Raw genomic sequence first — 72,089 nt, 5'->3', positions numbered from 1 at the left:
ACCTTATTCTCATTCAGATGGGGGATCGAAATCTGACTTAAGCATCGGAGTGTCTTTCTTGCAGGTATTCCCTGACGGTTCGATGATCAGCAAAGTCATCTTCATTGACGGAGAAGGACCGGAAAACCATAATTTGTTGGCAAGTACCTCCAGATTTAGAAAGACAAATTTGTTGCATCAACACTCATTTGACAATATATTAAATCCCTAAGTCGAACACTTCCTACTAGTACAGGGATTTCAGGCAACAACATATTTGATATATTTGAACTTCTCAGCTGATAGTATATTCTTTAGTACATTTTTTAGAGGAAAAGTAATGTCAAACAACTAGCAAAGAGAGAAACAAGATACATCATCACAAAAGGGAATAACCACTATGAAATGGACGGTAATATTATATATAATTTACAACAAATAAAAGATTAAAGGATTCAACAGTTCACCTCATGAGTACTAAGTTAAGTGCACTACTAGGGGTGCTTATCCGATCCGATCAAATTTTTTTACTCCTAACCAATCCAATTTAATTAAAGGTCATTGGATATCAGAAATCATCAACCAATCCAATTCGATTTTGCTTAAAAATCCAATCCAATTGTAATTGTATTTGTATTTATAATTGGATTGGATTTGTTATTTTATCTTTGAACTTAAATTTTAATATTAAAAAAATTAACAAGTAAAAAAAAATACAAAAAATTAGACACTATGTAGTGATAATACTAAATTAAGTCTTTACAGTTGACTCATTAAGTCATTGAAATATTAAGTTTACAACATTAAGTTTATTAAACTTTTATTAATAATGTGTCAAAACTAATAACTAAAATGCTATAATAAACCTAACATGAAAACAATAATATCTCCAAAGTGCTAAAACTAAGAAAAAAGATAAGAAAATTAAATATATTTATAATTAATGTGATATATATATATGAAAAGAATATAATTTTTTTTAATTATAATTGGATTGGTTTGGATTGATTCAAGATAATTGGATTGAATTGGATCCTAAGCATTTTTATGGATCATCATTACATTCAGGGTCGACCTTGAGTGTTATGACCCTATACAAAATATGTTATTTTTAAAAAATTATATATAAAATGATATTTTTCAAATCATTTTAAAAAAATTTGAGACCTCGTTATATGGACCCTTGGCACAAGCCTAATCCTCCTGTGTCCATGGCATCGCCTAACAAATTAAAAGCGTGGTGGTAATTACATGATATAATATTTTACTATGCTAACTTGTCATGTTTTATTTTATTAATTCATCTTATTATGTTGGCCTTTTTCTTTTGATTTTTTTTTTCTTTAAAAAATGAGTATTTAGAATTATTTTGATCATGCAAAGCCTTGACTTCAGGTTCTGCCAAAAAATATTTTTAAATGGTGGAGACGAATTAAGGATGAGCCGCCGTTTCATTCTTTATTTCTTTGACCATATGATATGAATCTCTTCACAGTCCAAGCAATGTCAATTGAAAAAAAAAATAAAGGTAATGTTTATTGTTTATTTAAATATATCTGCTAAATCACGGTAACAAATTACTCCAATAATGAGGCAAATTTAACTTTGGTGCCTAGAGTGTTTAATCAAAATTTTAATTTTAATTATCTGTTGATTCTAGAAGAGGTTCTGATATTTTGTAATCTAGATAAAAATAGTTCTTTTGGTTTAAATAATTTTCAAATAATTAAGTCTAAAATTTTCATATATTATAAATTAATTAATTCTTTTTTAATATATTTTAACATTAAAAATAAATAAAATATATTTTTGCTCACGTGGCAATATTTAATTGGTTTAGATCAATTAGATTTATTTGCTAATTAAAATATATTCAAATTAAAAAAAAAAGGTCATTTTAGTTTCTAAAACTAAAATTAAACAAATCTAATATCTAAAAGCTAAATCCTAAAAAACTTAAATTAGACAATTAAAACAAATTCTTAAAATTAAATCAAACTATTAAAAACTCAAAAAAAAAAAAAAATCAAAATCATTAGAGGCAGTGATCATAGGCATAATCTTTTACATATCTCTCCACAAAAAGGAGGTTCCAAATTTGATCCCTCCCCAATAGTATTTTATTCTTAATTAAAAAAAGAAACAATTGAATTTACAGAAAATCATTTTTAACTAGATTAATTACAAACTTTCAAAAAATTTCTCAGCCAATTTCAATTGCATTCTAAAAACTGGAGTATTTTTTGATTGATATCCATGGTAATAGTGCAGTTCATATGCGCTTCCTTCTTCTTCTTCTTCACGAAAAACATTAGCTTGACATTTCCAGTCATGGTGGCCACACTGTTGAGAGTCAACGTTCCGGCGCTAAACTCCCTGCGAAGATCACCGGTGTTTGACAACTGAGAAGAACTCAAACTCACAATCACATCAATCGTTTTGGTGGACATCATTCCATCGTCGCCCATGGGAATGATTGCCTGTCCCACGGTGGCGCCGCCGTAGGAGAAGGTGGCCACCGTCTCGTGGAACTCGTATGGCCCGAAATTGGGGTTCTTGATCGTCACCATGGCCCTTAAGTTCATGTCAAACGAAGGAGATTCACTGTTGACAATGTCCAGATTATTGAACTCGATATTGCTAAGCTTTAGCTTTGGAGACTTGGCACGCATTATAACGAGTCCAAAAACTAAAATAACAATGGCTTGAAACACAGCAAAGATGGCAATGTAGATTGCCAATTTGATCCTCTTGTTGCGTTTCAACTCATCATCGTATTGTGATGAGATCGTTTTTTCATCATCATCATCATCTCCTGTGTTGTTTATTCTGTTCTTCTCATTAGCCATTTTCTTGAGGAAAATCTATAAAAAGAGGAAGAATTTTTCCTTCTTTATAATATCCTTTATTTATTATGTAAGAGTTTTGTTGAATCAATGTGTATATACTAAAATAACAACCCCACAAAAAAAAAAAAAAACTATAAAAAGATAAATAAAGCTGGAGCTTCGATCGATACTCCACATCATGGCATCTAAATATGGATCATAACGTAGAAATTAAAAATAATGGAATGATGAAACTTATCACAAACAATGAATATAGTATCAGTAAAATAGTTTCTTCTCAAAACAAACAAATATTGACTTAGTCAAAATATAAAAAATGAATACACAAACTTGCTTTGTCCAGCTGCATCTAGCTGGCATTGAGCACTTTGAGAGAGAGTTACAGCCACCAGGAAGTATGTATAAAGAAACCCTAATAATAATAATAATAACAATAGTTTGCCTATAATCTTTTGTTAACTAAAGAGTGAGTAGTACGTAGTATATAAATAAAGGGGAATTTCTATAGGAGCTTCACTTTAAGCCCTATCGGTGAGGCTCCCAGTGTTCTCGACCCGTAAACAGTTTTCGGCGCGATTTTTTTTATGACTGTGTATATTGTAGCTATTTAGGACATTTTGCAAATTTTCAGAAAATTATGAATAGTTTACAGTACGGAAAACTAGGTTCAAACGCGTGACTAATTTTTTTTATACGCGTGGAAAGCAACATGTTTGAACCTAATTTTCGGTACTGTAAATTATTCGGAATTTTTTTAAAATTTGCAGGATACTCTAAATAGCTACAATATACATGATCATAAAAAAAACTGCATTGAAAACTGTTCAGGAGTCGAGAAACAGTGAGAACCCTACCGGTAGAACTTAAAGTGAAGCCCTGTAAAAAAAAATTGTCTTATAAATATAATCCTATAAATATAATCATATTAGTATATACAGCTGTTACAACGTTTATATATATAAAAAGGTAATAGCTAAAACTAATGCAGAATTGAAATTGTTATTTATGAAAAAGAAAATCAATTATTGTTGGAATTTTTTTAGTTAATTTGAACAAGTCGGCTGTTCTTATTTGACTAATAAGTGATTGATATTCTATACATGTTGACACTAAAATTTTCTAGCAAATAATATAAATCTTGAAAATCAATATATCCAATTCTTGAGAATTATTTATTTTCCCAATTTCGTTTATAATAGGTACTTTCACACACGGAGCTTTGTCCCGCGCGAAACCAATGAAAAAGCCCTCCAAAATTTTCATTTCCCTCTATATATGTCTCTCTCTCTCTCCACTTTCAGCCCCAAACCCCAAACAAATTTCATTCCCAAACCTCAAACCCCAAACCCCAAGTGCAAAGATCGAAGCCCCAAACCGCATAGATTGATACCGAATTTGAAACCCAAAACTCAGAAACCAAATCGGTCAGGTCTTGTCTTTATTTTATTTTTTGCACTGTTTACTTCTTCTTCTTCTTCCTCAGTCTGCGTTTTTATTCTTGGGTAGCAGGTTGCATTTTGGTTCGACCATCCGTGGCTCTTCTAAGCTCCGCCGGAGACGTACGGTTCTTCCAAGCTCCATCGGAGACGGTTTATATAAATATTTAGTTTTTTTATTATTAGTATTGTTCAGTTAATTTATATATATATATATGGAAGACTTCTCAATGATTATTATTCATAGATGAGTACTAATAATTATGGTGATGTGGTAATATAGTGACTTGGTATAACAAGTCACCAACATGTTATTTTTATTAATTTAGTTATTATTTTTTTTATCATAATTAATCTTTATATAGAAATTTTAATCTTTATATAGAAATTGACATAATTTTAATTAGTCAATATGTAAGTTCATATTGCTTTTTTAATCTCTCATGTGTGATCAAATATAATACTAATATTGAGACCATTATATCATGTTTATATTGAGACCATTTTTTTTTATTTCTTCATTTGTTATTTTTATTTTTTTTTCTCATATCTACATTTACATTTTTCCTTGTTTTCTAAATGCCTTTTCAGAGACTCTAATTCATTTCTCATCTCTTTAAAATCACGATCGATTCGTTTCCTCCATTCGATATCGGATTCCATCAAGAATTTCTATTAGAAAGAAGAAGAAGAAGATTATCACTTAAAAAAATGTTATAAATATGTTATATTTTTTTTTAACAATTAAAACATTTCAAAATTCTATAAGAAAGAAAAACAAACAACAAAAAATGATTGAATATCTTACAAGAAACACTTTGAAATTGAAGCTTCCTCGCGTAGATAGTTTAAAAAAATATTGGACATTTTTCACTAAACAAGATTTTCATGAAAATGAATGGTTAAAAAGATAATGAAAATAAATAAATAAATATATAAAATAAAAAAATTTGGAAATTTTTATAGTGTCAATTAATTTCGAAATTGTGGATATATTTATATAAAAGAAATAAAAAAAATACACTACAAAAACGGGACTTTTGCGGGCGCAAATTTGCGCTGGCAAAAGTAAGGTTTTGCGCTAGCAAAACCCAGGCAGTTTTTGCCGACGCAATTTTGCACAGGAAAAGGACCGTGACGTACCCCCGTCGCTAATTTCACTTTTGTCGGCGCAAATGTAATGCGCCGGTAATGGTATCTTTTGGCCACGAAAAAATATGCCGGGAAAAATAAGGATGAGTCGGCATGTAGTGGAAAACACTTTTAGCGGCGCAAAAATGTGCCGGTAAAAGTTGACTCTTTTAGTGGTTCATTTTTGCGCTGGGAAAGGTGTATATATATAGTGAGGATTGAAACTTTTGCCGACGTAATTTTGCGCCGGTAAAAGTATTTTTTTAATAATATTTTTGATTAAATTACTAATTTTATTTTCAATATATTAATATTAATTAATAATTTTTTATTTTAATATATTAATAATTATTTAATTTTTTAGTAATATTATTTAATTAGAAATAAAATTAAAATTAAAATTTTATGAATAAAAAAAAATTACAACTATTAATATTTATTGTCTCCACCAAACAAGAAAATATAAAAGTAGTTTAGTAAAATAAATGTCTCATAAATTAAACTTTAAATAAATAAATAAAAACTTCTACAAATGAGTACTTCCCGCCTCATCATCCCCGCCCCCGTCAACATCATCGTCCTCGTCCAGATCCTGGTCTGGTAAGTCAACTGTAAAACCAGGAGCCAATTCACCAACCTGCTTCAACAAAGCACTGAGCAGGAGATCTTGACGCCGTTGACGACTCTCAAGTTTGGTATTATGCTTTTTTAGGTTATGATTTTCTAGCATAATGTCCTCAGTTCGCTGCAAAAGGTTGTCCATTTCAGGTGGCAATTGCCCGGACATTTGAGAAGTTGACGAAGATGCTGCCCTCTTTGCGCCAATTGCCTTCAACCTAGGCAACCCCCCAAACCCTTTCTTATAATGCGAGCGGGGTCCAAGGACATCCGTGACAATATCCATATCAGGCAGGAACTGACCGTTGACATTATCGCCGACACAAGAAGTAGCAGATGATATAGGGGTCGTACTCTGCGATGCTCGACGCTCGGTCATCTCAGTCTGCACAATAAAAAGCACGTATCTCGAATTCCAATATAACATTATTTGAAAACTTAACTTATAAATTTTTAATATAACAACATATAAAATATAACTTTATTATCTATCTGCCAACATCCTATCATTAATGACTGCAGACCGGTGATTGAAAAAGAATGTAATTAATTTTGTTCCCGTATCAAGGAGCAAGTGGGCTAAAGTAAATTTGGTCATGAAAATCCATATCTAAATCAAAATCATGAAGATGTTGTTGATATATACAGTAAGTGCAGTTAATTCCATTAATGGGGAATTTACGTCTCTAAACATATACATCAACTATATTTGCATGTTTTTTATTTAGATATGGATTTTCATGACCAAATTTACTTTAGCCCACAAGCTCCTTGATACGGGGACAACATTAGTTACATTCTTTTTTTTATCTTAGTCCACAATCATTAATTATAAAAATATTGGCACATAGATTATAAAGATTTCATTGTTAAAAATTTAATTAATAATTAATAAATAATTACTAATTGACAACAACCAATTAATAATTAATATTTATTAATTATTTACTAAACTCTTTTAAAGTTAAATGATCATAAATTAGTTAAGGTTATACAACTTACATGTTTTGTCGCCGCTGCATCACTAATCCACTTATCATTCTTCTTGTGGAGGTGCTCGAATATGTCGATCATGCTCAGGAGCTCGCCAGAAGATGGGTCCATCTAAAAAATCAAATTATTTAAACATTGTGATATTTATAATATTTTCGTAAATGTAAGGATATAGGTTATTATAATTTACGTGATCATAAACATGGGCAACGATGGATTTGGAACCGTGTCCTCCTGGTATGGTCATTTTTGCTCGAGCTTCTTTATTTTTCTTCGATATACGCTTCAAACAGAAAACAGTACTCATTAATCTAGATTGTAATTTTATAATTAAAATTTAATGTAAAATCTACGGCATACCTGGTGAGAATCAGAAGCCCAAAAATCACATAGAATTGCCCAATCAGAAGAAGTAATCGACACAAAAGGTTTTGACTTCGCTCTCTCATTGTCCACCTCTCCTCCAACATCTACCCAGTGTTTCTTCATCGTGTGGCGCCAATCAGTCAGATGTTTTTGCATTTGTCTTACCATGGCATCGTTGATTACTGGATTGTCTTCTAGATAAATGAATTTTTCCTAAAATCACAATTAAATTTGGAATTTGTTAAAATATTATGAAGATAGACAAAATATTTAATAGTGAGTTATTAAAGGTTTAAAAAATGCTTACAGATAGCCTCTTTCGAATAACTTGGATATCAGCTGGTTTTACTTGTTCCCAAGCTAGTGTAGTTGGGGGTACGATGCTACACAAATAACGAGCCATGGAATTGTGAACCACTTGCCGTACTTTTGAATAGCTTTTCCAGTTTGTTCATCAAACTCTACTTTCAAATGACTAACTTTTTTGGTGGCCAGCTCCTTCTCGATATTGGCACCGTAATAAGCTCCCCTGCCTCTCTTGGAGCCACCACTTGTGTCATTACTTGGTTCGGCCATTCTACATAAAAAATATTCATTAATTAACTAATTCAAATTATGTATGTCTGTTGTTTTTTGTTATAAAATTAACATTTATTCATTATGGTATTTCCAAACCTGCCCTATTTCGACCTAGTGGATCCCTTGGAGATAGTAAGGAGTCATGTTGTAACGCCCCACTTCCTTAGAGCCGTTACTAAGTGAGTTTAAAAACGTGCTTTCATCTCGTTAATCGAGGTTTTAGATCAAACAGTGTAATTAAGCTACAAACAGAGGAAAAACCTTAGAAATAGTAGTTTCCATAGAAAATTATAAAAGGTTTACACTTGGGATCCCAAAATACAGTTTAGAAATGTTTACAATATATTAATTTAACCAAGTCGACTAGACGACAAAATCAGAGTTTTTTTACAAGCGTCTCCCAAAATCCTCTGGCCGTGGCAGCTAAGTTGGCCAAACATGTACACGCCGCCCCACACCTGCTATACTCATGGTTGGTTGATCTTCTCTTTACCCTTACCTACACCACAGAGCATCTGTGAGCCGAAGCCCAACAAGAAAACCCACAAACATATAACATATACAACACATATATCAGGCATATAAATAGGCCACCAATTGGCTAAACACATACAGCCTAGCCGTCCCAGGCGTTTACCAAGCCCTGGATTCGCGGACCACGCCGTGAGGATATCTCAGGTATCCTTCTAGGGACTCGCCCTGGAAACTCGCACCCCACGTGCTCAACGCTGCTCCCAGCCTCTTGCCGTTCTCGGCCTTGCACTCAATGTGCCTGACGCCGTTCCCGGACCCTCATCGTCCTCGGTCTACACTGTTCCCGGCTCTTGCCGATCACTCACATAATATCATACATGATATAACAGCAAGTACAGAATTCTAGCATAAACAGATAAAGAGCTACGCTCAGCAGTTCTAACATATTGGGCTCGGCCCTGCATATCAATCCATTCAAACACATTGGGCTCAGTCCTGCACATAAGCTCTATGGGAACAGGGGTTTTCTTACCTGAGTCCTGAGCTCTCCGAGCACCGATGTCCCGAGCACAGTCCTCTAACTGGAGCCTCGCCGAAATCCCTAGTCACAACACATCACCAAAAACCAGTCATCAATTTTTAATCCAATGAATAACTTCGAACCACAAACCTAACCTCCGGAACCTTGAATTCTATCAATCCGGGTGATAAAATCCATCCAGAGCCTTAATGTTGACGCCGTTTTTCGTCAACAGTGAAAGAAGTGCACGTAAACAATAAACAGTGATGGCCAATCTAAATATGATAATACAAAACACGATTTTTACGTGGTTCAGCAGTTAAATCTTCCTAGTCCACGAGTCTTTATTATTAAACTCAAGATAATCTTTGAAAATTCTTCAAGCATGAATTCTTTAGAGATTTCTCCCAAGATCCAGAAAATCGATCCTTTACAATGGTGCATGACTTCTCTATTTATAGAGAAGATTGCAGAATACTATCCCACATATTTTGGGTAGTTACTCTTTATCTGTAAATAAATCAAATGGCTTTAAATACCCATAATCTGATATAAAAGGAAACGCTCCTTGAAGACCAGGGAGCGTATAACAAATATACTAATATCCCATTATTTTAGGGGATTTACATTAATAAATGTTGACCACGTCTCTTATGGACAACACTTGAAGATGTTCAAGGTTATTATCATATATCTCCAAGGCCTTATTCTCCCAGGTCTCACATCGACTTTCGAGCTAATGACATCTCCTGAGGTCACATGGCTTTCGAGATCATACTCGCGTCAGGCTCGGAGCCCTGATACGAGGTTATCCCTGAGGATAGATGCATCTCGGGTGCTACCCTTCGAGATCGTGTGGATCTTGAGGCCACCATATTCGAAGTCGTATCAGCTTTGCAGGCTCGATGTCTAGTCTTGAAACATACTTCAGACTTTACGAGTTCATTCTCTGCGATTCCAACTTTCGAGGTCACATTTAACATGGCTCGAAATTTGGGTATAACACTTAACCATTGAATTCCCAAGCCTAAACACCCTTAAAAATGCAAACTGGCACTAAAGGCCGCGGCCCCACCCTCAAGAGCCGCGGCTAGCCTCAAAACAGAGGCTAGCACCACACTGACCCCCACACGGGCCGCGGCGCGCCCACCAAGCGCCACGGCGCACATGAACCTTCTCAGCGTCCCATGGCTGCGCGCGCACACGGGCCGCGGCGCACCCCTCCTAGGGCCGCGGCGCTCCCCACCGAACCAGATTTTCCAACATTTTTCCACACCTTTCCTCAAGCCAATTCACCCAAAACTCACCTATCTAACCCAGATATTTAACACATATACTCCAGCTCAATAACAACACCAAAAACCCATCAAAATCTACTCCAAAACCCAACTAAAGTACTCAAAAACATATCAAAATTAACTAGCATGCATATTCTAGCAAACCAGAAACAATTCTCAACATAATCCCAATAATTAAAGCTTACCTTGCTGAATTCAGTCCCTGTAGTTGATCCTAAATCCTCAAGCTTTAAGCTCCTAAGTTTCCTCAGCCCAATCCCTTGCTTGAGCTAGCTTGCACAAAAAATTCCCTTTGATATGCCTTAGAGAATGAAGGAGAGAAAGATGTAAATGGTGAGATGCTATCCTTAGTTCAGAAGGAGAAGTATAGAGGTCGGTTTCTCAAAGCTTCTAAGTAAATCCCCCTTTTTGTTTTATTCAGCTTAAGTCTATATGGTTACCTCAAGGCCCGGGGTACCAAAACATCCCTGAGGGCAAAATATTAAATTTCCCCAATATTCCCGCCTAGACATTCTATCCTCAAATATATCTCCAAATATTTATTTTCATGTCCCGATAATCCCATAACACACCTAGTACCCAAATTACCCTTCGACTCGCCCCGAGTCGGAATCTCAACCCTGTTGCGACTCTCTGGCTAACCGCACCCCAGGACTGTCTCGAACTGTGCCGCACAGACATTTCACATATATACATAACATACATCACATTCATGCCCCTAATATCCAGACGGGGCCCACATGCACATATAACTCACTAAACATGCATCACTATCATATATTCACATTAATTAACCCATTAACATATTAAAGCATATTAAATCATTTATTGCCCTCCAGGCACACTAATCAAGGCCCTAAGCCCGATTAGCAAATTCGGGTCGTTACACATGTACTTCTCCTCATTTTTTTAAAATGTTTCTCAAACATTTTTAAAAAAATGAGGAGCAGTACATGAATACATTGGCTATCCCCAAGGCATCCACTAGGTGCATCACGATTATTTTTTGTTATAAAATTAATATTTTATTACTTATTGTCTTTCCCAACTTACCCTATTCCGACCTAGTGGATCCCTTGGAGATAGTAAGCAGTCATGTATTCATTCTCATTTCTTCAAGATGTTTCTCAAGCATTTTGAAAAAATGAGAACCACTACATGAATACATTAATTATCCCTAAGGCATCCACTAGGTGCATCACTATTGTTTTTTGTTATAAAATTAACATTTTATTACTTATTGTCTTTCCCAACCTACCATATTCCGACCTAGTAAATCCCTTGGAGATAGTAAGCAGACATGCGCGACTACCCATTTTTTCAAGATGTTTCTCAAACATCTTGAAAAAATTAGTATCAGCACATGAATACATTGACTATCCCCAAGGCATCAACTAGGTGCATCACTATTGTTTTTTGTTATTGAATTAACATTTTATTACTTATTGTCTTTCCCAACCTACCCTATTCCGACCTAGTAGATCCCTTGGAGACACCAGGTCACCTAAGTTAAAGATGTGTCTCTTGACCTTTGAGTTGAAATAACAAGTGATCTTTTGTTGATAATGCGCGAGCTGCAACTGCGAAGCTTCACATTTTTCGTCAACTAGGTTGAGGGACGCGCTGAACAATTTATCGTTCTGGTCTTGGTCAAATTCCCAGACTCTATGTGAGGCTATCTTTGTTTCGATGGGAAGAATGACCTCGCTCCCAAAAGTTAGGGAGAAAGGAGTGTGACCCGTCGAAGTTCGGTGCGAGGTCTGGTATGCCCATAACACCTGGGGGAGCTGTTCAGGCCAAACTCCCTTGGCTTCATCCAACCTCTTCTTCAGGCTCGCTTTTAGTGTCTTGTCCACAGCCTCGACCTGTCCATTAGCCTATGGGTAGGCCACGGAGGAAAAGCTCTTAATTATGCCGTGCTTTTCGCTGAATTCGGTGAAGAGGTCGCTATCGAACTGGGTTCCGTTATCCGACACGATCTTCTTTGGCAGCCCGAATAGGTAGACTATATTCTTAACCACAAAGTCGAGGACACTCTTTGATGTAATCGTAGTCGAGGCTCCGCTTCTGCCCATTTTGTGAAGTAGTCAATAGCCACCATCGCATAGCGAACTCCCCCTTTTCCCGTGGGTAGGACACCAACTAAATCAATTCCCCAGACCACGAACGGCCACGGGGACGAGATCATCTTCAGCTCGACTGGAGGGGCCCGGGCGATCATGGCGAACCATTGGCACCTGTCGCACTTTTGGACATAGGAAAACGAATCTTTCGACAGAGTGGGCCAATAATATCCTTGCCTTAATATCTTCAAGGCCAGGTTTTTCCCCCCAGCGTGATCTCCACAAAACCCCTCATGGATTTCCTGCTGAATAATTTTCGCTTCGCCTGGTAGAACACCTCATAGGAGAGGTAAAGAAAAACCACGTCGGTATAACGTCTCGTCTACCATTGTATACCTCAGAGCTTGGTAAAGTACCCTTCTTGCGTCGTTTCGCTCTTCAGGTAACTTTCTTGTTGTGAGGTACTCAACTATGGGAGTCATCCAGGTCGGCCTGGTGTCGATCATTTCGACCTCCCTCCCGACTTCCTCTATGCTTGGCCTTTCCAAGAATTCCACCGGTACCAGGCCCAAGGTTTCGGCCTCCCCAGAGGTGGCGAGCTTTGCTAAGGCGTCAGCATTGGCGTTCTGCTCCCGAGGTATCTGTTCAACTAGGCTGTGCTCGAATGCGGATAGCTCCGTCTTTACCGTGGCCAGGTAGGCCGCCATCTTGGTTCCCCGCGCCTGGTATTCTCTTGACACCTGGTTTACCACGAGCTAGGAATCGCTATAGCAAAGGATGAAGCTGGCCTTCAGCTCCCGGGCCACCCTTAGTCCAACCAATAAAGCTTCATACTCGGCCTCGTTGTTGGATGCCTCAAATCTGAATCATAGTGCGGAGTGGAAATGATGTCCCTCTGGGGATATCAGAATGACTCCAGCTCCGAATCTTTTCTCGTTGGACGAACCGTCCACAAAGACTTTCCATGAGGTTCGCACTGGTTCCTCTTGGAATCCCGTGCACTCTGCTAGAAAATCAGCCAGAGCTTGGCTTTTGATCGTAGTTCGCGGCACGTACAATATCTCGAATTAGCTGAGCTCGATAGCCCACTTCAAAAGACGCCCCGATGCCTCAGGTTTCTGCAAAACCTGCCTTAAAGGTTGATCAGTTATGACGTGGATTGAGTGGGACTGGAAGTACGGCCTGAGCTTTCTGGAGGCCGTAATGAGGCCGAACACCATCTTTTCCATCACCGGATACCTAGACTCGGCCCGGAGAAGCCTCTTGCTAATGTAGTAGACCGGCTTCTGAGACCGGTCCTCCTCACGAACCAGCACGGCGTTGGCTGCATCTTCCGTTACAGCTAGGTAGAGATAAAGAGGCTCTCCTTCTGTTGGTTTAGATAACACAGGCGACTCAACTAAGTGTGTCGAGGAAAGCACGCTCACACTCATCGGTCCACTCAAATTTTTTATTTCCCCGGAGCAGGTTATAGAATGGCAAACACTTGTCGGTTGATTTGGAAATGAACTAATTAAGAGCTGCCACCCTTCCTGTTAGACTTTGGATGTCTTTTCGCGACCTGGGTGATGGCATTTCGAGTAGCGACCTGATTTTATCGGGGTTCGCCTCTATTCCTCTTGTGTTGACTATGAAACCTAGAAATTTTCCTGACACAACCCCGAAGGTACACTTTTGAGGATTCAACCTCATGCCATACTGCCTTAAAATCTTAAAACATTCTTTCAGATCGGGGATGTGGTTATCTGCAGTTTTTCGACTTAACCAACATGTCATCAACATACACTTCCATGTTTCTCCCAATCTGATTAGCAAACATCCTGTTGACCAATCTCTGGTATGTAGCTCCTGCATTCTTCAGTCTGAAAGGCATGGCCTTGTAACAATAAACGTTAGTTGGTGTCATGAAGCTAGTGTGCTCCTGGTCCGCAGGATTCATGGCGATCTGTATATAGCCCGAGTACGCATCCATGAAGGACATGAGCTCGTGCCCCAAAGTGGCATCCACTAGTTGATCAATCCTTGACAAGGGGAAGCAATCTTTGGGGCAGGATTTATTCAGATTGGAAATGTTGATACAAGTCCGCCATTTCCCGTTGGGCTTCAAGACCAAAACAGGATTGGCGACCCAGATCGAGTATTTTGCCTCGCGAATAAAGCCCCACTTTAATAGTCGAGCTACTTCTTCTTCTAGTGCCTCAACTTGTGCCGTTCCCAGGCACCTTTGTTTCTGGGACTTCGTAGGCACGCTCTTGTCCAGGCTGAGGGTGTGCATGATGACGCTTGGGCTGATCCTTATCATGTCTTCGTGAGACCAGGCGAACACATCTAGAGTCTCCTGTAGAAAGCTCAGCAGCTCCGCCTTCCTCTTATTACACAGGTTTTTCCTGAGCTTCACCACCTTCGAGGGGTCTCTCGGGTCGATGTTCACCTCATTGAGTTCTTCGATGGCCTGGAGCTCGGATCTATCTTCGCCTATCCTGGGGTCGATATCGTCATTCAAGGTGATCCCCTCCCCACTGGCTTCTTGAGGTTTTTCTATCTCAGGAGTAGGTCCTGTTAGCGGAGATTCCTCATCCCCGCTTTCAACGGTGATCGTCTGCTGCCCGGGTCGTGATTTTCCCTCCATGGAAATGCTATAGCATTCCCTGGCAGTGAGCTGATCACCTCGGACCGTACATATTCCCGTAGAGGAGGGGGAATTTGATTGTGAGATGCGGATAAAGGTTACGGCCTCAAATGCCATCAACGTAGGTCAGTCCAGAATAGCGTTGTAGGTGGTGGGACAATCGATAACCATGAATTCGAGGAGTTTAGAGACAGTTTGTGGCCCTTATCCCAAGGTTATTACTAGCTCGATAGTTCCTATCGCTGCAAACCCTTCCCCAGAAAATCAATACAACATCATGGAAGTGGCCTTCAGCTCAGTGATAGACAATCCAATTTTCTCCAGCGTGGATCGGAACAGTAGGTTCACCGAATTCCCATTATCGACTAGTATCCTCCTAACTCTTCGGTTGGCGAGTTGGGCGGTTATGACTAGAGGATCGTTATGGGGGAACTGGACGTGACTAGCGTCCTCCTCGGTAAAAATGATTGGTTGCCTCTCCAATCGCTGCTGTTTGGGCAGATGCTGCTCTGAGACGAATTCCACCTCGTTATGGGCCTTCAAATCATTGACATATCTCTTCTGGGCTCCTCTGCTCGTGCCGGCCAAATGGGGGCCTTCGGAGATTGTGGATATCTCTTCTCCTATTACAGGAGGAGGGGTATCCTGACTTATCCGGGGCCCGGGCTGATTTACCTGCCCTTCCGGAGTTGGCTGACTAGTAGGAACTCGGTTCTGCGCATACTGAGCCAAAGGTCCGGCTCTGATGAGTGTCTTGATATCATCCTTCAAATGCCTACAATCGTCAGTGTTGTGGTTAATGTCGTTGTGGAATCAACAGAACTTGGAAGGGTCCCTCTTAGCCTTTTGGTGGTTCAAAGGCTCTAGCTTTTTCCAGGGGAGGCGAGCAGAGTTTGCTAGGAAAATGTGTTCCCTAGTGTTTGTGAGTTTGGTGTAAGCCGCGTAGACTGGCTTAAATTTTTCCACGGGCTTATTTTTCTTCGGACCATGGTGGCCGCCCTCGCTGCTCCCTTTTCTCTTACCTCCACCCCTTGGTTATTCTGTGTAACAATTTGAGTCGTTTTCACGACATCCGTTCCCACTCCAACAGGTAGATCAGGGGTTTGGCTGGTTCCCATGACCGACGCTCGCGCCTCTTCCAAGTTTATCCATCCGTAGGCCTTGTTCAGGAATTCATCCACGGTGCTGATACCTTTTCTGTGTATCTCTTTCCATAGCCTGCCTCCAACGAGGATTCCAGTCCTCAAGGCCATAAGCTTGGAACAATCGTCTGCGTCCCTGGCTTGAGCCGCGACGTTTGTGAACCTACTCCGGTAAGCTTTCAAAGGTTCCTCGGGCTGTTGCTTCACGTTCGCCAGGGTGTCAGCTTTGACGCGGGTAGCTTGAGAAGCTCGGAACGCCCTCTTGAAGTCAGCAGAAATTTTTTTCCACGAGCTGATGGACTGCTTTTTACACTGCTTGAACCATTGCCTGGCTGGCCCAGTCAAGGTTAAAGGGAATATCAAACACCTTAGCTCAGGGCTGATGTTATGGGCCATCATTAGGGTGTTGAACATACCCAAATGATCCGACGGGTCTTCGTCTCCATCGAACTTAGACAGGTGGGGCATCCGGAAACCCAGCGGGTATGTTGTGGCTGCTATGCTGGGGGCGAAAAGCTCGAGTTCGTCCCTCGAGTTGTACTCGTCTTTTTCCTTTTATGACAAAAGCTTCTTCATCAGCTCTTCCATTTGAGCTAAACGCTCTAGGGTTTGGTCTTTACTTCCTTGGTTATTCTGGGGCTGTTCAACAGCTCCAGTTCCATTGTAAGCGTTAGGCGGGTTATTGTCCCTCCAAGCTTGAGCTTGGTTAGGTGGGACATTCCCACTGTCACGTACTTCAGAAAGACCATTCCCTCGGTGAGCATGACTTCCATTTCTAATCGGATCCCCCTTCTTCGAGTTGAGGCAATCTCGAAGGTCGGCCCTCGAGGTGGCCCGAGGGCTTTGCGCTGAACTCAAGCGATTGCGCAGGTCTTCGCCGGATCTGCCACTTCGGTGACTCTCGGTCCAATAATTCCCGTTGGAAAAGCTTGGAGCCCGCTGCTGGGGGTGAGGATCCGGGACCTCCCCGCGCGCTTGGTTTTAATGGGAAGGACAGGCGGAAGGAGGATTTCTTCTACTGCTCTTGTGTGCAGGAATGTCCTAAACTGGACGGGGAGGAGGTGGATATCTTATCGGCGACGAGGGGTGCCTAACTGGTGACACGATCCTAGTCCCGTCCAGGTGGATCAAATTAGCTCGCAGCCGTTTTACTCTACCATCTCCAACATCTTGTGCTCGGCGATCGGACCACGACACGAGAGTGCTAGCCGGAGCAGTCTGTCTTTGTGAGCCTTTTCCGAATCTCCTTCGCGAGCTGCCACGAGCCCTCCTGTGAGCATTCGACGGTGGAATCGAGCTAGGAGTTGAGGTTCGGACTGACCGACTGAACTACTAATTGGCTCTGGGAAACTCCTCAAACCCAGTTTCCTGGTTGTGGCGTGATGTGGGTGCAGAACTTGGGGTTGAGGTTCTGACCGATCGACTAGGCCTGGACCGATTATCCCTGTGGGACTTGTGAGTCCCACTTTGTCTCTTTCCGACGTTAACATCGGTCGTAAGAGGGGGTAGCCGGGCCAAGACTTCTTCGATTTTCTTGCTTGCTTTGGATAACTGACTCCTCAACTGTATGTTTTCCATCTCTAATCGCCGTCAGGAAACCCGGGTTTGGATTTGGCGGTCGGGGCGCCAAACTCCCAGTGTCGTCCTGGCCCATCGGTTGCTTTCCCGATCGCTGTTGGATCTCGGGGTTTTGTTCATCGGATGTGGTGACATGGTGAGTCTCCTGCCCATCATGTTGATTCGTCTCGTTGCCATGTCTCGAACAAGTAACAACCATGATTAGGTTTTTGCGACAACACCAATTTAAATTCTCTCAATGAAAGCACTAAACTGTTGACGCGGTTCTTCGACAACAGGTAATTATACGAATAAATAGGATATATTAATGCAAATTGGTGAACCGTAATATGAAAATAACTATAGATGATCACTCCTTTCTTTTTAGGTGGTTCGAAGGTTAAAATCCCTCTAGTCCACCAGGCGATATTATTGATATCTCTTGACTATTTCTTATAGAGTGTTTCTTTACAAAAATATGCCAACCCCTTGCCCTACCCAGGGTCTCGGTATTTATAGGAAGAAGATATCTGGGTTGGCAATAGGGTCATCCCATGATCTCTTTATCCTTCACGTCATGTCTGTGACACTGATGATTAATTCCTGAACTTTGCAGTGAAGTGTGGTTTAGTCAATAGGTAAGGAGGGATAATGGGCCGCATGACCCAAATCAAGCGTGGGATGTCCGAACACGCACGTTTATACTGCGTGTCCGAGAATTCGGGAATAGAATAGACATGTGATGTCTGATTTATGCACGTCTACATTGCGTTGTTGACTTTACAAGGGTTCGGATGTCAGGTCTCTGCTGCATCACGAGCTTAACGTGGCGCCAGCTTGTGACACTCATACTCTAGCTACATGATGCCTCCGTGTAGCAGTTAACTCTCTAATCAGCTCGGGATGTAGAAAAGGAGGCCCGCAACACACAGCTCTGGGGGGACGATCTACACGTGTTAGATCGAATTAGGCCATTTCTAGCTCGCCAATATGTGCGGATATTTAGGGCGTACACTAATATTAACTAGTATTAAATTATTTGAATATAGAAATTGAAAATTTTATTTAATAAAAGTTTTTACAATTAATAATGATTACCATCACAACTTAAAGGTGGTATATCTTCTCAAAGTCCACCTCCTTGGTCGATGCCACAACAACAACAATATTTTTATCCACCTCAACAGAATTATCCAAATATGTATGGACGCTCCTCCCAGTCCCCTCCTTTTTATTACCACAACGTCCCTGCAGGATCTCAGACGTCACATCCTAGGCGTCGTGACTTTGGGGATTCATCGCAGCAGTAGCATCCACAGCAGATGTATGGTCAATTTGTGAGTTCGTCGCAGCAGCAGAGGTATGGTCAGTTTGAGAGTTTATTGCATCAATCTTCCTCGGCGCGACCACATACTCGACAATTTGGATCATCTTCGCAGAACCACTCTCCATAAGTACTATAGTTTGCTTCACCACCATTGCCGCGCCCTAGTATTGGTGATCAAGATATTGACCTTAATGAATATTTTACACTTGGTTGGCCCGATCAAAACAATAATAATTAGATTAAGTTTTTTAATTATATTAAGACAATTAAAATTTTATTATGTTTATTTTATAATTAGTTCATATGTAATTAAAATGAGACAATTGGTATTTTTATTATGTTAATTTTATGATTAATTATAATGCTATTTTTGTTTGATGAATATTAATTGTGTTATTAATTTTAATTTATGTTAAATATTATTATTTTTAAATAAGTATTATATGTATATTTATTATGAAATAAAATAAAATCAATTATTATATTTTAATATTAGTATTTTATTACCGACGGATTAATAGAGGCGGAATCCGCTGGTATTAAATAAGTCAAACGAGGTTGACTGTGTTATTTGATACCGGTGGAGTCCTGCATCTATTAATCCGCCGATATTAATATAATATCAGCGGGTGTGTTAGTCGGTCGGTAATTTCGCTAATTACCGATCGATTATTATCGGCGGAGCATTACAAGTAGACTGCCGCCGGTAATATAAATTACCGGGTGATACACCAATTATTACCGACGGAATCCTCCAACGATAATACTACATTTTTTTGTAGTGAAGCCCAACATGAGAATAATATTTTATGTGTGATTGTATTTAAAATCTAGGAATGGCAATGGGTAAGGCATGGGTAAGTACGCCTATTCCAAGACCCTACCCTATAAAAAAAAAGCTTTACCCATACCCTACCTTATTACCCTATAATTTTTTGTGTGTAGGGTATGAGTCTTATCCTAACGAATATAGGGTACCCATGAATAACCCTATCCTAATAAAATTTAAAATAAAAAAACATTTAAAAAAATCAAAATACTATAATTATAAAATTAAATGAAATATAAATGATATAGTAAATACTAACGAATATAGTAAATATATCATTATAAAATTATAATTCAAAATGTATATTAATTATTTGTAATATATATTGTATAACATGTATTTATGTTTAAAAGATATACTAATAGTATACATCTTCTGATTTATTTAATAAAATTATATTTTTTATACCTTAAAAATTTAACTAAATTTTAAATATATTTATATAAATATATATATTTATACATGCAAATAAGTATAAATAAATATACATATATAATTGGGTAGTGTAGGGTATAGGGTTGGGTACACTCATCCGTACGTTATCCTATATACCCGCATCGGTCATGTTTTCATATTTTCATCTTACCTTAAACTCTAATTTATCCGGTAATATCCTACCCATAGGATACGTACCCATGGGTAAACGAGTTTCCATGTAAAATTTTCATCCCGCAAAATCAAATTCTTTTTATTATATATAATTTAATATAAATATATAGTATAATTAGACACCTTAAACTACACCTAAAATGCATCCTCTCTAGAGAAAAGATATTCAGGAAGTTTAATTAAAAAACGGCTAAGTTCATTGACAATCAAGATATGTTGAATAGAAAGCATGTTAAAATTCATCAGGCACGACTTTTCAAACACAAATATGCATAAACAACAAATTGGACGCTAGCTAGGTGTAGTTGATCACACACAGAATAAAATAACATACTTAAACTTGAATCAATATACAAATAATATTACATTTAATCACTACTTGCATTGCAAACTCCGGAGGTTCTTAGAAGCGGTCATAAATAGTAATAGTGCAATTCATGTTTGTAGAGTAATTTTTACAACTTTTCATTAGTTTATAACAAACTTAACAACTATTATTTAGTTGTTTAGATATTAAGTGGCTATATAAGTTAGTTATTTATTTTCATTTTGTGTGAAGTATTCATTTATTAGAAAAGCTGAGAGAGAGATCTGTATACATGAGTAGAGAGTGCGAGTGTTTCTTGGAGTATTGTGTGAGAGTTAAGGTGTATGGTACAAGATAAGCTTTTGTTGGGTTTTGTACTCAAGAAATAGTTGTTCAAAGAAGAGTTGAGATCTCTGTGATTAGAATTGTAATATGATATTTATAATGGACTAGCTCTACTGGATGCAGGCAACAAATTGTTGCTGAATCAAAATAATTTTAGTATGTTTTTTCCATTATTTGTTTTCCATTTCGCTTTGCACTTTAACTGTTCGAATTAAGTTTTGGTTTGCATTTATGTTTTTTCAAATTTGATGCATATGTGAATTTTAGTGTTGAATCTATGCCAACAATGTTATTAGTGGATTTTTTCTTCTTCATGATCAACATGAACTCAACTCATGAACTACCAAGTTCAGCATTGTTTGGCAATTGGGTTGAGCTAAACACAACACAATCACATTGTTAATCTTCTTGTTGGACTTCATTCCAGCCTTGCTTTATTAGGAATGACAACTTGTCCTACGGTGGCTCTGCCATAGATGAATTTGAGGGTGGTGGCTTCAAACTTGATCCGAACTTGATTGGGTTGAGAAAATTCCATAAAAAAAAAGAGAGAGAAAAAAAAAGCATGATAACAATGACCTGAAAGATTATAAAGGCAACTACATATATGGCTATTTTGATCATGCCTTCTTGCGTTTGAGTTTCTCAGTTGATAAATTGCCTGATACTTGATCGCTTCTTGTGTAGCCATTAGCTGGTGCAAAAGGGTACTCCTCGGTCTTCTCAACCATTTTATGAGGGAAAAGATATGATCACTATAGTCTATAAAGGTAATATGAATATGAATATGTTTCGGTTTTTGTATTATTAGAACTAACAGCGGGCGGACCTAGGCAAAGGCGGAGAAGGACCCAATATTTCAAAAAATATCATTACCATTACAAAAAAACTTGATATTTTGTCACAATTTTTTAGTCATAATTTTTGACAAATTATACTTTAGTCACAACAAATTATTTGTGGCAATAATTAAAAATTTTAAATCTATAATTTTTAAAAGGTCACAACATTTTATTGTGACTAAAGTACATTTAGTTCAACCAATAAATATTTATGACTAATTGATATTTAGTTACTGCTCAAATTTGTTATGACTAACAATTTTCTTTTAGTCACAACTATTTTTACATTTATGACTAATTTTTTAAATATAAAATAAAAGATGTATTTATAAATAAAACAATAAATGCAATACTAGCCTCTTTCCTCTCTCTCTTACATCTTTGAATCGGATCTCCATCGACGATGTACACCTGGTCGCTTGCAGAACATCGTTGTCGGCTAAACATTGTCGCTGGCTCTGATACCATGTAGAACTTTTAGAATTGTAAGAGAAAACAATTGTAAAGATGCTAAAAAAACTTATTAGCATATATTGATTGAGATCTTTATTTATATGCTAATTGTTTGTTACAGAGGAAACAATTCTGTTATAACATAATTTATTACAATGATCAAGAAAGTAAAACAAAAAAACAATTAAGCCTTAAGTCAACTAACTAAATTGAATTTGTTGACTATCAAACATCGTCGCCGATTAAGTTCAAGGACTGAAGCTTCTCTTCTTTCTCAGTTGCAGCAGAGTTTCCTCTTTTTTTTTTGTTTTGTTTTATCTCTTCTATAAACTCTAGCTTTCACAAAGGACTACCACAACAAGGAAAATTGGCTTTTACTTCGGTTTTTAAGCTTGATTTACTTCGGTTTTCGCTAAAATTTGCAACCGCAGTAGTTCGGAGCGAAGTAAAAACTAGCTAAAAACCGAAGTAGAATCCCCACTTTCTACTTCGGTTTTTACATAATAACCGAAGTAGAAAGTGTATATACGCTAGCATCCTGGGCACTTTCTACTTCGGTTTTTAGGTAAAACTGAAGTAAAAAGGGTACTTTCTACTTCGGTTTTTAGGTAAAACCGAAGTAAAATGTCTACTTTCTACTTCGGTTTTATCTAAGAACCGAAGTAAAAGGGCACTTTCTACTTCGGTTCTTAGGTAAAACTGAAGTAGAAAGTGCCCGTCTTTTTTATTTAATATATATTTCTAATTATTTTTAAATGGACGGTTTCTATTTTTATATATATATATTTTGGCCTAATTTTATTTAATTGATCTAATTAATATATATATTTTTTGGCCTAATTATTTTTCAACGATTTAATTATATGATATTACAATTATATATATTTTTACAATTGAAATTGGTTAAGAATTTTTTTTGAATGTGTTGCGATAATTTTGCTATGCAAGTGCACACAGTCGCAAACTTGTAATAAAATGGTAAAACCAAGTATCGTCCTCAAGGACTGAATTATCAATTACCAGTCAATTAATCTCTTGTTCTATTTGATGAATTAAAATTTCTTGATTTTTTTTGTAAAATACAGCAAAAGAATCGATAGAGTGCAGAAATAATAATCGACAATTAAATAGAATAATAACTAATAGTAAAAAAAACTCGTAATTCAATCACTGAGAAACAATTAGGATATTCAATCTCATCAACTATCCTTCCTATTATTCCCTAATGCCAAGTATGAATTCTTCTTATTTTAACCTAATTCAATTAACAAGTTGAGACAGCAGCCTATAATCATTCTATGAATTATAAACTCAACCTAGGTGACAATTTCCTATATTTCTATGGTAAATTGAACCACAAAGGTAGCATTAAATTCCACAACTTAATAACAGTTACACAATTAATTCAGATACTTTCGTTCTAAATTAGAATTATGTCCAATATAACCACAGCATAATTAAATCTCACTTCTCAGATTTTGACTTAAAAACATATATATATATATATATATGACTAAAGATGGCCAATCAATAATCAATCTATAAGAACAGGTTATAAGGAATTGAAGAAGATTGGAGAAGAGGAAGTTAAAATTGCATTAGGTCATAATAGAAATTCAAGTGATTCAATTGAACATCCTAAACAGAAAATTAGTTCATAGTCATAGTGCTAATCACAACAGAATTTAAAGATAACATCAAGAAGAAAAACATGTAAAAATACTCTAAGCTTGAGCCTTCAACACCAGAACTCCTCCCTTCGTCCGTACCCCTTTCTCTCTTCTTTTTCGTCCTTTAAAACCTAGGATTTTTTAGATTTTAGAGAGGCGGGCCGCGGCTCTACATACACTATGCCGCGGCCCGTGTCAAAATTTCTGGGCAGACTATCCTTTCAATGCCGCGGCTCTCTGAAGCCATGCCGCGGCCCGCATCATTGTCTTCTGGGCAGAATGCCCATCCATGCCGCGACTCTACCTAGCCATGCCGTGGCCCGAAGATGTCCTCAAAAACCATGCTTCTGTTTCTCCCCCTAGCCGCGGCCCTACATTGATCATGCCGTGGCTCTTAAGGAATTCTTCAATTCTTCAAGTTTTCATCCCAAAATTTCACCAACACTTCCAAATGGTATTGAGAACCATTCTTGATCAAAATATGATGAAAAACTCGATTATTTCTTCCCTTTCTTTGGCATTTCCTTCCACATGCTCAATTCTTCCTGATATTCACAAAAACAACCAAAAAAAGCGTAAACCCGCACTAAAACAAGGAAAAACAAAATAAAAGACTACTAAAAAAATCACCAAGACATCATAAAAACTAGACTCATCAAACTCCCCCAAACTTAACCTTTACTCGCCCTCGAGTAAAGACCAAGTTACACTAACAAAAAGAAACAAACACAAAAACGAACAAGCTAAACCGTCATTACCATCTACACTGCTTTGCCAACACTCATGAAACCTCAATTGCAATATTTATAACCAGAATTTCAGCTCAATTGCCTTAAAGTCCAACTTATACAGTTCAATTAGGGAAATCAATAATATATCATGAAAATGACTACAACACTTGCATTCGATCATATATGCTCAACTCATTCCATACAATTCCACAAACCACATCTACAATATGCTTGCATTACTCGACCTTCTCCACTAATGTCAACAACACATGTTTTGAAATCAACAGGACTTTCACAGGTTATAGTGTTAGGCTTAGGTAAGGGTAGATGAAATTCTCATTTAAGCTCAATCGTTACCATAAGCATAAAACCTTAAAACCAACCAAATTTTTCTTTACCACACCAAAAATCACCCTTTTATACAATTAGAGAGAGAGATGACAACACTTTTCATTATTTTCTTCTTTTCTTTTTCTAGACTTATCACTTTTTTTTTTTTTTCTTTTTTTTTTCAAATCACACTCCCCCAAACTTATTATTTTCTATATATATATATGATCAAGGAGTGTGACAAAGTGATATTATTCTTTTTTTTTTTTCAAAGACTTATCTCTCTCTTCTTTTTGTACAATCATACTGTATTCCAATCATAACAACCTCTTACTATTTTTCCTTCTTCTTTCCCACAGATTATATGCTTATGATAACAAAAGGAAAGGAAAACAAAAATAAAGAAGTTAAGAAATTTAGGCTCAAATAGTATGATCAAGAACAAAAACCAAATTCAAGGCTCAAAAGGGTAACTAAGGATAATTAACTCAAGGTCGGCTTGAAAGGCACAATCGATCCAAAAAAAATTGCCTAAATCACTTTTCTAAACACATGTCATCAAGAATTTCGCCTCAAAAGCCAAATAATGCAAGTTCTATTAGATTCAATTTGTCATTCCACCAACCCTAGTCAAACTCATATAATACAATCCAAAATGTTGTCTTTTCAAAACATATTAAAAATTTCCCACATAACTTTTTAAATTCAACTCTAAAACAATTGAACCAAGCACACAGTTGAATTCAATTTCCTTTTCACGAGCAAAGACAAAGCAAGTACAGACAAGAATGATGGTTTAACTTAAACTTAAGACGCACATTGTCCCCAATGTGATAAAGAAAAAGAACAAGGGAAGAGAACTTACCTGACGCCACATCAGTATGGCGGTGGAGGTGGTGGAGGTGGCCACTGATATGGAGTGTACTGTGGTGGTGGAGTGAAATAATTCTCATCGGCTGAACTCATAGTCCACCTCATGACCAAAGTATTCAACTCCTCAATATGAGCCCGGCCATAGTCATTTTGTTGCACCATAAAGTCATTATAGTGCTGATTTTGCGCCTGCTGCGATTGGATTAAATATTGATTTTGTTGAATAATGTAATCCAATCGAGCATGCGTACTCTGCGTGTGCTCGTCAATCGGTCCTCCAATTGCCAAATTTTCATGTGGGTTGCTGGGACCCGCTTCTTCTACTTCCTCCTCCTCAGCGCGATCAGGGCCCCCTGTTTCATCAGCCCGGCTGCGCTTATTTGGCTGAGTAGAGTCAGGCTGCGTAAGACAGGCTGGAGGAAAGGCCGTAAACAAGGTCTGATTGATGGCCCCCATTGGCCTCCGGACTAGATCGCTGGAAAAGGTTGGTACCTCATAAGTGCTACATAAAGTCGAAAGGAAGGTACCATGGGCGACACCAACGGTAGTGTTGAATCGACTGATGTTGCGTATGCTATATCGAATAATGCGGCCCACATCGACCTTCTTTTGAGTCATGATAGCGTACACTAACAAACAACGCTCTCGATCAACAGAAGACAGGTGAGACGTCGGTAGTAAACGTGCACACACAAAATAAAACCACGCCTTCGCCACTGGGTTTAGCTGCCACCTGAACAACTCTTTGGGCCTCCCATTATGATAACTGAAACGTGCCCCTTCCATACTTAAGACCTCAGCCACCGCATCATAGTCTGGCTCCTCGAAATGGGCCAACTGCCAGTATTCATCCTCTTGTGCAGAGAAAGAGGGAAGACCCAGTAATTGGTTGAATGCATAGACTGATGTAGGCACCAATTTTCCTCTGACAAAATTATTCTGCTCTGCATCTTGATAGGAGAAATTGGCGAAAAATTCATATATAATAGAGCAGTTGGCTGAATCCACATGGTTCGAATCACAAAACAAATTCCATCTTCGACGCACTATTTCAGCTTTTATAAGTTCAAAACCAGGGTGCTGTACAGCAGGGGCCTCATCAAAGTCAAACCCCCTTTCCCTTACCACCGATCTTTTATAAATCTTTTTAAACAACTCGGCAGCATCCTTACTCACAAAAATATTCGTGTCATACTCAGCTGGGGCAGGTGGTGTTGGTGGTGGTTGAGTGCGTGATGAGGATGCTTTCTTGGAGGAGGTACCTCTAGGGGGATTTCGCTTAGGACCCATAATATCTTAAAAAAAAACCAACTAAACCCCCAAATATGCTCTCAAGAACTTGAGTATACTTTCCTTTTTGGTGTCACTCCCCCCCAAACTTACTAATTACCACAATCAACACCCCAAACACTAATTCCCACAATCAATAGCCTTTAACAATAATGCCCACAATCAATAGCCTTTAACAATAATTCCCACAATCAAAAATTGACAAAACCCTTAATCTTCTCACAAGAACAACAAAGAACAATCCACAACACCACAATGCAATCTAATCTCTAATCAAAAGTATTAGATTAGAGAAGATACACTTACTTGAATGGCACAAAAATCCTTCTTGTGGTCTCCTTGACTGATGGAAGTCTCAAACAAAATTAGAGAGAAAAGAAGTTTTGAGTGTGAGTAAGATTGTGAGAGTGAATGAATGGGATAATGGCTGATTTAGGGCTTTTTATCCCAATTTTTGGACTAGGGCCGCGGCATTACCTTGACTATGCCGCGGCCCGCATCAAATTTCCACACTGGAATGCCGCGGCCCTCTCAGACATATGCCGCGGCCCGCCTTGTGATTCTGGGAAAACTTGGGATCAATGCCGCGACCCTCCTCATCTATGCCGCGACCCTCCTCATCTATGCCAAATCCGTGAGCCTCTGGAACCCCCCAATGCCGCGGCATCATAGGGCTATGCCGCGGCCCTTAAGGAATTTTTAATTTTTTTGATTTTTTTGATTTTTTTAAATTTTTTACATTTTTCACGTTTTTCACGATTCTAAAAGTCCAAAAATAAACCAAATATCCATTGTTTACAAATACAAAAGTATAAAAAAAAAAACAAGTAAAATATAGGGTGCCTCCTACAAGCGCTGTCGTTAATGTCATTTAGCCGGACGCGGAACCCTCTTCAGAGAGGCTTCAGAAGGAGGATAGACTTCGCTTGATCAAAACTACCACCCAAGTAGGGCTTCAATCTCTGGCCATTGACTTTAAATGAATCACCTGAGTTGCCCCGAACTTCTACAGAACCATAAGGAAAAACTTGAACTACAGTGAATGGTCCGGACCATCTTGACTTCAATTTGCCAGGAAACAGTCGAAGTCTTGAATTGAACAGAAGTACCTGCTGCCCTGGTTGGAACTCCCTTCTGATTAAGTTCTTGTCATGCCAAGCCTTTGTTCTTTCTTTATAAATCTTAGCATTCTCATAAGCCTCATTTCTGAACTCGTCAAGTTCATTCAGTTGCAACAGTCTTCTTTCACTAGCGGCACTCCAATCATAATTTAACTTTTTCATAGCCCAAAATGCCCTATGCTCCAATTCAACTGGTAGATGACACGCTTTACCAAACACCAACCTATAAGGAGACATGCCTATTGGTGTTTTGAATGCAGTTCTGTATGCCCAAATCGCATCATCTAACTTTTTTGACCAATTTTTCCGCGAACTGTCAACAGTCTTCTCAAGGATACTCTTGATTTCTCTGTTCGAAACTTCAGCTTGCCCATTTGATTGAGGATGATAAGGCAAAGCTTTTCGGTGATAAACTCCATAACGAGCCAGCAGTGCATCCAGTTGCTTATTCACAAAGTGTTTCCCTTCATCACTGATCAGAGCTCGGGGAGTGCCAAATCTAGTAAAAATATGTTTATGCAGAAAATTAAGCACAATTTTACCGTCATTGGCTCTAGTTGCTGCAGCCTCCACCCATTTGGATACATAGTCCACTGCCAAGAGAATATATTCATTGTTGTAAGACGGTGGAAAAGGCCCCATGAAATCGATGCCCCATACGTCAAACATTTCCACCTCAAGAATCCCTTGTAGAGGCATTTCGTTTCTCCTCGAGATATTGCCAGTTCTCTGACATCTATCACAGGCCTTGACAAACACATTTGCATCCTTGAATAATGAAGGCCAATAGAAACCACTTTGTAATACCTTAGCCGCCGTTCTTGATGCACCAAAATGCCCTCCGCATTGTTGAGTATGACAGTGATTAAGAATGGACTGCGTCTCTTCTTCAGGAACGCACCTTCTGATAATCTGATCAACACAGTGCCTATAGAGAATAGGTTCCTCCCAATAGTAGTGTTTCACCTCAGAAAAGAATTTCTTTAATTGCTGCTTTGACATTTCAGAAGGCACAATTTTTGCAACCAAAAAGTTCACTATGTCTGCAAACCACGGGACAGCTAAAGTCTCACTTACCCCAAACAACTGCTCATCAGGAAAATGATCATTGATTTGCACTGCTTTCTTATTTTCAGTCTCCTCCACCTCAAGTCTAGAGAGATGATCAGCTACCACATTCTCGCTGCCCTTTTTGTCACGAATCTCCATGTCAAATTCTTGAAGCAACAGAATCCATCTAATCAAGCGGGGCTTGGCATCTTTCTTTGACATCAAGTATTTAATGGCAGAGTGATCAGTGTAGACAATCACCTTGTTACCAATCAGATATGGTCTGAATTTATCGCAAGCAAACACAATAGCTAGCAACTCTTTTTCTGTAGTGGCATAATTAAGCTGAGCATCATTTAGAGTCCGACTAGCATAGTAAATAGACCTGAATACCTTATCAATCCGCTGTCCCAGAACTGCCCCCACTGCGTAATCACTGGCATCACACATCAACTCAAAAGGCAATTCCTATCTCGGAGCTATCACAATTGGAGCAGAAATAAGCTTTTCTTTCAAGAAATTGAACGCCCTCTAACATTCGTCATTAAAATCAAAGACAACTCCATTCATAAGCAGATTCGAGAGAGGCTTAGACACCTTTGAGAAATCTTTGATGAATCTTCGATAGAACCCAGCGTGACCAAGAAAACTTCTAACTCCTTTGACTGAAACTGGTGGAGGCAGCCTTTCAATGGTAGAAATTTTCGCTCTATCTACCTCAATTCCCTCACTTGAAATTTTATGGCCAAGGACAATCCCCTCTTTCACCATAAAATGGCATTTCTCCCAATTCAACACCAGATTAGCCATCTCACAACGACGCAGCACGTTCTTTAAATTACCCAAACAGAGGTCGAATGATGAGCCAAAAACAGAGAAGTCATCCATGAAAATCTCAATACACCGGTCTACCATGTCTGAAAATATGGCCATCATGCACCGTTGAAATGTTGCAGGGGCATTGCATAGTCCAAATGGCATTCTCCTGAAAGCAAATGTGCCATAAGGACATGTGAAGGTTGTTTTCTCTTGATCCTCTGGTGCAATAGCGATCTGATGATACCCAGAATACCCATCCAAGAAACAGTAGTAGCTGTGGCCTGCCAATCTGTCAAGCATCTGATCAAGAAAAGGCAAAGGAAAATGATCCTTCCTTGTTGCCTTATTGAGCTTGCGGTAGTCTATACAAATCCGCCACCCCGTTACAGTCCTTGTTGGAATGAGTTCATTGTTCTCATTTTTCACCACAGTCATTCCACCCTTCTTAGGTACCACTTGCACAGGGCTCACCCATGCACTATCAGAAATTGGGTAGATCACCCCAACATCCAACCATTTAAGAATCTGATCCAATACTACATCCTTCATGGCTGGATTGAGTCTTCTCTGGGCCTCTATGGATGGCTTGCTATTCTCCTCCAATAAAATTTTATGCATCACTGTCGCTGGGCTTATTCCTCTAATATCTGCCAATGTCCACCCAATGGCCAATTTATGCTCCCTTAGAACCCTCAACAGTTTCTCCAATTCTACCTTTGACAAGTCAGCTGACACAATGACCGGTAAAGTTTCATTCTCTCCCAAATAAGCATATTGCAAGTGATCTGGGAGGACCTTTAATTCCAACGGTGGTGGCTGCTGAATGGAGGTTAGCGGTTTATCAGTCGCATCCGCTAATTCTTGGAACTTTTTCCAATATGGTAAGAAAGAGTTGATCCAGTTTACACATTCTCTGATCTCAGCATCCTCATCATCATCGCCCTCATCACCCAATAATACTGCCTCTAAGGCATCACTGCTCATCCTTCTCTTGGAGATTACCTTTTCTATCATATCCACACTAAAGCAACTGTCACTAGCCACCGGATACTTCATAGACTTGAAGACATTAAAGACCACCTCATCTCCTTGAACTCTCAGCTTAAGCTCTCCTTTTTGAACATCAATAAGAGCTTGGCCTGTGGCTAAAAATGGTCTACCAAGAATAATAGGAACATCTGTGTCCTCCTCCATGTCCAGAACAATAAAGTCAGCGGGAAATATGAACTTATCCACTTTCACAAGAACATCCTCAATAATACCTCGTGGATGTGTTAACGATCGGTCTGCGAGCTGTAAAGTGACAGTTGTTGGTTTTGCCTCCCCCAAACCAAGTCTTTTAAACACAGATAAGGGCATCAAATTGATACTTGCCCCCAGATCACATAAGGCGTGCTTACATTCAAACTTGCCAATGGTGCAAGGTATGGTGAAACTCCCCGGATCTCTCAGCTTTTGGGGTAACTTCCTTTGTAAAATAGCGCTGCACTCTTCAGTGAGTGCTACAGTCTCATAGTCCTCCATTCTCCTTTTCTTTGACAGAATCTCCTTCATAAACTTAACATAACTGGGCATCTGCTCCAAGGCCTCCGCAAAAGGAATGTTTATGTGTAGCTTTTTAAACACCTCAAGAAACTTAGAAAACTGTTTATCAAGGGTAGTCTTTCTAAGCCTCTGAGGGTATGGAACTCTAACTGGCTGCTCAATGACAACTGGGGGACTCTGTTCTGACTTCTGATGGTCTTCAGTAACCCTTTCTGAATCAGACTGTGCACCCATCTCTTTTTTCTGAACCACTGCCTGTGGAGGTCTAGGTTTCTCTGTTTGCTTCCCACTTCGCAAAGTGATTGCTTGAACTTGCTCCTTGGGGTTGACTTCAGTATTACTTGGCAAGTTTCCCTGGGGTCTGTTATTGAGCATATTTGCCAACTGCCCAACCTGTGTCTCAAGGTTTCGAATGGAGGATCTTGTCTTAGTCATAAATTGAGTCTGAGTGTTAGTAAGAGTCAACAGGGCTGCTTGCAGTTCATTAGGTCTCTCAGGTTGAGGCATTGATTGTTGAGGCCTAGGTTGCATTGATGACGAAGCTTGATTCATAGGTGGCTGAGGCATGTTATTCTGAAATTGACCCTGAAACTGAGGTTGTTGGCCTTGATTATTCTTCCACGAAAAATTGGGATGATTTCGCCACCCAGGATTGTAGTTGTTGGAGAATGGATTATTGAGTGGCCTCTGAAAATTTCCCACCGCCTGAACTTGAGCATGATCCATGGGGGTGTTATTCATACAGATAGGGCACTGATCGACAGAATGAGCACCACCACACATTTCACATCTCACTGCCATCTGAACCGCATTAGCAGACACACTACTCTGTTGCAACTGCTTGGTCAAAGAGGCTACTTGCGCTGTTAAGGCAGTGATTGCATCTAGCTCATGCACCCCAGCTACCTTTCTGACTCCTGATGATCTTTCCTCAGACCACTGATGGTTGTTTGTAGCCATGTCCTCCAGCAGTTCATAAGCACCAGCTGCGCTCTTGCTCATAAAAGTGCCACCCGCTGCAGCATCAATAATGGTTATGGTTGTCGGACATAAACCATTGTAGAAATTCTGTACTAGCATCCACTGTTCTATGCCATGATGAGGACATCTTCTCAGGAGTTCCTTAAACCGTTCCCAAGCTTCATACAGTGACTCTCCGTCATTCTGGCAAAAGTTATTTATCTCTCCCCTCAATTTAGCAGCCTTTGACGGAGGGAAAAATTTGGATAAAAATTTCTGAGCCAGATCTTGCCAAGTGACAATGGAGTTTGGCTGCAGAGAATTCAGCCAACTTTTAGCTCTGTCCCTTAGATAAAATGGGAAGAGCCTAAGCTTGATTGCGTCATCACTCACCCCATTATATTTGAAGGTTCCACACAATTCCAGGAAGTTGGACAAATGGGTGTGAGGATCTTCAGAGGGCAACCCATTGAATTGCACAGAGGACTGCACCATTTGTAAAATAGCAGGCTTGATTTCGAAGTATTTGGCCTCTACAGCTGGTGGGCGTATACTATTTTGTACTCCCGTCAGAGTGGGTAGCACATAATCTCTCAGACTCCTCTCAGCGTTGGTCTGAGCCTGAACCCCTTGGACAACTCCTGGATTTAGACCATTCCTACCATCCCCATCATTCTGTGCCATCTTCACAGAATTCTGGGTCTCTCTCTTATTCTTTCTGATTTGATTGCAAGACTTTTCGATCTCGGGATTCAGAGGAACAAGTGTGGCTTTTCCTTTTCTGCCACGCATATACCAAAATTCACCTGAGATAGACAAATTAAGCAACTAAACAGATTAGAAACGAGAGAAATTAAAATCAAATTAGAATAAAAATTAATTAGACTGATATTGATAATTTTCAGTCCCCGGCAACGGCGCCAAAAACTTGTTGCGATAATTTTGCTATGCAAGTGCACACAGTCGCAAACTTGTAATAAAATGGTAAAACCAAGTATCGTCCTCAAGGACTGAATTATCAATTACCAGTCAATTAATCTCTTGTTCTATTTGATGAATTAAAATTTCTTGATTTTTTTTGTAAAATACAGCAAAAGAATCGATAGAGTGCAGAAATAATAATCGACAATTAAATAGAATAATAACTAATAGTAAAAAAAACTCGTAATTCAATCACTGAGAAACAATTAGGATATTCAATCTCATCAACTATCCTTCCTATTATTCCCTAATGCCAAGTATGAATTCTTCTTATTTTAACCTAATTCAATTAACAAGTTGAGACAACAGCCTATAATCATTCTATGAATTATAAACTCAACCTAGGTGACAATTTCCTATATTTCTATGGTAAATTGAACCACAAAGGTAGCATTAAATTCCACAACTTAATAACAGTTACACAATTAATTCAGATACTTTCGTTCTAAATTAGAATTATGTCCAATATAACCACAGCATAATTAAATCTCACTTCTCAGATTTTGACTTAAAAACATATATATATATATATATATATGACTAAAGATGGCCAATCAATAATCAATCTATAAGAACAGGTTATAAGGAATTGAAGAAGATTGGAGAAGAGGAAGTTAAAATTGCATTAGGTCATAATAGAAATTCAAGTGATTCAATTGAACATCCTAAACAGAAAATTAGTTCATAGTCATAGTGCTAATCACAACAGAATTTAAAGATAACATCAAGAAGAAAAACATGTAAAAATACTCTAAGCTTGAGCCTTCAACACCAGAACTCCTCCCTTCGTCCGTACCCCTTTCTCTCTTCTTTTTCGTCCTTTAAAACCTAGGATTTTTTAGATTTTAGAGAGGCGGGCCGCGGCTCTACATACACTATGCCGCGGCCCGTGTCAAAATTTCTGGGCAGACTATCCTTTCAATGCCCCGGCTCTCTGAAGCCATGCCGCGGCCCGCATCATTGTCTTCTGGGCAGAATGCCCATCCATGCCGCGGCTCTACCTAGCCATGCCGCGGCCCGAAGATGTCCTCAAAAACCATGCTTCTGTTTCTCCCCCTAGCCGCGGCCCTACATTGATCATGCCGTGGCTCTTAAGGAATTCTTCAATTCTTCAAGTTTTCATCCCAAAATTTCACCAACACTTCCAAATGGTATTGAGAACCATTCTTGATCAAAATATGATGAAAAACTCAATTATTTCTTCCCTTTCTTTGGCATTTCCTTCCACATGCTCAATTCTTCCTGATATTCACAAAAACAACCAAACAAAGCGTAAACCCGCACTAAAACAAGGAAAAACAAAATAAAAGACTACTAAAAAAATCACCAAGACATCATAAAAACTAGACTCATCAGAATGAAAATATGATAACTTTTATTAATTAAAAATGTTGTACATAAGCATATAAAATACAAGTACTTAAGTAAGATAACTAGCCTTAACATTAATACATTTACAAAAGACTAAACTTACAACTAAACAAAATAGGCTTACTGATAAATGTATGTCATCAATTTGCCTAACCATTCGTGTTGGATTGGCAAGAGGTCTGCAATCTCACAATATTGCGTCTTCCCACCAAACTGTAAAATTAATAAATATAAATTAATTTCATAGATTATCGATAGCAAATAAATTATAAAAAATGAACTTACTTTTTCTTTTAGGGTAGTCATTGCATTTGATGCCCGTACAAGATCTCTAATGTACTTCAAGACATAAAAACCACATTCATGACTTTGTGGTTGTCTTGGACATGTAACATTGAATATCTTTGTGAGATTGCCGAGTAATGCATTGGAAGAAGCTCTATAATATGCACTATTTAAAAAGAAAATTAACAAAAGTTATTAAAATGTAGTAACATGTAATATTTGTTGCATATTAAGAAATATTTTAAAAAATTTAAAACTTACCTCATTATCATTGAATCAATTTCTTCTGGACGTTTGTGTGATTTCAATGGATCTAAGAACACGATTTTTCCTTTTGGCATAGCAATCACCAACATCCAATGTTCCCTAAAATAAGAAGCGTATGTTAAGTAAAATAATTAAATTTTTAATATATGACTAATCAAATAAGAAAAGTTTACACTATTTCTTACCGTATGTTCCAAGGTATAAAGTAAAGTTGACCAACTCTATCCATGGTCATCAACCAATTCACCAAGTCAATGGTTGATCGTTCTACATCGTTAACATTATTAATGCTAAGACGTTCAATGTCATAAAACTTGTAATAGACACGCTGATTTGGAAATAGGGACTCCCAAATGCATATGCAAAATTTTCTTTAGTGTTAAATATTTTGAAAAATTTCGGCAGAGTTTCCCCTATAAATAGGACTTCCCAAACCTGTAAACATTCAATGTCTATGAAAATTTTCAACAGATCACAGAGCAGTACTCATAACTGATTCTAAATTCCTATCATTCCAAAGAATTAGTTTAAGGGATACCTTAATCCGAATATCATTGCTGAGCCTCCAATCATATGCAAGGTAGCAACTTGTTCCACATCCTCTGAAGTTAGGAAGATTGACTCGCGATTCATGAATGATGGGTCCACTGGAATGGAGACGACTGAGTTTATTCCCTTAACTCTGCAAAATTCTCTCACCATAAACTGAAGGCTAACATGGATGCGATTCATGATGTGTTCGGCAAATGGTTGGCCTTCGGTCAGAGTGATTTCTGGATTGACATGAGACCTAGTTGATGATAGATGCGGGCTAGTCATAGGAGGTTTTGACATATCCTTGGATGAACTTTTTGACATAGGAGGTTTCTTTCTTAGAGGACCCTACGCAACATCAAGTAAAAATAATATTAAAATACTAGACCAACAAATATTTTAATAGGTAACAAATTAAAGAATTCGTTTATACCTGGTCAGTCATAATTAAATCTTTTGGCCAAGGAAGTAATGCGTCATAAGTATCTCGAACATAGTGTATCTCCCCAACAGAACATGGGATTTCAGCATCCTCTTGTAACATTTTGGTGACTCGCACCCTCGCATATTCGTCTGTCAGTTGAACACCATGAATAGTCAGTGGACCCACCCCATCAATGATAACACCCTCTGCCACCACATTGTGAATATTATCCGAACAAAGTAACACATCCTGCATGTACGGTGTGTCATCCTGCATGTACGGTGTGTGGTATTCTTCGTCGCTCTGCTCGTCATCATTGTCGTGTTCATCCATATCATCTATCCCACTTGCTTGTTTAGCTTTTTCCTCCTCTAAAGCTTTAAGTTCTGCTCTGAGCCTCGCAATTTCTGCATCTTTCTTACTAACAACATCAGCCATTTCTGTTGCTATTTTTGGTTTTCTTCCAAAGACGGACGAAATCTTCACAAACGACCTACAATAATCAACCAAATTTATTTTAAAACTAAAATATTGTAGAATTAAGTTAAATGCAACAAATAAAAAATAATATCATACCCAAGTGCTCTAACACGCCCTGGGTGCTCAGGTGTCCCTAAAGCTTGCGTTAATATGTCATTCCGACCCTTTGCAATGATTTCTCCACTACTAACTTTTTCTTTCAACTCATTCTGTGGAACAAACCAGTGGTCACTTATATTAGTGACTTATAAGAACTTTATCATTCCTAAATTACTTTAAAATACTTGCTTGAAACCACTTACAATTCTTGCTTCAATTTGTTTGTCCAAATCTGTGACAAGAACCTTCTTCTTTTCTCGTGCTCTTATCCAAACTTGGTACCGTTCTACATCTGCCACACCTAGTTCAGTTTTCTACAACATACAACAATTAATTAAAGTTTGTGAGTGCAATATTCTTCATAACAAGTTGACAGTTATAAAATAGTGATGCGAATTACTTACCAGGTCCTCTCTAACATTGGCAAGCCCTCTACGAGATGTACGATGCCTCGAAGTATATTTGAGAGCTCTTTCACGTTGTGCTTCCCGCAAAGCCTACATTAAATATGTAACAGTAAGTTTTTAAGCAATTATTAGTATTTCAAAACTAATAAATCATATACATAATAGATATACATAATAGTACCATAAACTCAGGAGATAAACGGTGGCTAACAATTGTCCTCCAATCTTCTAGGTCAAGTTCTGGATATTTCTTAGGAAGGATTTGGAGTTCATCTATCAGACCGTCTTCTGCCAAAGGGTAGATGTAGTCACTAGTGATGTTGGTCTTAAAATCTCTCATCATTCTTCCCGCACTTTTCATTAATTCTGGTTTCCAATTTTCTGGAATGTTAAAGGCACCCTGAAATAGAAAGAAAATGATTAATGAAATGCAAAGTAATTCATGAAAATGATCAATATATTAAAGTAATTAAAATATTTTCTTACATATACATCCTCCCATATTCTATTCTTCAATTCTTGTGGGACTCGTCTCCAATCCTTATAATTCAGAGAGACCGTTCTCCTAGTTTTAACTCCAAGGTACGATTGCATCTCACTATATGCTTTCCCTATAGGTTGACCTTTATCATTAAATTGAATATTTCTCTTTATTCCCTTAGCTTTTTTATTATTGATATTGTTCTTCTTTGTTGGGCCTCGCCTATTTGGTGTGTTCTCCCCTTCAAAAATTGTCATCTGCACATAAACAAGAATTAACGTTACAATTATGACATAAATAAATACATATTTAACATAAAAATGAATACATTACTCACTGGACACATTTTCTTTTCTTGGTTGATCCACAATCTACCCATATTCCGTCTCTAATATCATTTCTAATGAATTCCCCATCATCATCATCTTCATGGAAATCATGGATTTTCTCAACTTGCTCATGTATTGGTTGTCCAACAATAAAATTGTCATGGAAAAAATCATCGTTTTCTTCGTCATTTTCATCTTCTATAAACTGCCTTTCCGGGGTTCGTAAAACAACTGACCATTTATCATCAGCATGATCAGTTATGTAAAACACTTTTTTTGCTTGGGTAGCCATGATGAAAGGATCATTCTTGTGACCTTTCTTACTTAAATCAACCAAAGTGAATCCAAGTTCATCAATTCTAACCCCAACATTGTTGTCCACCCAAGAACACTTGAGCAGAGGAATTTGAAATAAGGAATAATCAAGCTCCCATATTTCTTCAACAACCCCATAATATGCCATAGTACCAGCAACTGGATTATTGTCTTTTGCACTAGCGAAATGCACTGCTTCTGCCACAATACTTACTCCACTATTTTGAACCATTCGAGCATCATCTCGTGACTTTGTGTGAAATCTTTTTCCTCCAACAATGTAAGCATTGTGCTTTATTACATGAACACTTGGTCCAAATGATATGCGTTTTAACTCTGTCGACACTCCATGGTTTTCTTCTCCCAACCTTGCTAGAATAATATTTTTCAACCATCGACTAAATGTTTTATTATGCTCATCTATAATCCATTTCTGTTTATTTTTAACCTTGTTGGGAATCATTGATTGTAATAACTCCATGTGCTCACTACAATACAAAGTACAACATATTAAAATTTCAATTATACATAAAAATGAGCATAATGTTTATTAAATCTATAACTTACGTTATATATGGTTGAACTTCGGGATTGTTTTCCAACACAACTAAATGAGCTTGATCTAATTCTGCACGAGATATGGTCACTACTGTTCCTTTCCCTCGTAATCCTCTATCAACTCCATCCGAATTATTCCGTGGTTTGCTAATTCCGATTGTGTCGATTCCAACCATGTACTCTGAACAAAATTCCACAACTTCTTCTGCTAAATAACACTCAACCATACAAGCTTCAGGGCGATGGTGATTACGTACATATCCTTTCAACACCTTCATATTCCTTTCAAATGGATACATCCATCTCGCCCAAACTGGCCCACACCACTTGGCTTCTCTTACTAAATGGACCATCAAATGTATCATGATGTCAAAAAATGATGGTGGAAAATATTTTTCAAGCTTGCATAAAGTTTCAACTATTTCATCATGCAATGCATTCAACTTCTTCATTTCCAATTCTTTTCCGCATAGTTGATTAAAGAAGATGCACACACTTGTCACACTATCTCTAACTCTTTTTGGTAAAACTGACCGAATGGAAATTGGAAGTAATTGTTGCATTAATATATGACAATCATGTGATTTCATTCCAATTAACTTCAAATCTTCCATAGACACCAAGTTTCGAACATTCGATGAGTAACCATCAGGCACTTTCATCCCTGCCAATGATTGACATACGGCTTGCTTCTCTTCTTTAGACAATGTAAAACAAGCAGGAGGCAAATATGTGCGAGCCCCTTTTTCTTCAGGTGCCAAGCGGTGTCTTATACCCATTTCAACAAGATCTAAACGACTAGACAAACCATCTTTGGATTTACCTGGGATATCAAGTAATGTACCGATTATACTTTCACATACATTTTTTTCTATGTGCATGACATCCAAGCAATGTCTAACGAGTAAATCTTTCCAGTAAGGAAGTTGAAAGAAAATTGATTTTCTTTGAAAACATCCATTGACTTTTTTGTTTTTATTCTTCTTCCCATACCTAAAGTCAACTTTTTCTACTTCCTTAACAATTTGCTCACCCGACAATGGCAAAGGAGGAATGTCTCGTTCCATAGTACCTTCAAATGTTTTTTTTTTAATTTCTGTCAGGATGACTTAAATGCAAATATTGTCTATGACCCATATAACACATTTTGCGTCCATTTGACAAGCGACGGGCCTTTGTGTTGGTGCAACAAATTGGATAAGCTTGGTAACCTTTTGTGCTTAAACCTGATAGGTTACCATATGCTAGAAAATCATTAACAGTCCATAACAACACCGCTTTCAAATTAAACACTTCTTTTTTAAAACCATCATATGCCTCAACACCATTTTCATAAAACTCTTTCAAATTATCAATTAATGGTGCCAAGTAAACATCGATATCATGTCCTGGTTGTTTTGGGCCTGAAATCATTAATGAAAGCATCATGAACTTCCTTTTCATCACCAACCAAGGAGGAAGATTGTACATAACCAAGAAGACAGACCATGAACTATGCCTACTACTAAGAGATCTATGCAGGTTTACTCCATCAGCAGCTAAACCAAGATGAAGATGTCTTGGTTCATTTTTGAATTCTGGATTGATATAATCTACCTTCTTCCAGGCCTGTGAATCTGCAGGATGCCAGAGTTTACCATCTTTCACTCGTCCAGTCTCGTGCCATATTAAGTTCTTAGAGTGTTCTGCACTTCGATATAATCGATTCAGCCGCGAAATCAAAGGTAAGTACCATAGCACTTTTTGAGGAATAAGTTTCCTAATCTCCTTACTTTTGTTAGGTTTGTACCGTGATAAACCACATTCTGGGCAAGCGTCCATGTCTGCATACTCCTTACGATATAAAATACAATCATTCGGACATGCATGAATCTTCTCATACTTCAACCCTATCAAACTTAATGTTTTCTTTACTTCATATGTAGACTCCGGAAAACAATTTTCTAGCGGCAAAATCTCCTTGAAAGCAGCTAAAAATTGACTGAAACACTTATCACTAACTCCATTTTCTGCTTTTATGTTATAAAATTTAACCATTGTGGGAAATCTTAGTTTATTGCAACCACTGAACAATTGTCTGTCTGCATCTCTAACCATACTATCAAATTTTTCTGGATTATGAAAAAACTCTTCTTGTGCTTCATCAAGCAATTCTATAGGATGATCATCAAAATCATTACTCTCAAAATCATCTACACCTCGCCTACCTAATGGATATGGGTCATCATTTAATAATTCTCCATGCCAATACCATTTACTATAACTCATATCAAATCCCCGACAAAATACATGATCCTTTATCATGGTAATATTCCCCTTTACTCCATTACCACAATCGATACAAGGACAACGAATTTTTTGTGGATCACTACAATTCTTTAGGCAAAACTCTAAAAATTTGTTGAATCCATCTTTAAATTGTGATGTTTCTCTCCTCTCAAGCATCCATGATTTATCCATACTAATAACAATATTCAATTCCTAATAAGTTAGAAAAAAACTTATATTAGGTTCTAGTCTTATAAATGTTTTAAAAAAGTCGACAGAGTATCCTCTGTTTCTATAGCATACCGTAATTTCATAATTACCTATAAAATCAATACAAACAAACACAATAATCAAGCATATATGAATCCATCATTATTAGGTTCTAGTCTTATAAATTTTTTTAAAAATTCGGCAGAGTATCCTCTGTTTCTATAGCATACCGTAATTTAAAAATTACCTATAAAACCATTTAAAACAAACACAATAATCAAACATAGATGAATCTATCATAATTAGGTTCTAGTCTTATAAATTTTTTTAAAAATTCGGCAGAGTATCCTATGTTTCTATAGCATACCGCAATTTAAAAATTTCCTATAACAACAACACAAACAAACAAAATAATCAAGCATAAATCAATCCATCCTTATATCACTACAGCACGCAAATTTCTCAGAGCCTACTTCACTAATTTTCAAACATAACTTTCACTAAATCTAATATGCATGATTACATTAGTCTTATCTTTATACATAAATCTTGTAGTAATATAAATAAAAAAAAATAACTAACCTTCAATATTAATCTTCAATGCATCCGAAATGAACAACAAAGTTCACCACTCAATCAATGACCCTACTAAAACATTACATAATTAATTATCAAACCAATAAATAAAAAAAATCAAACTAGTTAATGAAACTAATGAACAACACTTTGATCATCTTCAAGCTATTTATTTTTTTTTCAAATATTTAAAAAACAAATTTATCTATTGTCAAAATTTCTAAAATTAACTAATATACATATATATTTATAATGAACCTAATTTTTATCACATTATTTAAACTAACAAAATAAACAAATAAAATATTAATTATATTAATTTTAAATTCGGAATAATAAAAAAAAACATAGAAAAATAAAAAATTATCATCAAAACCACATTTTAGTAATCTATACCTGTTTTGAAGCTCAAAATCCCCTTGCAATGACAAAAATCCGGCAAGAAACACCACTTTCAAATGGAGAAAATACCCACGGCCAAATACTTTTTTTTCTCTAAAAAAAAAAAAAAAAAAAGATTTTTGGACTATATTTCGGTTTATAGGGTAGAAATGTTGCAAGAAATAAAGAAAAAACAAAAAAAAAAAGGTTCGGAGAATCAAAATGGGTGTTGGCTCACGGTGGTTAATGGAGGTTTTGGGGTTTTTTTTGCACAGAGGGTAGAGAGGTTTGAGGAAGATGACCGTTCGGGTCTAGGGAAGAGGTTATAAAGCACTTTTAACTTCGGTTTTTTGGTAAAAACCGAAGTAGAAAGTGGACTTTTGTAGAGTCCAAGTACTTTACTTAGCTAATTATTTAGTAGTATTATAGTATGCATAGTATTATCTTTGAAACTGTGGATTTTTGGTTCAGACCGGGAATTATTTGGACACTCATAGTAGTACTTATAGATTTTCTAAGTTTAACCTATAGTTTAAGAATATTAAGTTTAACCTAAGGTTTGATTATATGACTGATATTAAGGATAATATTTGTTATACTATAAGGTTTAGATGAGGACCAATAGGATTTTAAGCACATGTTATGAATGGATGATTAAGAATTAAGTATTTTGAGGATTAAATTTAATAAGGAGTAAAGTTTGAATGCTATAGGGTCAGTCAGCAACTTTGAATACGTTGAAGGCTTAGTCAAGGCTATTTACTCCATTCAAACTTAGCTAAAAATGTGTAATTTCGTGTTTAAATAATCAGCGAATGCCGATATATCGCAGCTATAGGGGGCGATATATCGCAGCACGTAGATACGGAAAACACGAGACGATGCACGACTGCCTCGGGCATACTGGCCCAGGCGATATATCGCCTACAGGGGGTGATATATCGCCTCCTTCAGTATGTTTTTGAAAGTTTTTGAATTCTTTTCCATTCAGCCATTCAATCTCTTGATAAGTCCAACATCTTTTTGAACGAGTCTTCAGCCTCTGCTGAACGATTATTCAAATTATTTTCACCTAAAAAGCTATTATTTTTATTCAAGTAAAATCAAGATCCTTTCATTCCTAAACTCTATAAATAGGACCTAGTACCCAGCCATTATTCATCTTTTGCTCTAAGTTCAGAGGCTGCAAGTGCTAAGTGAGTGTGAGAGTATAAACACCTGGGTTTGGGAATCATAAGCTTGATCATCATAAGCATATCAAACACTTTGGGAAGTAAGGTTTTAGAGTATTTCGGTTTGAGGTATAGATTGGTCTTACAAGTCTTCAAGGTAACCTAAAACTCTAGTTCAATTCTGTATTTGTTCTTTTAAGTTCTCATAATCTTCTACTCAGCCTCTAACCTTAATCTTTATTTTGGTTAGGAAATCCAAGTTCTTGAGCACATAAGTTTTGGTAAGTATGTGTCTCAATGGTTTAGTCTTCCCATTCCTTTTCATCTCTTTTTTCATTAGACTCACTCTTTTTCATAATGATTATTAGGAGTGTTCCAAAGTCCCAGCACTGTCCACATATTCCGGTAACTTTGGTAAGGAAAATAGGATAGAAATGCATATGTTATATGTCTTATATGTTATCTTATGTTTCTTATGTTATGATATATGTTATGATATGTATGTTGTAGGCTTGGGCATATGACCCATATGGCTAACAAGACCCCAATAGATTATGGGCATATGACCTACTTAGCTAGTAGGACCCCACTAATCTCATGGGCATATGACTTGTCTAGTCTATGGGACCCCAAGTAATAATGGCCATTATAATAAGTGTATGTAATAAGTGTTATGATATGTCTTTATGATTATTATGAAATTCATGTTTATGACTATGTGTTAGATTTTCCTTGCTGGGCATTAGGCTCATTCCTTTTTGTTTTATGTGCAGGAAAATAGCTATAGTGGCGGTAAGGTTTGTGGATGCTTAGGGATTGTGTATCGGTGATGAATGGATTCAAGGAGTCGATAGTTCGATTTTCGAGGTTGTAGTCTTGTTTTTATGGTTTTACATGTATTTTCCACACTTGTTATGTAACTCCTTTTTTTTCAATAAATTATGTTTTGTTTTTAAAGACAATGGGATCCCATATCCTACTTGACATTTTATGTAAGAACTCTTATTTTTACAAGTTTCCTAATAAAGTTATGGTATTTTCACAATGTAAGTTTTATTAAGGATTAGTATGTTTGGTTTTCGTTAATGGTCCAAAAGTCTAGAGTAGTCGGGTCATTACAGTTGGTATCAGAGAAAACAATTCCTTCGCATGAAGTTCTCCTCGATACACACACTCAAAGCTCCAAATCTGACTGCCAAGTAAGTGTTTAAGTTACAAGTTATTTTGCCTATGTGTATAGCTAACAACTTTAGTGTTTATGTTTTCAGTTAAGTATGAACGGAACTTTAACCTACCAAGATATCCGAGCCATTAAGGCCTTAAAAAGAATAAGGGAGCCAAGAAATACCGTAGGAGCACTAGAAAGGATCACAAGAAGATTGCTCTTGCTCCACCAAGAGATAGGTGGCCTTCAAGAGGCTAAGCAAATAATGTTAAGATCAACGGAACAATATGTACTAATAATTAGGCTATTTAAAGATTTTCATCCTGTAATAGCAGCCTTAGAAGAAATATGGGAAAACATTAATGATGAGGATGAACTACCATTAGCAATGCGTTATTACTTCCTCTTAGTTAGGTTCACCGCAAAATTCGAGTTTCAGTTCACAAATGAGCAAAAACATAGGATTCTCACAAACCTTCCTAGAGGACATTTTGATGCACATGACAATGATGATTATGAGGAGATAGATGACGATATGCTAGATGAAGGATCGGATGTAGAAGATCCCGATATTTAGAATAGTAGTTTTGTTTGTTTTATTTCTTTCTTTATTTAATGATTGTAATAAGTGAAAACTGTTTTTCCAAATGAATAACATGCTATTTTATTATCATGTATGAGTTTGATTTTATTTTTGCAATCATAATAAGTAATAAATAAAATAAATAATGACTAAGTTCGGTGAGGGTGGATACAAATCAATGAACCAAGTTTCCTTATTGAGAGTTAGGGGGCCATAGTAATGGGAACAATTTTACTGATCCCAACCCTCCCTCAATATGGTTAACTTTGGAACAAAGATAAGTTTCGAGCCTGAGAATTAAGTCATATAGGATGATTAGAAACACACTTAGAAAATAAAGATGACTTGTTTTTCTAAGTATAGAAACCCACTCTAAATAATAAATAAAGACTTATATAACTTTTCATAAGAAGTCATAATAAATAGGTCTGAGATATGTTTGTTTTAGAATAAGTTTTTGCCTTAGAGCCTATTAGGGTAAGTTCTAACATGTTTCTTTCAACTGTTAGAACTCTGCTACGATGTCGCTCCGAAGATCTGCACGCACCAACGGAAATGCCTCCAACGATGTTCCAGCAACCAATGAAGTCCCTCCAGTTCGCCGAAGGGGAGTGCGTGCTACTGCTCGCCGCAACGCGTCGACACCGCCAGCTGACAACACTGCAGAGATTGCCAGACTGCGACAGCAAGTCGAGGAACTTCTGCAGCAACAACGCCAACAGGCTCAATCTCAGCCTCAGCCTCCGCCACAGCCACAGCCGCAGCCACAGCAAATGGCCCCAGCACCCCAACAACTTGTTCCATATGGGGGATGGCCAATGATGAATTACGCGCCGTATCCAGTACAGCACCTGGAGCCAGTGTATGAAAGGTTCCGCAAGCAGCACGCTCCAAACTTCGAAGGGACTACAAACCCCTTTGAGGCAGAAGAGTGGCTAAGGAATGTGGAGCCGATTCTGACGCATATGAATCTCAGTAATGCGGACCGCATATCCTGCGTCTCGTCTTTGCTCAAGAAGGATGCCAGGATATGGTGGGACTTGGTCCAACAATCGCATGATGTCGCCACCATGACATGGGCCCGATTTGTGGAGCTCTTCCACAAGAAGTACTACAATTCGGCTGTACTTGCTATGAGAGTTGAGGAGTTCGCCAACTTGAAGCAGGGTACTTTATCGGTGGCAGAGTATGCTCGTCAGTTTTACCGCTTAGCCAAGTTCACCTCTGAGATGGTTCCAACCGATTTTCTGAGGGTGAACAAGTTTGTTAGAGGACTTCGACCGAAGATCGAGATGGGGGTTAAGCTAGCAAACCCAGGGAACACTACATATGCCGACGTTCTAAAGACAGCAATCGAAGTAGAAAGGTTGCAGGCCAATGTAAGCAAAGAAGAAGCAAGTAAGCCTGAACCTAGACAGCAGAGTCAGCCTCACGCCAGTCGGAACAACAATCATAATGGCAACAATCAGTAAAGCAACAACGGTAACGGCCAGAAAAGACGGCATCCTGATAACAAGAAAGTCGATAGCGATAAAATGGCACGTATGAATAATGGGGGAAATAGGCCGGGCTACGTGGAATACCCGCCATGTGCCAAATGTCAGAAGAAGCATCCTGGAGAATGCCGCGCCAACACTAAGGAGTGTTTCAACTGTGGTCAAGAAGGGCATCATAAAAGAGACTGTCCTCAGCAAAAGCCAGAAGGGAAGAAGGATGAAAAGATGGTTCCTGCTAGGGTTTTTGCTTTAACCCAAGGAGAGGCCGAGGCTAGCAACAAGGTGGTCACAGGTCAGGTTTCTATCCTCAATAACTTATGTCATGTATTATTTGATTCGGGAGCCACTCATTTGTATATCTCGTTAGGAATGATAGAAAAACTAGACAAACCTAGTGAAAGATTTAGAACTAGGTTTGTAACCGAGTTGCCTTCGGGCAAAGTAGTTCTATCATCACGGATAGTATGAGGCGTACCGATCAAGATTGAGGATATAGAACTAGAAGGAGACCTGATAGAGCTAGTGATCAAGGACTTCGACGTAATATTAGGCATGGATTTGCTAGCACGTTATGGCGCAACGATCGACTGCAGACGCAAGAAGGTGATGTTCGAGACTCCTGACGGCCATAGACGATGCTTCATGGGACAAGCTTCAGGATTGCGCACTCCATTAGTGTCATCTCTCAAAGCTCAGAGAATGATGGAGAAAGGATGCCAAGCGTTCTTAGCCAGCATCACGAATGTGGAGAAGGAGACATCACTTAAAGTTGGAGATGTTCAGGTTATACAAGAATTTCTAGAAGTTTTTCCCGATGACTTGCCAGGATTGCCGCCAAATCGAGAAATAGACTTCACGATAGAATTAGTACCAGGCACCGAGCCTATCTCTAAGGCACCATACCGGATGGCACCTACGGAACTCAAGGAGTTAAAGACGCAGCTACAAGAACTCCTAGACTTGGGTTTTATTAGGCCAAGCCATTCACCATGGGGAGCTCCGGTACTATTCTTGAAGAAGAAGGACGGAAGTATGCGGATGTGCATAGGCTATCGTGAGCTGAACAAAGTAACGATTAAGAACAAGTACTCGCTACCTCGGATTGATGATTTGTTTGATCAACTCCGAGGCGCGACTGTATTTTCAAAGATCGATTTACGGTCCGGGTATCATCAGCTCAAAGTAAAGGGAGAAGATATCCCTAAGACAGCCTTTAGGACTCATTATGGACATTACGAGTTCTTGGTTATGTCTTTTGGTCTTACTAACGCACCAGCCGCGTTTATGGACTTAATGAATAAGGTCTTCAAGGATTACTTAGATAAATTCGTCATTGTATTCATCGATGATATCTTAGTATACTCCAAGGATGAAGTAGAGCACGAGGAACATTTGAGAATGATTTTGATGCGATTGAAGGAGCATCAACTCTACGCAAAGTTCAAGAAATGCGAGTTTTGACTTTCGCAAGTGGCGTTCCTCGGGCACATTATATCGAAAGACGGAATTGCGGTAGATCCATCAAAGGTCGAGGCCGTGAAGGATTGGCCCAGGCCAAAGAACGCATCTGAAGTAAGAAGATTCCTAGGGCTAGCAGGTTATTATAGGAAGTTTGTAGAGGGCTTTTCTAAGATAGCCACTCCGCTCACCAACCTGACCCGGAAGCAACAAAAGTTTAATTGGAAAGATAAGTGTAAGGAAAGCTTCCAATTGCTCAAGGATAAGCTTTGCTCAGCACCAGTACTCAGTGTACCAAAACCCAACGATAAGTTCGTTGTCTACTGTGATGCATCAAAGCTAGGATTGGGATGCATGCTGATGCAAAACGCCAAGGTGATAGCCTACTCCTCACGACAGCTAAAGGAGTACGAGCAGCGCTATCCAACTCACGATATGGAATTGGTAGCGGTGGTCTTTGCGTTAAAAATCTGGTGCCACTATCTTTACGGAGAACGATGCGAGATTTATACGGACCACAAAAGTTTAAAGTACTTCTTTACTCAGAAGGAGCTTAACATGAGGCAGCGCAGGTGGTTGGAGTTAGTCAAGGATTATGACTGCGAAATCCTATACCACCCAGGAAAGATGAACGTGGTTGCCGATGCGCTTAGTAGGAAAAGCTATGGGAAGTTAGTAGCCTTATCCGGAATAGAAAAGCTGCTACACCAGGAGCTTATCAGTGCCGGAATAGAAGTGGTTGTAGGCAAGCTGGCTAATTTGTCTATCCAATCGAATTTGTTAGAGGATATACGAATTGGTCAGGGACATGACGACACACTAGCAGCACACATGGATGCAGTCAGAGAAGGCAAGACTACAAATTTCTCAATATCTAGCCAAGGCTTATTGAGATACAAGGATCGGGTATGAGTGCCGAATGATCAAGGTATTAAGAAGACAATTTTAGAAGAAGCACACAGCACCCCGTACTCAGTTCATCCAGGGTCTACCAAGATGACTCATGACATCAAGGCAATCTATTGGTGGCCAGGGATGAAGAAGGACATAGCGGAGTTTGTATCTAAATGTCTGGTATGCCAGCAAGTGAAGACGGAGCATCAGCGCCCTGCAGGCTTATTACAACCACTTAACGTGCCGGAATGGAAGTGGGACGATAAAGCCATGGACTTCATGACGGGTCTGCCAAAGACAAATAAGCAGCATGATTCCGCTTGGATAGTGATAGATAGACTAACCAAGTCGGCTCATTTCCTGCCTGTTAGAACTTCATACACGGCAGACCAATATGCAGATATATACATCCAAGAGACTGTACGATTGCATGGAATCCCCAAGACGATAGTGTCGGATAGAGGATCGGTGTTTACATCAAGATTTTGGAGAAGCTTACAGCAAGCTATGGGTACTAAGTTAAGTCTTAGTACAGCTTTCCATCCTCAAACAGATGGGCAGTCCGAGCGTACAATTCAGATCTTAGAGGATATGCTACGCGCGTGTATACTTGATTTCGGAGGATCGTGGAACAATACTTACCACTGATCGAGTTCTCGTACAACAACAGCTACCAGTCAACAATCGGGATGGTACCTTATGAGTTGCTATATGGAAGAAGGTGCCGATCACCATTGCACTGGGACGAGGTAGGAGAAAGGCAGCTTCTAGGGCCCGAAGCTGTTAGACAAGCTCAAGAAGCAGTAGCGCTTATTAGACAGCGTATGCTTGCTGCTCAAAGCCGTCAGAAAAGCTATGCGGATGCCAAGCGACGCGAGGTGGAATTCCTAGTTGGAGATCAAGTCTTCCTGAAGATATCTCCTATGAAAGGTGTCAAGCGGTTCGGGAAGAAAGGCAAGCTTAGTCCCCGATTCATATGTCCTTTTGAGATATTGGATGAAGTGGGACCAGTTGCATATAGACTAGCCCTACCGCCTGCACTAGCCAATAGTCACAACGTGTTCCACATCTCGATGCTACGCAAGTATGTGTCAGACCCATCTCACGTCCTCAAGTACGATACGATAGCGCTCCAGAAAGACTTGAGTTACAAGGAACGACCGGTTAGCATCCTAGATAGAGGGATGAAGCAGTTACGGTCCAAGAGCTTTCCTATAGTCAAAGTCCTATGGAGTAATAGTTCTGAACGAGAGGCAACGTGGGAGTTGGAGGAGGACATGCAAGGCCGGTATCCGGAATTATTTGGTAAGTAAATTTCGAGGACGAAATTCTTTTTAGTAGGGGAGAATTGTAGAGTCCAAGAACTTTACTTAGCTAATTATTTAGTAGTATTATAGTATGTATAGTATTATCTTTGAAACTGTGGATTTTTGGTTCAGACCGGGAATTATTTGGACACTCATAGTAGTACTTATAGATTTTCTAAGTTTAACCTATAGTTTAAGAATATTAAGTTTAACCTAAGGTTTGATTATATGACTGATATTAAGGATAATATTTGTTATACTATAAGGTTTAGATGAGGACCAATAGGATTTTAAGCACATGTGTATGAATGGATGATTAAGAATTAAGTATTTTGAGGATTAAATTTAATAAGGAGTAAAGTTTGAATGCTATAGGGTCAACCAGCAGCTTTGAATACGTTGAGGGCTTAGTCAAGGCTGTTTACTTCATTCATACTTAGCTAAAAATGTGTAATTTCGTGTTTAAATAATCAGCGAATGCCGATATATCGCAGCTATAGGGGGCGATATATCGCAGCACGTAGATACGGAAAACATGAGACGATGCACGACTGCCTCGGGCATACTGGCCCAGGCGATATATCGCCTACAGGGGGCGATATATCGCCTCCTTCAATATGTTTTTGAAAGTTTTTGAATTCTTTTCCATTCAGCCATTCAACCTCTTGATAAGTCCAGCATCTTTTTGAATGAGTCTTTAGCCTCTGCTGAACGATTATTCAAATTATTTTCACCTAAAAAGCTATTATTTTTATTCAAGTAAAATCAAGATCCTTTCATTCCTAAACTCTATTAATAGGACCTAGTACCCAGCCATTATTCATCTTTTGCTCTAAGTTCAGAGGCTGCAAGTGCTAAGTGAGTGTGAGAGTATAAACACTTGGGTTTGGGAATCATAAGCTTGATCATCATAAGCTTATCAAACACTTTGGGAAGTAAGGTTTTAGAGTATTTCGGTTTGAGGTATAGATTGGTCTTACAAGTCTTCAAGGTAACCTAAAACTCTAGTTCAATTCTGTATTTGTTCTTTTAAGTTCTCATAATCTTCTACTCAGCCTCTAACCTTAATCTTTATTTTGGTTAGGAAATCCAAGTTCTTGAGCACATAAGTTTTGGTAAGTATGTGTCTCAATGGTTTAGTCTTCCCATTCCTTTTCATCTCTTTTTTCATTAGACTCACTCTTTTTCATAATGATTATTAGGAGTGTTCCAAAGTCCCAGCACTGTCCACATATTCCGGTAACTTTGGTAAGGAAAATAGGATAGAAATGCATATGTTATATGTCTTATATGTTATCTTATGTTTCTTATGTTATGATATATGTTATGATATGTATGTTGTAGGCTTGGGCATATGACCCATATGGCTAACAATACCCCAATAGATTATGGGCATATGACCTACTTAGCTAGTAGGACCCCACTAATCTCATGGGCATATGACTTGTCTAGTCTATGGGACCCCAAGTAATAATGGCCATTATAATAAGTGTATGTAATAAGTGTTATGATATGTCTTTATGATTATTATGAAATTCATGTTTATGACTATGTGTTAGATTTTCCTTGCTGGGCATTAGGCTCATTCCTTTTTGTTTTATGTGTAGGAAAATAGCTTTAGAGGCGGTAAGATTCGTGGACGCTTAGAGAATGTGTATCGATGGTGAATGGATTCAAGGGGTCGAGTGTTCGATTTCGAGGATGTAGTCCTTTCTTTATGGGTTTATATGTAATTTTTCCACACTTTCTATGTAACTCTTTATTTTAAATTATGTTTTGTTTAAGACAATGGGATCCCATATCCTTCTTGATATTTTGTAAGTAACTCTTATTTTTACAAGTTACTTAATAAAATTATGGTATTTTCGCAAATGTAAGTTCTATTAAGGTTTTGTATGAATAGTTTCATTAATGGTCCAAAAGTCTAGAGTAGTGGGTCATTACAACTTTCCACTTCGGTTTTTACCAAAAAACCGAAGTTAAAGGTCCATAAGTGATATGGCCTTGTGCACTTTTAACTTCGGTTTTTAGGTAAAAACCGAAGTGGAAGGTGCACTTTCTACTTCGGTTTTTACCTAGAAACCGAAGTTAAAAGTGCACAAGGGCCGTGTTTGGTTTGGCCAGTTTTTTGCATTTTTAATATCTCTAAACATAATATAAGGGCTTGTGCAAACAAACACGACCCTCTCCACTATGAATTTTTCACTTCGTTTTTTTAAAAAAGCGAAGTAGTATGTAATTTTTTTCAAAGCGCCAATTTGAAAAGCGAAGTAAAAGAGTTTGAAAAGGTTTTTAGTTCGCTTTTTTTGTATGCTCACTATAAAAACTGAAGTAAAAACCTATATTTCTAGTAGTGTACATACAAGGATCTGAGATATATATATATATTAATTTTTCTTATTTCAACTGCGTTTATTTTCTCTTTCAATCTAGTTTACAATTTCACATATAATAGATTTTGCTTTCATGTTCAAATTAGGATTCCTGATTTGATTTTTAAATTTATAATGATTTGATCGATATTATGCTTCTTAATATGAATTGCTTAGTAGGGGTGCTTCAATTATGCTTTTACTTATTATTGTCTTCTAGTTTATCTTTTTTCATTTCTACTATGGTTATATTTTTATATAATGTTACGATACCTTTTTGGGTTTATAAGCATAAGAAAAGAACAAGAAAATTATATTATGGGTCCATGCATTTCAATGTGTTTTCTCTGTTTTATTTATTCTTAGAGTTTTAAACTGGACAAGGGGATAATCACAGAAATGGAGCCACAGTTATAAACTCTCGCATTTCAAACTTATGTACTCTTTATTAGATAAGAATTCTATCGATTCCTCTTAACTAATATACGGGTTGTTTGGTAACACTTAAAAAAAAATAATTTTTATTTAATTAATTAAAAATTTGAAAATAAAACATAAAATGCGTTTGATAACTTTATTTTTATTTATTATTTTTTAAATTTTAATTAAAATTTATTAAATTTTGAAAATAAAATTTTTTTACTTTTAATTTTTTTTAAATCGTTTCAATTTTTTCCTTTCATTTTTTTTTTCTCTTCTTCAAATCAACACCTCCTATTGTTAAACAAAAAATAAAAATAAAAATTATCAAATACGTTTATTATTTTTTATTTTTAAAAATAAAAAATAAAAATAGTGACCAAACATATTTTTATTTTTTAAAAATAAAAAAACAAAAATAAAATAATATTTTCATTTTTGTGTTTAAAAAATTCAAAAAAACAAAAGTTTTACCATACCATAATTTATATATATTTATACAATTGAGTAGATAAGATGATGATGATGTATTAGCACTGATTAATGTGTCACCTTTCTCAGGAGTCCTTAGCATTGATTGTGGGGGTACACTAGTGCAGGTGGCTATGATTCAGACTATCCAAAACAAGTGCACATGTGAGGGCCTTCCCTGAAGGAATCCGTAATTGTTACACAGTAAATGTCACTCAAGGTATGAGTTACTCCATTTGAGCATCTTTCTATAATGTTTTTTTTTCAATATATGGAAATATTATTTTTCATCATCAAGGAATAATATAATCACTTTCAGGGTAGATTTGAATTGAAACTATTTCTTAAATAATTTTGGGATTAGTGTTTCCTCTGGTCTTCTATGTGATGTTTAGCAATTCCTTATCCTGATATATATTTTTGTGTTTGTATCTCTGTTTATAAGGCTCTATGGTCATGGCAACCTTTCCTTACATTGTTGATTTGGTGTAAATTGATATCTGTCAATACTACCTAAAATAGTTGTGATTATAACGGGTCTGTTCGGTAATAATTAAAAAAATAATTTTATATTTTTTAAATAAAAAGTTGGAAATATAATGCAAAAATACGTTCGGTAACTTTTATTTGGTTTATTATTTTTTTGAACTTTTAATAAAGTTTTGAAAATTTTGAAAATAACTTTTTTATACTTTTAGATTTTTTTTAAACAGTTTTCTTCTCAAACCTTCGCATCTCAGAGACTCCATTGTTGCAGACCCTACTTTCTCCTCAGAGACTTCATTGTTGCAGATATTTACTCTACTATCATTCATGGCAACTTCAGGTATCATTTTATCATCTCTATCATATGAACGACCCATTTTTTTCTCAATCTATTTCTCAGTAAGAATCTTCTCTCTCTAATATTTGATATTTTGTATTTGCATTGTAAAGGTTCTTGGATCCATATAAAAATGGCGTACTGATTAAATCAGAATCTTAGGGTTGGATTTTTCTAATAAGGTATGAATCTATTTATTATTTTTTAGGGATTAGGTTTTGTGCTTTTGTAATGCTTTTTGATGGATCGAGAAATCAGTTGTTTAAACTATAGAATTCAGGCAAGTTTTTCTGTTTGATTAAATCTGTGTAAGCCAAGGATAATAGAAATCAGGTTCGAATCTCTACACTCATCCTCAGTAAAAACAAAACCCAAATCCATAAACCCTTTAAGCTCCTCAAACTCAAGGTCAGACAAGCTTTTACTACTGGCCCCAAAGTAAACTATCTTTAGCTATGAGAGATTTAGCCTGAAATCATGCAAAGAAGCACATCAAAAGATGGCAAAAACTTAAATTATCTGGGGAAAACAAGGAGCCTATGCTTGTTTTCTCACCATTTTGACGAGTAGCATTGGTGTGGTCAAGTTGAAATCGATTACTTGCTACCCTGATAAGAGTTGCAATAGTACCATACCAAAGCTGTAAACATCTCCTGAAGGGTTCACATGGTGATTTCTTTGATACTCAGGATCTACATAACCTAGTGTCCCTCTGACTTCTGAGATCACATGTGATTGGTCCATTTCCATAACCTTAGACAACCCAAAGTCCGAGAGTTTGGCTTGAAATTCGGAATCTATGAGAATATTTGTTGGCTGCCAAAGAGACATGTCAAGAACAATTACAGGAAAGAAAGACCAAATGGCAATATCAAAGCTACATGGACCAAGACCAACCTTGATATCACGATGAACAATGCAGCCATCTGGATAAGTATGCAGAAACCATAAACCTTTGGCGCTGCCAATGGCAATCTTTAGCTTTTCAATCCACGAGAGAACATTTTCTTTACCTGTTTTTTCAGAGTTCTGCTATTAACTTTCAATTGTTTGAAAATGGATTATAAGATTCTTAAGAAGAAAACATACCAAACAACCATTCTGAAAGGTTCCCATTGTGGCAAAGTTCATAGACTAGGAAACATTCTTCTGCGGCCTCACAATATCCCAGTAAAGCAACAAGGTTTGGATGTTTGACATGTGAAAGGCTTCTCACTTCTCTAATGAATGTGTCTACATGTCCATCCTTGATTATGTGCTTCACTGCTACATGTTTCCCACTTGAAAGTATTCCTTTATATAGTTTCCCTGAAAAATTCTTAATGACAATCAAAATCAACTCTTAAGAACAATAATTTATTTTTCATTCTTAAGGTCTCACCTGCTACACCTTGGCCAATGAAGTTAGAAGAATTGAGATTGTCTGTTGCAAAATAAACTTCCTTGATTGATATCTTTAGGCAGCCGATTACTTCAGTTGCAGACTCCAGGTCCATGATATCTGATGCTGTTAAGTGAGTTAAAGATGCTAATACCTTTATAACTCTCATCATTTCAAGTAAGATTCAAAGTTTATAGATGGAAAAAAAAAGGACACCATATTTTTACCCTCTTTTCCTGATAGAAGACGTTCTTCAACTCTCTTCCTACACAATGCCCATGTTATACCAGATACTAGTATTATAATTCCCACTAGACCACCAGCTAGAATCCATAAACATGTCTTAACCAAGAAATATTTTCAAATTTACAGAACCCTCTTATTTCAAGTTTTGTGTATAATACTTATATATATAATAAATAACCATTGAGTAGGCAGTTTACCTGTCCTCAACTTTTTATGTTTACTAGATCTGCATTCCAATTCCTTAATTTTATTGGATTATGGATTGTGGTTTCTTTTTAGTAGATAGGATTGATTGTGTTTAGTGTAATAACTCTGTATAGTATATATTTTAGTTTTCTTTCATTTCCTCTTCAAGAAGTGGTATTGTTCCTGAGAAGTATAATGCTTATAGAGACCACAAAACTAAAGTACTCCAACCTGATTTTCTTTATGCCATGTAGGAAAACAGGGTTTTCCATATTTCTACATAACATTGCTCATTTGAAAATATTTTTCCTTCTTTACAGTATTTTTTTTTCATTAGTAGATGCTTATTGTTGACTGTGTTTTTAGCCAACGACGTGAGAACGTAAAAAACAATATAGCCTTCAAGAGAAATAAAACGACACAGACAGTTTATGAACAAAAAGTAAAGAACACACAAGATTTTATAGTGGTTCAGCCCCGATTGTCGGTAATAGCCTAATCCACTTAGAGTTGTGATTTATAAGTTCGTACTCAGATCAGATGGACTGAGCCAACTGAGTTTCTTCAGTACAGATTGCAAAAATACAAGAATTCTCTCAAATATCAGCACTTTCTCTCTCTAGAATACTCAGACCCAAAGTTTCTCTCTCTAGAATGAAGAAGCAGAATAAGCCCCTCTCTAATCCCATAAGCCCTCTATTTATAGGCTTAGGGTCATACAACTGATATCCCTTAGAATCGGGATATTTTATTATATTTAAATTACAAAGAAACATTCAAAATTCAAAATGTAACAAACCCCCCATTTGTGGGAAGAATGAGAGATTCCCGCATATCTTGTTGAAGTTGTTTCTGGGAACCTTGACTTAGTCTCCTCTAGCTAGTTGCTTGACCTCCTACTGACCACCCATGCAAGTGTTGGTCGGACATGTGCATGGTCGTAGGACATGCATGGTGGTAGGACATGCACTTCTCTCCTCTAACATGGCACTCTCCTCTAGCATGCCATGTTTCTCCTCAGACCAAATCCTTGGGGTCTCCTAGGACCACCCTCTTGGGGTCTCCTAGGACCATTCTCTTGAGTTATCCTTCAATCTTTCTTTGGACCAAGGTGATATATGCATGGCTCTCCTCGGGTAAGTCCGAGCCTACCTCCTTCAATCAAGGTCCGATCGGACTTTGTGGCCTTCTCCTCGGACCAAGGTGGTCCGAGCCAACCTTCTCTTGCCTTCTCCTCAGACCAAGGTGGTCCGAGGCATCCTCCTTGACATCTCACCTTGGACAAGTCCGAGGCACTCTCCTTTAGCATCTCCCAACTATGTCCGATCGGACATTGTGTAGTCTCTCCTTGTCAAAACCTAAGTCTTAATTCTTGGCTTGCATGGGACTCCTTCTCCTTATCTTCCTAGGATGCATTCTCCTTAGCCTCCTAGGATGCACTCTCCTTAGCTCTCCTAGGACCAAGGTGCACTTGGCTTGGTTATGACATCTTTCAAGCAGTCCAAATTCTTCGTCAGTCTACCGGGTCACTTTATCACAACTTTGAGGAGTCAACGTATTTATTGACTATTTAATGTGTCTTTTACAGACCATGTACTGCCATTTGTCACCTTTATTGCCACGTTATTGATCTCCAATTTTTGGGTATAACAATTATCTAACCGCATTTCGGACTTAATTAAGACTTCAAACTAGACTTGTTTTGTTCTCATAAGAAGTGAGTGAATGTCATTTTTCTCTTTCGAATTAATCACAATTATAAATTATAATAAATCAAATAATTCAAACCATCTACTATATGTGATCACATTAGCTTTTGTTGTCCTCTTTTAGAGTTGGTGTGCCTCTGATTTTCTTCTCTTCTACTCATAAAAATTATTCATTTATATACAGCCAACTAAGGTGTAATCACTTGGTTATCTATCTCCCTTGATTTGAGGTCCGAGGTCCAGCATAAATTGACTGAGTAAACCTGTACATCAGAAAATTTATTTTAGTATACTAAAATAGTCAAAGTGACAACACAATTGATATATTAGTGAATCATTATTGTAAGTATATGATGTGAGATCCAGCCAGTACAAGTAAACATTGTATATAGGAAGATGGAGAAGATAATATAGAATAGTTACATGTAGTAATAATTAGTCAAATTCAAGTCTATATATATAGGTTATAGGAAGATTGGAAAGATGAAAATAGTTACATGTAATATCTAAGATATATATATATATAAATATGTAGAGATATAGATATAAGTTTTGATGTGAAAATCAGCTAGTCCTAAGTCTACATAGGTTAGAAGAAGATGGGGAATGTGAAAATAGTTACATGTATTACACTAAGATAAATATATTTATATATGCAGAAGATGTATCGTGGTTCATAATTAGATACTCTATAGCATCCAGAAGAATACACTCTATAATTAACTTGTTAAGATAAATAAAGTAAATAAATCTTATAGAAACATAATTTCTTGGCATGAAGAAACCATACGGTAAAGGAAATGCAATATAACCACCAGGTTCAAAGACACATGTACACATGACACTAAATACAAAGAGTCATTTTGAGGGTAAGACTTGAGTAAGAAAAAAAATACAAAGAGTCATTTTATACAGTAAAGGATAAAATTACAGAAAAGTATAGTTATAGTTACTTTTCCTCCTAATTTTGAAAAAGAACAGTAGTAGTATAGATTTGTGTTGTTGTTCAATTCAATTTCAAGCTCTATTTATGTCTATGGTTGTTCTTTTCTGCTGCAATGGAAAGCAGCCTTGAACTCTGCATACATACAGTGAACCTTGTAAAGTTTCTAAACATTGGAATCAAGTAGTTCTCTTTTTTAGAAATGATTGTACCGTGGGAAGCTATACAGTTCCGAGTAAAAGATACGCTCAAGAAAAAATATGAGATAACCCTGTTATTTTATGAGAGAGCAGTACTGTAGTATTTTAATGCCAAGTAAAGATTAAGGTTGGATAATATTGGCAAGTTAAGACTACCTGCAGTTACTACTGTAACTTTAGCTTAGTGATAGATTCTACTCCTCTCTTGATAGATTAGTGCCAAATAGTATTTTCAAGCTCTCTTTTTTCCTTATTTTTTATATGAAGTGCTTACTCTCTTATTTGCATTTAAAATTCTTATTGAATCTTTAGGTCTTACCTAGATGGCAGGCGTTGATAATGAAGTTCTTATTATTGAGAATAATGATGAGGCTTCTGTTTGGACTCAAAAGCATGAAGAAATTTTCATTGAACTTATGGAAGAAGAAGTCTTAAAGGGAAATAAGAATACCACAACCTTTACCAAGCAATCATGGAAATATATAAAGGAGGAGCTTTGTGGACGAGCAAAAAGAAATTATAGTGATATGCAACTAAGGAACAAATACAATCAATTAAAGCAAAAGCATAAGGATTTTAAGTCTTTACTGAAAGAGACTGGTATGGGATACAATGCAGTGACTGAAGAAGTTAGTGCGACAGATGAAGTTTGGGATAAACTTATTCGGGTAAAAATTATTTAAAATGGATTTTATGCTTGATTTATTTTGATAGGTATTAGTATATTTTATTAATATAATTTAATTTCATGTAGGTTAACAAGTCTGCTAAAAGATTTAGAAAGAAAGGCTGTAAGTTTTATGAGAAATTATGCACTATCTTTGGTGATACTACTGCAACTGGTTCCAATGCTCATCCTTCAAATCGAAGTCCTTCTAATGATGATGATGCAACGTCGATAATTCCTTCTACTATGAATGAAGAAAGTGGTTTTGATGAGGATGGTAACAAAAGAAGAGGTAAATCAACAACCACTTCGAACTCTCGATCAGTAAAAAGAGCAAAGTTCTCATCAGCTTTGGCAGATGCACTGGCAACATATAATGAAACTGCAAAGCGAAAGACAGAATTGATAGAGAGATCAATGGCAACATCTGCATCACATTACTTATTGGATGAGAGTGTTGAAGCTCTTAATCAAATTGATGGAATTAGTGGAGAAGTATACGCAAAAGCTATTGAGAAGTTTGAGAACGAGGTGTCCAGAGCATTGTTTCTAAAGATGCCAGAGCATAGAAGAATAGATTGGTTGCTAAATTTGAAGTGAAAAAGTTTAGACTTTGTTTAGCTATGAACAAGATGACTTTATTTAGCTATTAACTTTAGTTTTGTTTAGCTTTTGACTGGATGACTTTGTTAAGCTATTGACTGGATGACTTTGTTAAGCTATTGACTGGATGACTTTATTAGCTATTGACTGGATGACTTTGTTTAGCTATTGATTGGATGACTTGTTAGATATTGACTGGATGACTTTGTTTAGCTATTTACTGGATGACTTGTTTTGCCTATATTGTTTTATGGTTTGACTTTGACTTTGAGTGTTTATATATTTTTATATATTGAATGTAAAATTTAAAATTTTTTTCTACTATTAGGATAAAATGTCTTTAAACGTTGCTCGGTTCAACAAGGATAATTTACTGGATGATTCAGATGATGAGTTTGGAGAGATTTTGCTATATTTTGCTTGCGAGGAATATAATCAATTATATCTATCTAAGCAACCTTGTAGAAATTCAGCTCTTTCAGGCCATGAATACGTTATGGAAGTATTGCACGGGCATTGGAGTAGGTGTTATGATTTGTTAAGAATGAACAAAGATATCTTCAAATTATTTTGTGGTGTTCTAAAAGAAAAAAATTTATTGAAGAACTCACGATATCTGTCTGTTGAAGAACAAGTGGCTATGTTCTTATTTGTGATTGACCATAATGAACGACATCGTGTGGTTGCTGAACGATTTCAGCACTCCATCTCAACCACATCACATTATTTTAGGAAGGTTTTGAAGGCAATATGTTGTCTATCCAAAGAACTAATTACTCCACCTTCATTTGATGTAACTCCTCCACAAATTCGATTTGATCCAAGATACTATCCATTTTTTAAGGTACAAAAATTTGAATTATTATTTTTTCCTTTCTTTCAATATTCAATAAAAAAAATATAATAATTTATTTTGTATTTTAGAATTGTGTTGGAGCTATAGATGGGACTCATATTTCTGCGCATGTTCCAATTGATGAACAAATACCATATCGAGGTCGAAAAGTGGATACAACTCAGAACGTTATGTGTGTATGTTCATTTGACATGAAGTTCACATACGTTGTTCCTGGATAGGAAGGATCAGCTAATGATGCACGGATTCTTCTAGAATGTGCCACAAACCCAGATTATGGATTTCCAATGCCGCCCCAAGGTAAGTATTTATCAAACTTATTGTGTTGATTGACATTATTTTATATTAAACATCTATAAGTAAAAACTAACATAAATTAACATTGGACCAGGAAAATATTATCTTGTTGATTCTGGCTATACAAACATGCCTGGTTTTCTTTCACCATATCGAGGAGAAAGGTATCATTTGGGCCAGTACACAGATCTTAATCCCATAGGCAAAAAAGAGCTCTTCAATTATCGACACTCTTCCTTGAGAAATGTCATTGAGCGGTGTTTCGGCGTGTTGAAGGATCGCTTTCCAATCCTAAAACAAATGCCTTCATATGATCTAAGAATACAAAAGTGCATTGTCATTGCTTGCTGTGGGATTCACAATTTTATAAGGACAAATGCAGAAGCAGATGTATATTTTGATGGAGGTGAAGGAAATTCTGAAGTACACGCCACTACTTTACAAAGCACAGATGGAACTTTGACTGATAGTGTAGAGTTCAGTATTTCTATAACTCATACACGTGAAATGGCTTATGTTCGTGATGAAATTGCTGATCATATATGGAGAGCTAGTCGACGATAGTGAGATTGAGTAAAGACATTAGTTGATTTTTATGACTCGTTTAATACTTTGCTTTAAGTTTGGACAATTATCAGTTCATACGTTTTTTATTTTACTATGTAAACTTTCTTGGATAGATATTAAGTTTTGAAATTTGAGATTACTTGAATATTATTAATATGATCTTTTTTTACTATAACTTTCTTATTTTTTATTTTAAAATAATAAATAGTGGTCACAAAAAATATTTTTATTTTTTAGTTTAGAAAATGAAAATAAAAAATAAAATTTCAAAAATAAAAAATTTACTAAACATGTTTTTTATTTTTTATTTTTTTAAACAAAAAATAAAAATAAAAGTTACCAAACACATTTTTATTTTTATTTTAAAAAAAAAGAAAAAAAATGGTTACCAAACGCATTTTTATTTTATAAAAATAAAAAAACATAAAACAAAAATATATTTTTATTTTTGAGTTTAAAAAATTTAAAAACAAAAATTTTACCAAACGCAATATGTTATCCAAAAAATTAGCATTGATGACGTGGCAAGTGATTCCTGGACACGTGGCTGACACCTGGAGACGTTCTGCTAGAGTATCGACCAGAAGACACGTTAGAAGGAGTGCGAACCAGTCTTACCTGCGACCAGTCTGGTCGATAGCTCCGCATACAAGGCAACATTAATAGGAAGATCTTTGTAGAATCCTGAATTTATCTCACACAATCTCCTGAGTATCCGATTATTCAGGAAAGAATATCTGTAACAATCTTTTGTAATCCCCCTTGAGCCTATAAATAGCAAGAGATAGCTCAAGGGAGGGACTTTTGGCTTTTGAATCATTTGAGACTATAGTAATTCTCCTAGTAATATTGTATTAAGAGATTAGTGAAACTCATTGAACCCTAGTTCTTTGATCACTCATCTGATTTTTATATCAATATCAACCTAAGTGGACGTAGGTTATTACCAGATCCTGGGGCCGAACCACTATAAAATACTGTGTCTTATTTACTTTTGTCATTCCGTTCTTCTCATTACTTTCATTCATATCAAGCATATTCTGACTCCGTATCAGTTGGCCAAATCGTGGGTCAACACAATCAACATGTTTACATAGTTTGGTGATTCTTAACTTATCTTGGTGGTCTACATTTACCTTCACACTAAAGGGCTTCTGAAGTGAGTTGAAATATTTGGCTCTAGTTTCAAACTCATGTACTCTTTATTAGATATGAACTTATTAACCAAATTTGTATTAGCTCTCTTATATTCCTCTTATAATGATTAAAATTTTTAGGTTACACAACAAACTCCTTTACTTAACACTACGTATTCAAAAAATTGAAGAAAAAAAATGAGAACAGAGAAACGTTGAGCTAATAACAAGCATCTCAATAGTTAAAATAATTATTGATACGATACATCATGAGATTATTACTGGATCATGATCATCCACTTTATAATGATAATTTTGATACAAAGTGATCTCCAATCCTTAAAGTTATTCATGATATTGCCATATAATGCTAATCCAGAGCAATTTTTATATGTCATATATTTATTTTGGTTTCATTCACAATTGGAGTAATAAATAAAAGGAGGAAGAAAAAACAGCGAAAGGTAGCAGGGTTCCACTTCATGGGGTTGTCCGTCCGTACTCTGTATGTCTTTGTCACAGACATTAATGCTCCTCTATTTCTCTCTCTCTCTTACCGACTTCTTTAGTGATCCACACGGGGCAGAGAATTGGCGAGGAGTGCTCCTCCCGTCTCTATCCTCATTTATATTTTTAATTCCCGTCTCTGTCTTATCTCTGTTTATTCTTCGCCGGGGACAGAGTGGGGAATTCCTTATTGAGGCGAAGAATTTCCACGAAAAACTCATTTATTTAAAAAATAAATTTTTAATTAAAATTATAAAATAAAAATCGTAAATTATATGTAAATTAAAATATTACACAATATTTATTATTTAAAATATTAAACAGTATCCTAAATAAAATTTTAAAAAGTTACTACTATACTACAAAAACACATAAAGAAAGATATTAAATACATATAAAATATTATAAAAATTTAAACGGGTCCCGTCGGGACAGGGAGAGCTATCCTTGTCCCCGCTCCATTTAACATTCGAGAATCGAAAGTTATCCTCGTCCTCATTCCCCATTTAGATGAGGATTCTCCGCCCCATTAGAAGCGGGTCCCCGCAGGACCCCGTCCCCGTAGAAAAATGTGGATCCTTAGTCTTCTTATTCTGTCACTGTTCTAATTACATAAATCCCACTATGTCTTCTACTCTTCCTCCTTAAAGAGGATCAACCATAAATGCTCTTTTCACACTCTTCTTCTGCACTTGTCATTACCACTTACACGTAAAATTTTAAAAAGAAAAAACAGAAAAAAAGAAACCCCAGCATTTATGTCTCTCCCCTCCATTATTTGGACAAGATTTTCCATTCAATGATGATTCAATTCTCTCAATGTGGTTTCTTCATCTATACCAAAAAACCAGCATTCATTGCCATTGACAGCTTTAAAGGCTCATAGGCCCCCCCTACTACTATGTACTTCACCACATCAATAATTATACATACACATTTCCTATTTTCCCATATTGAAATAAATAAATTACTACATATTATGCTTCGATATAATTTTACTAATTTTACCAAGTTATTTAATTTTCATTACAATAACATATCTTTATATGCACATAATCAACTTATTGACAATCTAGAATAGGTTTCCTATTAAAAGAATTAAGACAAGTATGTTAGATACCATTTTCATCTCTTATTCCAGTAATGAGAGACAAGACCTCCAAGTAAAGCGGTAGTGTTATATCTTTTAAGACCATTGATCTTATGTTTATACTCATTTGATAATGATTCATTGTTACTATTTGTATTCATGTTTGAAAGAGTTGGTGTTGGACGTGTGTGATCCTTGTTTCAAGTAGCAAAGGAAAAAATCTGTTTATTACACAACATTTAATTGAATAATACATGAATGGATAAGAGTTGGATGCAAAATCGAAATAGACCAAGTCATGAATATGAAAAAGGAGTTAAATCATTTCTTGATTTTGTATTTTCACACAATGAATTGAATGATTTGATCTCTTGTCCTTGCGTGAAATGCAATAATGGTTTGTTTAAAACTAGGAAAGATGTTGAGGATGATTTGATCATACATGGAATTCAAAAGACCTATACCTGCTGGTTTATGCACGGGGAAAGGAAAATTGAAAATGTAAGTAATGTAAATGAGGACATTAGTGAAGATTCAGATGAAGAATCAATGAATGATATTTTAGAGGCTCATTTTGGAGATCCCAATATTAATAATTGGGTAGGTGTTGATTTTGATAGATATGAACACGAAGAACCTAATGATGAAGCATCTAAGTTTTTTGGATTATTAAGAGATGCCAACGAAAAGTTATATCCAGAGTGCGAAAAAATATTCAAGACTATCAGCCGTTGTTAAGTATTACTTCACTTGAAATGTCTTAACCATTAGAGTAACAAGTCATTTACCAAGTTGTTGGAGTATTTAAAGGACATACTACCGAAAGGTCATACCTTGCCAAATAGTTATTACGAGGCAAAGAAGATGGTGCAAGATTTAGGACTTGGATACATAAAAATAGATGCATGTGATAATGATTGCATGTTGTACTGTAAAGATAATGAAAAAGAAGAAAAGTGTCTAACATGTGGACTATCAAGATGGAAGATAGATGAAGAACACAAAAAAGGAAAAAAAAGTTCCTCATAAAAAATTACAGTACTTTCCTTTAACACCAAGGCTACAAAGGTTATACATGTCATTAAACACAACTTCAGAAATGACATGGCATCATGATCAAATAAGTCATGATGGGTTACTAAGGCATCCAACAGACTCTAAGGCATGGAAAGAGTTTGACATGATGCACGAAAGCTTTGCAAAAGAACCTCGTAATGTTTTACTTGGGTTAGCAAGTGATGAATTCAATCCATTTGGTAATATGAGCAGTAGTCATAGTACTTGGTCAGTGGTTCTTGTTCCTTATAACTTACCTCCATGGATGTGCATGAAACAACCATATTCTATGTTGTCATTGCTAATACCTGGTCCTACTGCTCCAGGAAATAATATTGATGTATTTTTGCAACCTTTAGTTGAGGAATTGAAAATGTTGTGGGATGTTAGTATTAATACATATGATGCATTTAGAAAATCAAATTTTAAGATGCATGTAGCTGTTTTATGGACTCTTAATGATTTTCCTGCTTATGGAAACTTATTTGGTTGGGTAAATCGAGGGAAGTTAGCTTGTCCTAGTTGTAATAAAGATACTCATTTTAGACGCTTAAAGTACAATAATAATGAGTGTTACTGTAACGCCACAAATTCCCTAATATGGCTTAGTGCCTGGACTAGGGGGTCGGGAGGCAATAATTGAATTAATTGAGTGCTTATGTGTTATGAGCATTTTATTATATGAATTATGTGAGTTATATGATAATATGACTATATTGACATATTTAGGTGTATTAAGCATGCATGTGGGTCCAATTCTTATTAGAATGTCATTTTCGCAATTTTGGCCGTTGATAGCATATTTGAATATATGTATGGTATATGATTGAGACCACATTATTATGTTGATATATTTGGGTTATCTAGCACGGGTGATCCTAGGGGCCAAGTTAGTGGTTTAGTCATAACAGGGTCAAATACCCGGCTTGGGGTGAGCTTAGGAGTATTTCAGTAATTTAACACATTACTGGGATTTATCGGGTAATGGAGAAATTATTTAGTGGTCATTTGAGGATATTAGAGATAACGGGAATTTATGAGACGTTAATTATGATTAATGGGGAAAAGTGGCAAATGGTGGTAAATGACCAAAGTGCCCTTGTGAGCATTGGAGAAGAAAATTTGGGTTAAGGGTATTTAGGTCGTTTGGATAGACCTTAGCTTGACTCAACTGGTTTGGAAGGCTATGGGAAGTAGAGGATTACTCAAAAAAAACAAAAAGGAAAAGCTCACTCTCTCTTTCTCCTGTAGCTCTCTCTGTCCCTCCTTGGTGACTTGAGAATTTTGAAGTTTTTGAGGAAACAAAGCTTGGGAATTGAAGGTTTAGTGTTTAGGATCATGCTAGGAGTAACTTGGGGCCATAATTCAGCTATTGGAGGTAAGGATTCGTTCTGTCTGCAAGTTTAGTTTCTGGTGGTTTAAGTTTTGTTAGAATTTTAAACTTTGATGGGTTTTGAGTTTGGGGTTTGGATTTGAGTTGGTTTTGGGGATGTTTGGGGTGCATATGTTGTGTATTATTGCTTTTGGGACATAGTTGGGACTTTGGGGAAACCTTGTGATATCTTTATTTGAGTGGGAGATAACAATATGATAAGTTCAAATTAGTTTTGAATTTAGAAGATTGATATTTATTCAAATAATTAATTATATTTGATAATTAGTTAAAATGATAATTAATTCAAATTTGAATTAATTATTTGGTTGTTGGATTTTATATGATAAGTTAGTTTGAATAAATAATTACGAAAAAATCAAATATCCCTAAAATATAGGGATATATTTTTTCAATTTTATTTATTTATTTAATTAATTAATAGAAAATTCAAAAGTTCGTTTTTGGATATTTTTATTAATGAGATAATTAATTAATTAAAAGATAAATTGTAAATTGGTTACAGATTTATTTTTTAAATTTAAATATTTTCTATTTAAGTTAGACTTATCAGAAAATAAGAGATACTCAATTATTCGCACTAAAAGAAAAGAACGATATTTTTCTCTCTCCCTGAAAAAGATAAAGAATCAATCTCAGGCCTATTCTCTTGATCTCATGTGTTGAGTACATCAAGTAGAATAAAAAATTAATTATCCTTTATTCTCTAAGTGCCCACACACTTCTTGAGGTGTAGAGGAAGATCTTGGTGTGAGTACTTGATAGGCATCAAGAGGTGTGTTTTCTATTCTTTTCTTGCTTATGATTAATGTATGTATATTAATATATCCACATATTTAAAGGTAGTTTAAATATGTTACAAAATTTTTGTTGTACACTAGGCCAACCCACCACCATTCCGCTGCGTATTAAGAAACTCGTTCCTAATAACAATGTGGTTTGATCAACTTCATACCGTCTTCCTTGAGGTGCAACTCTTCTCAAATACCCCAATTCTTCAAGTCTACTCGTACGTTGGTGGTGTCTTTAGATTTCTCATTTATAAGAAAAGTACTGAGTAAATTGTCGCAAACTTTTTTCTCTACAAACATCACATCTAAATTGTGCTTCAGTTCAAGTTTGGACCAGTAATCAAGTTCAAAGAAAATATAATTTTTACTCCAATTAAGCTCTTTTGGATCTCGCTTTCTTTTCACACCTTCGAAATTGAAATGTTTACCCGGCAAACGATCTGGAAGATGCGCTAATTGTTCGAGTATGTCTTAGCTACAGAATTTTCTTGGAGGACGTCCTTTTTCATAATTCCCATCAAACAAGCAACTCTTCCTCTCCACTTATGCGTAGAAGATAAGAATCTTCTATGACCCACATAAGTCGTCTTCCCAATTACACGACATGAAGGAATGTCTTCATTTCTTGAAGGACATGCCATATATCATTGACCACTCAAACCAAACAAACAACTATAGGCGAAAAATCATAGATAGTCCATAATAGTGATGCACACATTTTGAATACACTGTTCGTTGTGGCGTCTCTGGTTTGTACTCATTCATCCCACAACTCCTTCAATTCGTCTACCACAGCCCTAAAAAAGACATCCATGTCCTTCCCAGGTGATTTCGGACCGGGAATCTATAAGGTCAGCATGAATGATGACTTTTTCATTGACAACAAAGGACGCATATTGTACATGCAGAATATTACTGGCCACATGCTGTAAACTCATGTTACCAAATGGATTAAAACCATCTGCAGCCAAACCCAATCGAACGTTTTTGGGTTCTTCGGCAAAATCTAGATATCTGGAATCAAATTGTTTCCAAGCACCCCCATCAACAGGATGGTGCATCACACCATATTTTTTCTATTGTCCCATACTATGCCAGGTCATATAATTTGTTGTATGCCTTGAACCATAAAGACTCTTCAACCTAGGAGTCAAAGGGAAATTCCACAACACTTTGTGGGTGACTTTTTTCCACTTTGTGTCTTTGTCAACCCATCGACTCTCACCACATACAGGACAACTCTGTTTTTGGGAATTCTCCTTCCAGAACAAACAACAGTCGTACTTGCAAGCATGAATTGATTGATAATTGTTACACCCAAAATTCGAGAAGGGAATTTTTGATCTCGAGAGTCAGGTTCATAAAGTGTCAGCTCGAAACAAGCATATCCATCATATAATCAGCATTAATCGGAAAGTCAATAACAGTCTCGCTGAGTATAAAACGACGATGTCAGAATTGGTGAGCTCGAAGCTACATGGTCAAAGGGGTTCCGAGGTTACAAGTCGAGCTCGAAGCTATAATGAAAGGGGATTAAACACTTGTATAAATCTCCTGGTTCAATTTTTGCCATCAGACGAGACAGCTCGAGCTCAGGCATTATGAGCTCGGGAAAGGATGATCTTGATAGAGTCTCTTATTAAGACCGATGTAAACTAAGTTGACGAGCTCGTGATAAATGGCCGATCTCTGAGGCATTTTATTGTTCGGGGTAAACATACAAATGTGAACATAATTATTGTTTGGAGATCCCTATATAAATGGGATTGGTTATAATCTTCTAATAAATCTCGAATATCATGGGATTTATGCGCGTATTGTATAAATATATGCATTTAATTATATTTAATTTGTGATTTAAATAATAACTCCCCCAAAATAAGAGGGGAGATATTTTGTAAGCCAGTCTATAAATAGACTGGTGCTATTCATTTGTAGGGGACGGAGAAATTTTTATTGGGGGAATACTCTGTTAAATTGCTTCCAAGAGATTTGAGAGAATTCCATAGTTGAATAACATCGACTCGTGGACTAGGCAGATTTTAACTACTGAACCACATAAAAATTATGTCTTTTATTGTCTGTCTCTTCTGGTTTTTTTTTTAATTGCTCTTCATTTTTAAGTTGACGAAAAATACCGTCAACAATAACCTAACCCTAACTTCCTCATTTATTTTCTTAGACTCATAGAATGAAGTCAGAATCTTATTCTCCTTAACTAGATAGTAGTAGTAGTAGTAGCTATATAATTTTAGTTTTCGTGGATATTGGTTCAAGCCGGGATTTAGTTAGAAACTCGTAGAAATAGTTATGGATTTTATAAGTTTAACCTATGGTTTAGAAATATTAATTTTATTATAAGGTTTGATTAATGAATATAGTCCTAAGAATATTATTTATTATAACCTAATGTTTAGATAGAATTAATAAGAATGTCACATTTGTCACATGTATGTTTATTAAGGAATTAAGGATTTTTTTATGAATAGTTTAATTAAGAGAAAGATCTAGAAGTTCTAGAACCTTCCATTATCTATTAGATCATGTTTTACTCAGTCAAAGTAGTTTTAATCAATTTCAAATTATCCTGAAATGTGCAAAAACGTGTTTGAAATATCAGCGTATGCCGATATATCGCAGCTATTAGGGCCGATATATCGCCTATAATTGATAAGGAAAACACGTCGACTTCGCACGAACGAAACCACGAACCCTCGATATCATGGCAGGGGAGATATATCGCCTACCCTAGCCGATATATCGGCTCCAGTGAGTCATTTCTGAATTTTCGTAGAATTTTGAACTAGAAACAACCCTCAACAACCTTGACTCGTTCCTGAACGTTTTTGACCAAGTTCTGGGCATTTGTTGAGCAAATAATTCAAATTTATTCATTTATTTATTCATTGAAATGGGAGTTAGTTTCACTCCTTGAGCTCTATAAATAGGACCCTTCACTCAGCCATTATATTCATCATTCAAGCACAGTTCAGAGCCAGCAAGCTGTTAAGTTCATTCTAGAGAGAAACACTAGGGTTTTGGGGTTAAATATTTCAAATCTAAAGCTTTTATAAACACTTGGGAAGTAATTTTTTGTGTGATTTCGGTGTTCAAGGTATGGATCGAAGCTCTAAGCTATCTAAGGTACCGCTCATCTTCAGGTTCATTCCATTTCATTTCTCTTATTCTTTCATTTTCTTCAAATCCTAACTTGTGATAGTGACTTTTGGTTAGGTGTTCAATTTCTTTGAAACTTAAGGTCTTTGGTAAGTTCTTATCCCGATGGTTTAGATCTTCTCTTTATCTTATTTTCTTTAGGAAACTTATGGTTTCTTTATGTTTGGTTTTAGGAGTGTCAATCCCACTCTTGTCTCCAATATTCCAGTTTTTGGTAAGGAAAATTAGATAGTTTAGTATTATGACTTAGTTTATGTAGTTTATGATATAGTTTATGTTTGTATGACCTAACATTTCAGGTACAATAAAGGGGTAAGTGTGTCTGGACCTAAGGTGTCCAATGATGTATGATGGACTATGTCCAGTAGGCTCGATTGCCAAAACTTATGATGGATCTAAGTGATGTTCGGTGTATGATGGAC

At 36.8% G+C, this 72,089-nt stretch overlaps 3 protein-coding genes, 1 non-coding gene and 1 pseudogene across 5 annotated transcripts; 3 read left to right on the top strand and 2 right to left on the bottom strand.

Annotated features, from left to right (window-relative positions):
• Window positions 1-2,192: 2,192 nt before the first annotated feature.
• Window positions 2,193-2,828, bottom strand: LOC133780153 (late embryogenesis abundant protein At1g64065-like). Its single transcript, XM_062220025.1, has one exon. The coding sequence runs from the start codon at window positions 2,826-2,828 to the stop codon at window positions 2,193-2,195; it is 636 nt and encodes a 211-aa protein (XP_062076009.1).
• A 30,037-nt stretch (window positions 2,829-32,865) lies between these two features.
• Window positions 32,866-32,972, top strand: LOC133781065 (small nucleolar RNA R71). Its single transcript, XR_009869861.1, has one exon. It is a non-coding gene; the product is annotated as a small nucleolar RNA R71 (small nucleolar RNA).
• A 22,314-nt stretch (window positions 32,973-55,286) lies between these two features.
• Window positions 55,287-56,415, bottom strand: LOC133780152 (probable receptor-like protein kinase At5g18500; annotated as a pseudogene).
• Window positions 56,416-59,816: 3,401 nt separating this feature from the next.
• LOC133778517 (L10-interacting MYB domain-containing protein-like) lies at window positions 59,817-60,923 on the top strand. Its single transcript, XM_062218475.1, has 2 exons — window positions 59,817-60,195; window positions 60,282-60,923. Exons 1-2 carry the CDS (start codon window positions 59,851-59,853, stop codon window positions 60,792-60,794), a joined length of 858 nt encoding a protein of 285 aa, XP_062074459.1. The 5' UTR covers window positions 59,817-59,850; the 3' UTR covers window positions 60,795-60,923.
• A 170-nt stretch (window positions 60,924-61,093) lies between these two features.
• Window positions 61,094-62,686, top strand: LOC133778518 (uncharacterized). 2 transcript variants are annotated; one of them, XM_062218477.1, is made up of 3 exons: window positions 61,342-61,641; window positions 61,722-61,953; window positions 62,045-62,686. In XM_062218477.1, exons 2-3 carry the CDS (start codon window positions 61,941-61,943, stop codon window positions 62,512-62,514), a joined length of 483 nt encoding a protein of 160 aa, XP_062074461.1. In that variant the 5' UTR covers window positions 61,342-61,641; window positions 61,722-61,940; the 3' UTR covers window positions 62,515-62,686. The 2 variants fall into 2 exon arrangements, with proteins under 2 accessions (XP_062074460.1, XP_062074461.1); XM_062218476.1 differs by lacking the exon at window positions 62,045-62,686 and having other exon boundaries at window positions 61,094-61,641; window positions 61,722-61,934.
• Window positions 62,687-72,089: the final 9,403 nt, after the last annotated feature.

The sequence above is a fragment of the Humulus lupulus genome, chromosome 5 (genome assembly GCF_963169125.1).
Source record: "Humulus lupulus chromosome 5, drHumLupu1.1, whole genome shotgun sequence".
Lineage (NCBI taxonomy): Eukaryota > Viridiplantae > Streptophyta > Magnoliopsida > Rosales > Cannabaceae > Humulus > Humulus lupulus.
Note: the sequence above shows the minus strand (reverse complement) of the source record. Positions and strands in the feature narration are given on the sequence as shown.

Excerpts from the sequence above, each read along its gene's own strand:
- LOC133780153 (XM_062220025.1), bottom strand. The coding sequence starts at position 2,828 with ATGGCTAATGAGAAGAACAGAATAAACAACACAGGAGATGATGATGAT.
- LOC133778517 (XM_062218475.1), top strand. The coding sequence starts at position 59,851 with ATGGCAGGCGTTGATAATGAAGTTCTTATTATTGAGAATAATGATGAG. Across the intron at positions 60,196-60,281 it reads TTTGGGATAAACTTATTCGG|GTTAACAAGTCTGCTAAAAG; the intron begins GTAAAAATTATT and ends AATTTCATGTAG.
- LOC133778518 (XM_062218476.1), top strand. The coding sequence starts at position 61,132 with ATGTCTTTAAACGTTGCTCGGTTCAACAAGGATAATTTACTGGATGAT. Across the intron at positions 61,642-61,721 it reads GATACTATCCATTTTTTAAG|AATTGTGTTGGAGCTATAGA; the intron begins GTACAAAAATTT and ends TTTGTATTTTAG.